The following is a 72,089-nucleotide window of genomic DNA, read 5'->3' on the forward strand; positions in this document are numbered from 1 at the left end:
GGGACTACCCGGAGCCGGATCTGATAGGGGTAGTAGTCTCGTGGCGGTGACCCGGTCCGTGCCCAGGGAGTCAGACTAAGTGGCGGTATATTAGCAGTAGATGTAGAACGACTACGCCACCCGTTGAATGCAGCTATGGAGCTGCTGCTGCAGGGCAAACCGCTGAGGCCGGTGGGAGGATGGTGCAGCGTGGATGGTATAACCCCCAACGGGAGGGGTATGGCCTCAGGGCAGCCGACGTGGATGATGGGGGTAGCAGGAATCACTCAGAGACGATACGGTGTAGTTCAGGGTCTTTACTGGTGACAAAGATAGACCCTCCCGGAGTACTGGCTAGCGGTCGGGGCCTGGTCAGTCCTTGAGCAGATGGGATCCCCCTTGGCCAGGCGGAGTTGTAGGCCTCCCCAACTAATTGTACTCTTCTGGCTACCTTGCTAGAGGCGGGTAAAGGTAGCCCACGTCCCTGAGTGTACCGTGTGGTGCTCACCCGTATGGCCGGTGACTCGGGGCCTTCTAGTAGCTTCCGCTCCACGACGGCGGTGCTGGTCCCAAACGTGTGACCGAGCCTTCGGGTTTCTGGGCCAGAGAACCTGAAATCCCCTGCCGGTCGGTTTCTGCTGCTGGGTAGGAGTTAGTCCCCACAGCCTCGGACTCCGGGTCCAGTAAGAAATCTTCAATCAGGGCGAGCTCTACAGCTTCCAGCCCTGATCTCCTCTTAGCACGACTCCCACAGAGCTCCTGATCTTTCTTTCCTATCACTGCTTCTCTTCTTCTCTCTACTCTTCTTCTCTAACCCTGCCTCAGCCCCAGGTTTATATAGGGGAAGTCCTTCCCCTCCCAGGACCGGGCAGGAGGTGTGGCATGCATAGGATTCCTGACCAAGAGACCTCCCACCTACTCTCAGACATAACACTTCTGTTACTGTGGAAACCAGACCCCTGGGGTGCCACATTCCCCCCTAGTGAAATTTGGTACTCCGGGACTAAACATATTTTAGAAAAACATAACCAATACAAACAGAAACGGTACAATAGAAAAAAAACATATTAGAATGGTCACGGCGTGTCCGCAACCGGGTGCAGCTTTTGAAGAAAAGCAAGGTGTCCATTTCACCAAAACAGGGAGACGTAACCAGGTAGGGGTCTGTCCTGCCCCGAGTCCTTAACAGTCTTTAGTCCATTCCTAAGTTACGCTCCAACCAATTGTACAAGGATTCCCGGTAAATCCACCAAGGACTCCTAAAAATAACTAGAAACACATAATTATTTACAAGTAACAGACAGGTCACCACAAATAAAACAATTTAAACACTTCAAATTCTCCAACGTGCGGGTAGCTGGCCTTTAGTGGCCCTAGTGGACCTACGGAGCTGACTGTCTGGCCCTGTAGGAGCTGTCAAGGGTAAACTGGGCAGCTGTCTACAGGCTCTTTGGCTCACTAGGGGTATGGCAGGCTCACTATAAGCAGAGGGTTGATCCTCCTGATCTGCTTGTGTGGAGTCTTCTGCCTCCTGGACCGGCTGTTCTTCCAGCTCTACCGGTTGCTCCGTGAGTACTTGGGATGCTGGTTGGAGGAACGTGAGGACGGGTACCACAACTGCACCATTGACTTGAGTCCAGGACCGAGGGAAGTCTCCGAGCACAGTACTAACCACATCTTCCCTTTCCTCTACGGGTCGAGGGTCTTCTTGTTCCTCTTCAGGATTCCGTAGCTGTTCGGGACACTTCTTCAGGTGATCCCGGGATACAATGGTTGTGGTTTCCCCTCCGTCTTTACTGATGGTACAGACCTTCGGGTTGTCGTGGCTTGAGGGCAGTACGATGTACGGGTCCTTCTCCCACTGGTCGTCCAACTTGTGGAGCCGTCTTTTCCTCTTCAAGACCTGCTCTCCGGGTACCAAGGGAACAGCGGGAGCATACTGGTTGTAAGTTTTCTCTTGTCTTTCCCTAGCTAGACAGAGACTTCGCTCCATGCTCTCCTGTACTTTCCGGTACTGCTGCTGCCTCTCTGTGTCCCAGTCTGCTTCCGGTGAAGTGTCCTCCGGTGTCAGGACTCCCATCTCCAGGTCAACAGGTAGCTTACCGGGTCTTGCCCTCATTAGGTAAGCCGGGGTACAGTTGGTGGAACCTACAGGGATGTAGTTGTATAGGTCCACCAGGTCGGGCAGCTTCTCAGGCCACAGACTGCGTTCTTCCAGGGGCAATGTTTTTAGAAGATCTATCACCACCTGGTTCATTTTCTCACAAAGTTCATTAGTTTGCGGATGATAGGGTGTCGTCCTGATCTTCCGGCAGCCATACAGAGTATCGAACTCTTGGAAGACCTCCGCTTCAAAGGCAGGTCCCTGGTCCGTCAGCACCTGCTCTGGGTAGCCGTGTGGACGGCAGAAGTGCTGCTGGAAGGCTCTAGCTGCTGTTTGAGCCGTTAAGTCCTTGACGGGGACGACAACCAAGAACCGGGAGTAGTGATCCACGATGGTTAATGCGTAGACGTAGCCACTTCTGCTTGGGGTCAGTTTTACATGATCCAAGGCTACCAGTTCCAACGGCTGCCGGGTGACGATGGACTGAAGGGGGGTCTTCTGGCTGGCACGGTCCTTCCTTCTTAGGTTGCATGGGCCACAGTCTCTGCACCACCTCTCGATGGTTCCTCTCATGCTTACCCAATGGAACCGCCCGCGCAGCAGGAACTCCAGCTTCTTCCATCCGAAGTGCCCAGCCCCGTCGTGGTATGCCTCCATCACCATAGCTGCGTCCCTTCTTGGCACCACTACTTGCCAGATCAGTTCATGCGTCCGGGAGTTAACCATTCTGCGGCACAACTTCCCCTTGTAAAGGAACAGTCGACTCTTCTCTGCCCACAGTTGCTTGGCCTCCTCCGGAGCGTCTAGGTCAAGGCGAGCTTCTGGCTGAGTCAGCATCTCCTTCACCAGCCGGACGGCAGGGTCACTGTCTTGCGTTTCCGCCCAGTTGTAGTGAGGTAAGGGGTTGAACGTAGCGGCTTGCTTACCCCTTACACGGTGGGAATACTGGATAGTCCCATGACGGTGGAACGCAGGGAGTTCGACCTCTTCCAAATCTTCTGAATCCTCACCCTCGTCCGGTAGGTTTGGCATCCTGGACAGGGCGTCCGCGTTGGTATTGGAGCGTCCTGCCCGGTATTTGATTGTAAACTCATAGTTGGACAAGCGGGCCATCCATCTCTGCTCTAGGGCACTGAGTCTTGCAGTGTCCAGGTGTGTCAACGGGTTGTTATCCGTGTACACGGTGAACCGGGAAGAAGCGAGGTAGTGCTTAAAGCGTTCGGTGACTGCCCACACCACTGCCAGGAACTCTAGCTTAAATGAGCTGTAATTCTCAGGATTTCTTTCGGTGGGTCGCAGTTTTCGGCTGGCGTAAGCAATTACCCGTTCTTTCCCCTGCTGGATCTGGGATAGTACGGCTCCTAGCCCGATGTTACTGGCGTCGGTGTAGAGGATAAAGGGTTGGCTATAATCAGGGTACGCCAGGATTTGATCCCCCGTGAGGGCCATCTTCAGCTGGCGGAAGGACTCTTCTTTCAACTTCTCCCATCTGAAGGGCGGCTTCTGGTTCTTGGCCTTCCTGGACTGGCCTATCAGGAGGTCCTGCATAGGAGCTGCCTTTTTGGTGAAACCGGGTATGAACCTTCGGTAGTAGCCTACCAACCCGAGGAACTGCCTCACTTCCTTTACACTGGAGGGGCTTGGCCATTCCTTAATTGCGGTGATCTTATCAGGGTCGGGAGCCACTCCGTCAGCACTCACCACGTGTCCCAGGTACTGCACCTTTGGCTTCAGGAGGTGACACTTGGAGGGTTTCACCTTTAGGCCGTAACTTGCCAGAGCTTCAAACACTTCCGCCAGGTGCTTCAGGTGGTCCTCGTAGGTTTTGGAGTAGACGATGACATCGTCCAGGTATAACAGGACCGTCTCAAAGTTCCGGTGTCCCAGACAGCACTCCATCAATCGCTGGAAGGTTCCTGGTGCGTTGCAGAGTCCAAACGGCATGCAGGTAAACTCACTAAGTCCCATCGGGGTGGTGAATGCGGTCTTTTCCCGATCTGCCTCTGCTACAGGAACCTGCCAGTACCCGCTAGTGAGATCCAAGGTGGAGAAGAAGTTAGCAGATTTTAAAGCAGCCAAAGACTCCTCTATTCTTGGTAAGGGGTACGCATCTTTGTGTGTGATACGGTTTATTTTCCGGTAATCTACACACATTCTCATGGTGTTGTCTTTCTTTTTGACCAAGACTAGTGGAGCTGCCCAGGGGCTACAGCTTTCCCTGATTACCCCAGCCTCCTTCATGTCTCTAAGCATCCCCTTGGCGTGTTGGTAGTGTGCAGGGGGTACGGGTCGATACCTCTCTTTTATGGGAGGATGGTCTCCCGTGGAGATGTGATGTTCTACCCCCTTGACTCGCCCGAAGTCTAACGGGTGTTTACTAAACACTCTCTCGTACTCTTGAACCACCCGGTAGACTCCCTGTTTCTGGTGGGAGGGAGTGGAGTCAGTACCCAAATGTAGTTGCTGACACCAATCCTCCATTTGTTGTTTAGAGCCGTTACCTTCCTCCGGAGAAGATGGAGGCAAGGGTTCTACGGACTGTATAGAATTCTGATTGATGGTATACAATTTGGCTAGCGTGGCATACCGGGGCAGGTACACTTCCCTCTTCCCGATATTTATTATGCGAACGGGCACCCTCCCATGGCGTACATTGACCACCCCCCGTGCTGTCAAAATGGTGGGCCTACTGTCTGAGTAAACTGGTTCTACCATTGCCTGGTAATCTCTACCTCTCAGACCAATAGCCGCCCGGCACCAAATCATCATTTCACTTTTTGGGGGCATGGCAATAGGGAAAGGATCACACATTCTCACGCTACCAATCTCACCGCCGGAGAGTTCCACCTGTTGCCGTCGCATCAGTGCCCGGATCTCTTTTTGGAGCACTCGCTGCTGGCCGGAGCTGGCGTTCTTGGCAACCTGCTGTAAAATAAAAATCACCTCTGCAAGACAATTTTCAATTACATTAGTTCCTAGAGTTATCTTAGGGTGACTCTCGCGCTTATCAATGTCCACAATGATCAGTCCCTGGGCTGCCAGCTCGACTCTACCGATTTTAATGGTCACCTCTTTAAATCCGATCTGTGGCACGGGCTGACCATTGCTGGCGATGATACTCAAGTCGTCGTCAGGGTAGCGGGTTATATCCGAGTCATTCCAGTACTGCTTGAAGAGCACGTACGGGATGGTGGTGACCTGTGACCCAGTGTCCAGTAGGGCACTCATAGGAATGCCATCCAGTACCACAGGCAAGACTGGACGTCCTCCCACATATTTGTCACGCCAGTTTGATGGGCCTGATGATCTTTTTCCTAGGGGTTGGCCCTCTACCCTAGGTTGTGCCAGTTTAAAGGACAGTACCTTGCCATATGTCCGGGTTGATTGCAGCGGCGGCAGATAGGTTGTCCGTCCTCGTTGTATCGGTCGCTGGGTCTTCCTCTGGCCGGTGGGGTCCTCCTTGGTCGGCGCCACGGGATGTCCTCCGGTCCGGATGCCAGCTGGATCTTCCCTGGAGTAGAAACCTGTAAAGACTGCACAGTTCGGGTTAGCGCAGCAACGCTTTTAGCTAGCTCTTGGACCTGATGGTGCAGGTCGGGAGCCGGGTCATTGTTCAAAGCCTGCGCATCAGCTCCCACAGGCCCTGCCGACAAGGGCGCCGCCTCTTGGTGGTAAGTGGTAGTGGGGCGTCTGTGGGTCACAACGCCACCTGGTGCCGGTTCTCGGAGCACCCGGATGGCTCTGTCCTTGAACTGTGCAAATCCCAGATGAGGGTCCTGTAAGGCCATTGCCCGCAACTGGGTTCGGTGGGCATTGCAATATAAACCCTCTATAAATTGTTCAGTCAACAGCCGGTCCTCGTCTCCCACGCCGTCAGGGTCGGTCTGCTTAATGGCTGTCAGGGCCTCTTGTAGGTTTAGTGCATAGTCCCTTATACTCTCTTGTGCTCGCTGCTTGCACCCGTAGAATCTAAGCTTGATCTCGGCTGAGGTGCGGGTATCAAAGGTATCCTTCAGCCGGGTTAGTATCCCTGCGACAGTCCTTCCTTCAGGTGGCCAGGACTTTACCTCCCTTTGGGCTGCCCCAGTTAATTGGGCCACCAGGATGCTCACTTTTTGCTCTTCTGTGAGGGGGTACACCTGGAAGAGGCTATCCAGCTTTTCTCTAAAGTCATGCAGAGTATGTGACTCCCCTGAGTACTGGGGTAGCCAGGCCGCTCCCGGGATATAGGGCATGGTGAAAGGCATGACTGCAGCAGCGGTGGCGCTGGCGGTGGTTGAGGCAGTGAAGCTCTCCTCCGTATCCGACATCTTCCTCCCCCCTAGTGGACCGTGGCCTACCTTGCGATGATCCTCTTCCGTAGGCCGCGTCTCCGCAGTGGATCGTCAGGGTTGAGGACCTTCCGTCGCGCTCCTGTGACGTCGGCGTCTGCTGGGCTCCTTCCAGGACCTTACGCAACGTCCGGACGTGAGGCGGGGCTTCAGTTCTCGCGCGCTTTCGGAGTCCACGCCCCTCTTCTTCCCGCGCGGCGTCTTCAAGATGGCGTCCAACGGCGGGAAAACTCCACGGATGGCGGGAAGAAGGCAGAAGATGGCGCCGGATGGCGGGAAAACTTCGCGGATGGCGGGAAGAAGGTAGAAGATGGCGCCGGATGGCGGGAATCTTCACCACAGGTAAGTTTGAACAGTCTTTTTCAGGCACGCAGTACCCGGTGGTTGCGGGCACGAGATCCTGCCGACTACGCCAAAAGTTGACGCGCCCTGGGCCTATGTGATGTAGCGTTGCGCACGCAGGGACTACCCAGAGCCGGATCTGATAGGGGTAGTAGTCTCGTGGCGGTGACCCGGTCCGTGCCCAGGGAGTCAGACTAAGTGGCGGTATATTAGCAGTAGATGTAGAACGACTACGCCACCCGTTGAATGCAGCTATGGAGCTGCTGCTGCAGGGCAAACCGCTGAGGCCGGTGGGAGGATGGTGCAGCGTGGATGGTATAACCCCCAACGGGAGGGGTATGGCCTCAGGGCAGCCGACGTGGATGATGGGGGTAGCAGGAATCACTCAGAGACGATACGGTGTAGTTCAGGGTCTTTACTGGTGACAAAGATAGACCCTCCCGGAGTACTGGCTAGCGGTCGGGGCCTGGTCAGTCCTTGAGCAGATGGGATCCCCCTTGGCCAGGCGGAGTTGTAGGCCTCCCCAACTAATTGTACTCTTCTGGCTACCTTGCTAGAGGCGGGTAAAGGTAGCCCACGTCCCTGAGTGTACCGTGTGGTGCTCACCCGTATGGCCGGTGACTCGGGGCCTTCTAGTAGCTTCCGCTCCACGACGGCGGTGCTGGTCCCAAACGTGTGACCGAGCCTTCGGGTTTCTGGGCCAGAGGACCTGAAATCCCCTGCCGGTCGGTTTCTGCTGCTGGGTAGGAGTTAGTCCCCACAGCCTCGGACTCCGGGTCCAGTAAGAAATCTTCAATCAGGGCGAGCTCTACAGCTTCCAGCCCTGATCTCCTCTTAGCACGACTCCCACAGAGCTCCTGATCTTTCTTTCCTATCACTGCTTCTCTTCTTCTCTCTACTCTTCTTCTCTAACCCTGCCTCAGCCCCAGGTTTATATAGGGGAAGTCCTTCCCCTCCCAGGACCGGGCAGGAGGTGTGGCATGCATAGGATTCCTGACCAAGAGACCTCCCACCTGCTCTCAGACATAACACTGCTGTTACTGTGGAAACCAGACCCCTGGGGTGCCACATGTGTATCTCAAGGAGAGGTTCACCTCTGCTCCCATCCTTATGCAGCCTGATGTGACTAAGCCGTTTTTGGTTGAGGTTGATGCTTCCTCTGTGGGGGTTGGCGCAGTATTGTCTCAGGATAACGGGGATGGATTACATCCCTGTGCCTTTTTTTCAAAAAAATTTTCGGAGACTGAACTGAATTACGATATTGGTAATCGGGAATTATTGGCTATTAAACTCGCATTTGAACACTGGCGCCACTTCTTGGAAGGTGCGGAATTTCCCGTTCAGGTTCTTACGGATCATAAAAATCTGATATATCTTGATGCTGCCAAGCGCCTGAATGCCCGTCAGGCTAGGTGGGCACTGTTTTTCTCGCGGTTTAATTTCTCCGTTACTTACATCCCTGGTACTAAGAATGTTAAGGCGGATGCCTTGTCTCGCAGTTTTTCTCCCATAGTCGGTGCTGAGAAAGAGGAGAACATTTTACAAGAAGGTGTTGTGATTGCTGCTTTGGACTCCGTTTTGGAAGATGAGATTCTTAAAGCACAGGAGAATGCCCCATCTAACACTCCTCATGGGAGGTTGTGCCTGGGACCTTTAGGAGAGATTTGTTTGTTGAGTGTCACGAATCTCGGTTGGCAGGTCATCCCGGAATCTCTGAGACCAAGAGACTGGTGGGTCGCAGTTTTTGGTGGCCTGGATGGCAGAAGGAAGTCATTAAGTGGGTGCGTCAATGTACTATATGTGCTAGATCTAAGTCCTCACATACTCCTGCTGCGGGGTTGCTTTGTCCTTTGGAGGTTCCCAGTGCTCCTTGGACACATTTGGCTATGGACTTTATAACTGACCTTCCCCCCTCTGAGGGTTTTACTGTCATCTGGGTGGTCGTGGACCGTTTTAGCAAGATGTGTCACTTGGTTCCCTTCGTCAAACTGCCCTGCGCTAAAACTCTCGCTAAGGCCTTTGTCAAGGAAATTGTCAGACTTCATGGCGTTCCTACTGACATTGTTTCTGATAGGGGTCCTCAGTTCGTGGCTCGTTTTTGGCGTGCCTTTTGTGACAGGTTGGGAGTTCATTTATCGTTCTCGTCCGGATATCATCCTGAATCTAATGGCCAGACAGAAAGGAAAAACCAGGATGTTGAGCAGTTCTTGCGTTGTTTTGTGGCAGACAATCAAGAGGGGTGGTCTGAGTTTCTGCCACTTGCTGAATTTGCTCTGAACAATCATACATCTTCTTCTGCTGGTTGTTCGCCTTTTTTTTGTTGTTCTGGGAGACATCCGTCGTTTGGGTCGTTCTCCAAGTTGGGATCTGCCGTGCCTGAGGAGGAGAATTTTTCCGGTGATTTGGAGAGAGTTTGGACGGATGTGCGTGGTAATCTTCAGGAGGCCAACAGAAAATCTAAAGACTACTTTGATAGGAAACGACAGGAGGTTTTGTTCGCTGTTGGTGACATGGTTTGGTTGTCCTCTAGGAATCTGCGGTCGAGGATTCCTTCTAAGAAATTGGGTCCCAAGTTTGTAGGGCCCTTTAAGGTGCTTCAGGTTGTCAACCAATCTGCTGTTAGGTTGGAGGTTCCTACCTCCTGGAGAATTAATCCGGTATTTCATGTCTCTCTGTTAAAAAAAGCTGTTGTGTCGGATGGTGACGCCTCTGCCTCTGTTCCTCCGGTGGTGGAGGACGGGGAATATGAAATTTCTCGCATCCTTAACTCTAGACGGTATAGAGGTAGTTTGCAGTATCTTGTGGCCTGGAAAGGTTTCGGACCCGAGGATAACTCTTGGGTGAGGTCAGATGATGTTTCCGCGTCCAGACTTATCAGAGCGTTTCACAGGAGATTTCCTGATAAGCCTGTTCCTAGGGGATCCGGAGGATCCTCTTAGAAGGGGGGGTACTGTTAGAACCTTGCTCTTAGGTTTTTTCCTTTGCTGGTCACATGACCTTGTTGGCCTATTTAATCCTGCTCCGCCCTTCTGGCTTTGCTGGACTTCATTGTATAACTACTTTCTAGCTAGCCTGTGCTCTGTATCTAACTCTGTTAGTTTGCTTGGTCTACGGACCTCAGTGTTCTTTATATTTTGCTTGTTTGTCTGTCTGCTACTATTTCTGTTAGGAGGTGTCCCATTTTCCTCCCAGTCCTTAGTACTTGTAGGGATTCCTTCCCCACATCTATAGGTCTCCGTACAGACTAGCTTAGGACTTTAGCAGGTCTGATCGCAGGATCAGGTCCCCTGTTACATCGTAGGGATAAAGCTGAGTTCTATCGTAGGGACAGATCTCCTCTCTTTCCTTAGCTCTGGTAGCAGAACATAACAATTAGAGGGCTATGGAAGTGGGAAGACGGAGTGGTTAACTGGCAGGTGGGGCAGGACCTACAATAGTTTAGAATTTCTCGGTAACACCCTGGCCAATAAAACCTTCTCAACATCCTCTCCTGAGTTTTCTCGACCCCTAGGTGTCCCCCCAGAACATGTGAATGGGTCATATCTAATACCCTCCGTCAGTAGGGCACCGGCACTAACAGCTGTTCCACTATCTCACCGCCCTTTAGTTTGGCCACCCGATAGAACAACTCCCCCTGAACTGCAAAGTGGGGGAACCTGGTGTCGGCCCCCGGCTCTTGAGCAACCCCATTACATACAGTAACCTGGTCAAACGCCCCCTTTAAGGTCAGGTCCCGAACTTGAGCAGTCCCAAAGTTCTCTCTGGACACATCTAATTCAGGAAGCTCGGCCTCGTCGGTCACCATCTCACCCTCATTGCCAGCAAGGATGCACAGTGGGAACTCATCCATTTGAGACTTCATCGGGGGTTCTTCCCTAGGGACCAAGCTTTGGCCCATGCTACATAGTCCGGTTCCCTTTCCCCACAAGTCCCAAAACAAAGAAAAATCACATCCCAGTAATACGGGATATATCAGGTCCTTTACCACCCCGACCTCGTGGGACTGGGCACCACACTCTTTTCCCACTGTCACTGTGGCCACGGGGTAGTGCTTGGCATCCTCATAGATTTACCGAACGCCCACAGATTTGGTAGGGACCAACTGGTGGGGAAGGGTAGCTCTGATTAAGGTCACCAGACTCCCAGAGTCCAACAACAAAAAACAGGGATCCAGCAACAAACATCCAAATGAGAATCTGAATGTGTATTAAAACTTCATGTTTATTAGAATTCCTTTAAAATCATGCTGTTAAAATTGTGGATCCAAGGGATTACGCGTTTCGAACAAAAATATCGTTAGTCATAACCATGTCTCAGACAAATATGGTGCCAGAACCTCTGCCCACTGTTCTGGTGGAAGTCAATCCCGATCAGCCACCCTCTCAAAGACTGTCAGAAAGGCTTCTACATCATCCCAGGGGTCATCTTCTGCATGGCCCATCTTACCGCCTTCCTTACGTGTGAGTCATCAGTCGGCCCAGGGGGTGGGGCGGTTGCTCTACCCTGGATGGCATCCGCCAGAAACTGTATCTTCTTTTGCTGCTCTCACTGGTGCTGCTGCTGCGCCTTTTGCTGCCACTGTTGCAGCAAGTTTGGTCGTCTCCTGTTGAGCTTGCTGCTGCTGTAGCTCCCGGTGCTGCTGTAATTGCTGCAGGTGCTGCTGGTGTTGCTGCGCTTGGCTCTGGACTAAATGCTTAATAAGCTCCTCCATGTTGCCGGACATCTGTGGCTGGCTGACGGTCTTCACCCAGGACATCCACCGTTCTCTATGGCAGGTACAAGTGTTCCTGGAATCTTGCCCGTATTCTCCACCAATTGTGGTAAAGCGACTTGCTAGGCTTTCCAGAGGCAGACACAGGACACACGGTTCGGGTTAACTTCCTGCTGGTTTATTGTATGGCATAAACTCCAGCAGCTTTCCACAAAAATAAACAGGCCCTCTCCGGGTTAACGGGAAAACAAAAGATAAAGTATAGCAGAGTCCATTAGCGAGGCTTTGCCCACTCAAAGTAGCACAGTGTAGTGCCCCAAACACCAGTCCTTCGGTGTTGCTCTCTGGCAAACACAGCCTGGAAAATTAACTCTCCAGACCACACACTACAGAAAAAAAAACAGTGACTGAGCATTTAAGCTTGCTCAGCTACACCCTGAGGGGACATAAGGTGAATGACCTCCCACCCTCTTTGCCATTCACATAAAACCACACCCTTTAGGAATTAACCCCCAACATATAACATGCTGGAGGAAAGTTTGTAGGTTTCAGTTCACACAAGTTAGCAGCCGGAGTGACACATACCTCCTCTTGCATATAACATCAGTGACTGTCACAGGATGCAGAATACTGTTTAAGGGAACTTTGTGGGGACAATACTGTGTAAGGGGGCTGTGTGAGCATATCGTTCTGTGAGGACATAATACTGTGTAGTGAGGCTTTGTGGGGATGTCATTCTAGGTGCCGGGCCGGGTGGTACATCATATTGTATTAGTAACTGTTGATCAAAATACAAAGGCTGAATAACAGGAGCAGTATGATTTCCGCTTTATATACAATTGATAAAAATCAGTAAATGTTATGGTTTTGAGTAGCTGCTACAGGTAAGAATGCATGCTACAAGAAGCCCTATTGTATGACAATTGAAAAGCACTACAATGATAAATAAGTGCTACAGCTCATAAGTCTGAGGCTGAGTTCACACGATGCGTTTTTCATGCGTTTCCGCGGCGTTTTTGCAGTTGCGTAAACGCCGCGGAAAAGCATGAAAAACGCATGGTAGAAGGGCAGCAATGTTCCCCAATTGAAATCCGCATGTGCTGTGCCCATGATGCGGATTTTTCCGCAGCGTAAACGCTGCGGTCAAAAGTCCGCAGCATGTCAATTAATTTTGCGGAAACGCTGCTCTTTTGCCGCCATTGACTTGCATTAGACCGCATGGAATCCGCATCACTGTATATGTTGATGCGCTTTTCATGCGGTCTAATGTGCGGATGGTACCCGGGTGTGGATGAGAGGACTCTCATCCAGACCCAGGTACCATTAAAAAAAAAAAGAATAAAATAAAATATACATATATTCTCACCTTCTGACGGCCCGCGCTGCGTCCTGCCGGCTTCCCGCGCACTTCGGGGTTGAATGAAGGACCTTCGCTGACGTCAGAGTCATGTGACGGGTCACGTGACGCTGACGTCGGAAGGTCCTACAGTCTTCACTGTCGGCAGCCGGGGCCGATGAAGCCGGACACCGGGGGCCATCAGAGGGTAAAGTATAGATTTATTTTTTATTTTTTGACATCACACACTATATAAATCCATGCCGGTTGCATGGATTTATATAGTGTGAAGTTGACAAGCACTTTCCAAGTGATGCTAAAATCGCTTGGGAAGCGCTTGTCAACCCGCATGCGGAAATGAAAGTGAAGACCGCTTCATTTCCGCATGTCCCTGGCAGGAAACCGCATGTACAATCCGCATGCGTTTTTTCCTGCCAGAGAGATGCAGAAACGCTCAGGAAAAAATCCTGAGCATTTCTGCATCGTGTGCACATACCCTAATAGATGAGATACAAGGGCGGCAGTAGAAGCATTTACCTCACTGCCCACTAATGAATGAAACCAAATATTGCCGAATAAGGCTCATTTGGATATGAAAAGATATCTATTGTGATCCAAATAGTTTTCTATCTATAGAGACTGGAGAGACGGCTGAACACCGGGATGAGCAGTGTAGTTGTACATAGAAGCAGTTTTCTCTTGCTACGTATAGCATAATCCCTTCTATCCAATTTCCTGATAAATAAGCCCTCATAATAAAGTGAATAGTGTATACCGAGTAGGATTATATTGAGGACTCACTATTGGTGGTGATTTATTCTGAAGAATAATATATTAGACAAATAAGCCCTCGATACACAACTGCCATAACAGAAGCACAAGCACTTTAATAGTTATGGCTCATATAACCCAGCGCTGAATTATCAGAAACATCCAGTACTGTGTGATTTTAAAGGCCCCGTCACACTTAGCGACGCTGCATGATCCCGATAACGATACGACCTGTCAGGGATCGTTGCTGCGTCGCTATGTGGTCGCTGGTGAGCTGTCAAACAGGCAGGCTCACCAACGATCAGGGGAGCAGCGAATCTTTCCACGATGTCCTGCTCCTGGTTACGAGCCTGCTGAAGCAGGAGCAGACTGGTAACTATGGTAAACATCGGGTTACTAGTGGCACACGCGCACCTAGTAACCAATTGTTTATCATGCTTACCACTCTGCTACAGTGCGCGTGTGCCCCTAGTAACCCGATGTTTACCATAGTTACCAGCCTGATCGCTGCTCCCGCTGGTCACACACAGCGATGTGTGCTGACCAGCGGGAGAGCAACGACCTAAAAATGGTCCAGGACACTTTGCAGCGATCAGCGACCTCACAGCAGGGGCCTGATCACTGCAAAGTGTCACACATAGCGACATCGCTGGTGAGGTCGCTGTTGCGTCACCAAAACCGTGACACAGCAGCGATCTCGCTATGTGAGACGGGGGCTTAAGTGTGTGTTATCTTTTCCGTTATTATATCTAATAATCAAAATAAAAGTTATGTTTTATATTTCGGTCTTTATTAAGGGATCTCTATTTGCCTTTGGCAATTTGTGTGTACATGAAGTAAACCCTAAGCCGACCTTTGAACAGAGTTTTTGTGTGTCTGATCCACACAATGTTACTCCACATTATGAGCTAAAGAGGAGTTAAAAATGAGCAATTGCTGCCTATTTGCTTCTGTGCTGATCTGACACATGGGCCCATCAGGTAAAGTGATGGAAGGAAGTTTTCTCTCCTCATGTTGAAAAATGACATTTTCTGCCACCTATTGATGAGAGAAAAAAAGTGATGAAGGTTCACAAACTTCTAACATTAGTCAGTGAAAAACATACAGAACAAGGATGCAAATGTATCTTTTTTTTTACAATCCAATCATTTGAATGGGCCAGTTTTATCTGCAAATCAGATTACAATCAAACATGTCTCAAATTTCTTTTGTGAACCATCAGCATCAGAAAAGGTCCATAGACTATAATTATTACGTTTTTATAAGCAAAGAAAAGGAACACAATGCAAACTCTAAAATCAGACATTTAAATGGATGAGTTTGGTGGGCAAACAGGGTCTGACTGGAGCACCGGGACACTGGACGATTATCCGGTGGGCCAGGATCCTTGGCAGGACCCTGAGAAGGACATAGAGGGGGCCCACTGGTTTCAACTGAATGTGCGTCCGAGGACATTTCATTAATGATCAGTATTGTAATATTCGGTCACTATGTTGTAATATCTGGTCCGGTCATGGTGTGGTATTTATCCCTGTATGTGTTATTATTTGGTCACTATGTGGTGTGGACATGGTGTGGTGGTATTTCTCCCTTGTATGTGGAATTATTTGGTCGCTATATGTTGGTAATATCTAGTCTGGTCATGGTGTGGCGATATTTCTCCCTTTTACAGTATGTGGTATTATTCGGTCACTATGTGGTGATCATATGTGGTCTGCTCACGGTGTGACGGTAGTTCTCCCTTCTATGTGGAATAATTTGGTCGCTATATGCTGCTAAAATCTGGTCTGGTCATGGTGTGGCGATATTTGTCCCTTATACAATATGTGGTATTATTCGGTCACTATGTGGTGGTAATATGTGGTCTGGTCACTGTGTGGCTGTATTTCTCCCTTCTACGTGGGATTATTCGGTCGCTTTATCCTGGTAATATGTGGTCTGGTCACAGTGTCGCGTTAGTTCTCCCTTGAATGTGGTATTATTGGTCTTGAAAAAGTGGATTGTGTTGTGTATAGCAGCCAATTGTTCACTCAGATATTAATTAGGAGAATAATCTTTATTTAGATTTGTGATTAAATACTTGGAACAAGATGTACTTACAGGAAATCTACTGTGAAAACAAGTAATCACCTTTCCAAAGGATAAGTGATAAGGTATTGATTGGTGGGGGTCTGACTGCTGGGACCCGCACCGATTGGTAGAATGTGGAGCTTTTATCCCCACTAGACTGGAGCAGCATGTGCGACTTCACCACTGATCCATTCATTCCCTCAATGGCTGCGAGCGCTGCTCTTGTTTTTTTCTGGAAGTCCCAAAGAGAATGAATGGATCTGTGGTCAGACATCCCACCTGCCGCTGCATTTTAAAATGGGGATAAAAGTGTCCTGCCAGGGATAAAACTTCCCAATTCTGATCAGTGCGTTTTCCAATGGACGGACCCAAACGATCATTAAGTTATCACCAATCCTGAGGAGCCCATGGATCGGTGATAACTTGTTTTCACCAAAGAAGCCCTTTAATGCAAACTACCGTAATTGTACATCCCAGTTGTGCTGTGCGCACAGTAGATGTGCAGGAGCCGCCTGTGTTTTACAGTCGAGGTTCCACTATAACGGGGATAAAGGCTAACAGGTGTCTGCATCTAGCTGTAGGGTGGGCCCCAGTCTCCCCAGTCCGACGCTGTGGGCAAATATAACCTGGCTGGGCAATTGTAGCCAATTTTGCTGCAAAAAAAGAAAATTCTTTTTACCTTTTTAACCATAACTTTCAATGTCTTGGATAAATGTGTAACCCTTTATTAAATTTTGCCTTTATTCTGGGGATCTCATGGTAGTAGAGCATACCAGAGGTTGACTATATTTTATTTTTTATTTATTTATTTTTTACAGAAAGATCCAGGTAAAGAAAAAAAAAAAAGTAAAAAAAAATGGAAACTAAAAGAAAATAAACAGACCACACCTTTTTGGTAAATTGTTATACTTTGAGCAGCCCCATGATATAAGCTGGTGCAGGTCACTAATCAGACAAATCCACATGAATGAGTGTAAGAAGTGAATGCAGCACTCACCGCTATAATAAAACATTGTATTCCATAATTAATAACCATCAGCTTCTCACAGAGGGAGGTCGGCGAGTGGTAGATACAGCGCATTGTGGAAGTATTTGGCCCCCTTGAACTTTTCTACCGTTTGCCACATTTCTGGCTTCAAACATAAAGATATAAAATTCAAATTTTTGGGGGAAGAATCAACAAGTGGGAATGAAATTTATTGGATATTTTAAACTTTTTAAAGAAAAATAAAAAATGAAAAGTGGGGCGTGCAATATTATTCGGCCCCTTTACTTTCAGTTCAGCAAACTCACTCCAGAAGTTCAGTGAGGATCTCTGAATGATCCAATGTTGTCCTAAATGACTGGTAACGATAACTAGAATCCACTGATCCAATGTTGTCCTAAATGACTGGTAACGATAACTAGAATCCACCTGTGTGTAATCAAGTCTCCGTATAAATGCACCTGCTGTGTGATAGTCTCAGGGTTCTGTTTCAAGTGCAGAGAGCATCATGAAGACCAAGGAACACACCAGGCAGGTCCGAGATACTGTTGTGGCGAAGTTCAAAGCCGGATTTGGATACAAAAAGATTTCCCAAGTTTTAAACATCTCAAGGAGCACTGTGCAAGCGATCATATTGAAATGGAAGGAGTATCAGACCAATGCAAATCTACCAAGACCCGGCCGTCCCTCTAAACCAGTTTTTCCCAAACTCCAGTCCTCATGGACCCCCACAGGTCGTGTTTTCAGGATTTCGTTAGTATTGCATAGGTGATGTAAGTATCATCAAGGCATCAGGAATTCTCTCACCTGTGCAATACTATGGAAATCCTGAAAACATGACCTGTGGGGTCTGTGAGGACTGGAGTATGGGAAACACTGCTCTAAACTTTCATCTCGAACAAGGAGAAGACTGATCAGAGATGCAGCCAAAAGGCCCATGATCACTCTGGATGAACTGCAGAGATCTAGAGCTGAGGTGGGATAGTCTGTCCATAGGACAACAATCAGTTGTACACTGCACAAATCTGGGCTTTATGGAAGAATGGCAAGAAGAAAGCCATTTCTCAAAGATATCCACAAACAGTCTCGTTTGAAGTTTGCCACAAGCCACCTGGGAGACACACCAAACATGTAGAATAAGGTGCTCTGGTGAGATGAAACCAAAATCGAACTTTTTGGCCACAATGCAAAACGATATGTTTGGCGTAAACACCTGAATCCAATCGAGAATCAGAGGAAAGAGCTGAAAACTGCTGTTCACAAATGCCCTCCATCCAACCTCAATGAGCTCGAGCTGTTTTGCATGGAAGAATGGGCAAGAATTTCAGCCTCTCGATGTGCAAAACTGATAGAGACATACCCTAAGCGACTTTCAGCTGTAATCGCAGCAAAAGGTGGCACTACAAAGTATTAACTCAAGGGGGCCGAATAATATTGCACGCCTCACTTTTCAATTTGTTAAAAAAGTTTAAAATAGCAAATAAATTTCGTTCCACTTCACGATTGTGTCCCACTTGTTGTTGATTCTTCCCCAGAAAAATAGAATTTTATATCTTTACTAGATGGTGGCCTGATTTTAACGCATCGGGTATTCTAGAATATGTATGCGGCCGACCGGGCGCAATCAGCAGAACGTTGTTTAAATTTGGCGCCAAAATCGCTGATTGGTCGCGGACGGCAACCGCGACTAATCAGCAAAACGGTGTTTAAATTTGGCGGCAATATCGGTGATTGGTCACGGGTGGCGGCCGCGACCAATCAGCGAACTGTGTTAGTGAGGACCGGAGAGCTTGTTTAAATTTGGCGATAAAATAGACCAATCAGCAGAGCGTTGTTTAAATTTTCCGGCAATCTCGCTGATTGGTCTCAGCCGGCCGGCGGCCGGGACCAATGAGCAGAGCGGTGTTTAAATTTGGCGCCAAAATCGCTGATTGGTAGCAGTCGCCGGCGGCCGCGACCAATGAGCAGAGCGGCGTTTAAATTTGCCGCTGATATCGCTGATTGGTCGCGGTGGCCGGCCATGATTAATCAGCAGAGCGGCGTTTAAATTTGCCGCCCATCTCGCTCATTGGTCGCGGTGGCCGGCTGCGATTAATCAGCAGAGCGGCGTTTAAATTTGCAGCCTATATCGCTGATTGGTCGCGGTCGGCCACCGCGACCAATCAGCACAGCGGCGTTTAAATTTGCCGCCCATCTCGCTGATTGGTCGCGGTCGGCCACCGCGACCAATCAGCACAGCGGCGTTTAAATTTGCCGCCCATCTCGCTGATTGGTCGCGGTCGGCCACCGCGACCAATCAGCATCGTATTAGTGTGGGCCCGGGAGCGGCGCTGCTTGTGCGGCTCCTTCTGCTGCGAGAAGCCGGGAGATGAGCGGCTGCTCGCAGCAGAAGCATCCCGACCGGCGGCTCCGCTCCCCGGTCCTCCGTTCACACTTGCTGTCGGGAGATCAGCGGGCTGAGCCGCTGATCTTCCGACGTTAGCCGCATGGAGGTCAGTTGTGCTGCTAGTGCCGCTCATCTCCCCGCTGCATCGCCGCTGACCTCCGTCCGCCAGATGAGCCGCTAATGGCCGCCATCTTTTTTCAGAAATCCCGCGGGATTTCCAGGACGGACAGACAGACAGATGGGATAAGACAATTATATAGTAGATGTTTGAAGCCAGAAATGTGGCAAAAGGTAGAAAAGTTTAAGGGGGCCAAATCCTTTCACAATGCACTGTATAGGCGACGGCAGTACTGTGTATTTGCAGGATTTCAGGCCAGTATCTGCCACCCGCTGTATTTCCCATGTGAGAAGCTCTGATATTTTATTACAGGGAAACTGTCATCAGGTTTTTGCTATGTAATCTAAAAGCAACAAGTCGGGGCAGAGGACCTTATCCCAGCGATGTGTCACTTGCTGGTCTGCATGATGTCATTTTGATATAATCCCTCTTTTATCTGCTGATCTAGCAGTTCCCTGAATTCACAGATTATGTAGAGACCAATGCGGGAAAGTTACCCCAAATGTTATAGAAGTCAGCATTGGATTTTCTGCTTTCAGATCACCTCACAGACCAATGTAAGTTAAGGGACAAGTTCAGATGACGGTTTATCCCACTGTTTTTTTAAAGAAATTTGCCATTAAAACTCATGCATACATTACAAAAAGAAATAGATGCCACAACCAGGGCCGGCTCCAGGATTTCATGGGCCCCGGGCAAAAGTCTCAGTGGGCCCCTTTCACACCTACCACGATTCATGATGCACAGAAATATAGGTATAGTACAATGCTAAAGATTTCACTGACTTCTCACATTACATGAGTGATATCTATTGTAAAGTCTACAACAGCTCAGAAACCGGCGAATCCTCCCAGCGCACAGTGCAGACAATATAGTCCTCTATACAGTATTATGGGCCCCACATGGTCCTCCATACAGTATTATGGACACCACATGGTCATCCATATAGTATTATGGGCAGCACATGGTCCTGCATCCAGTACTATGGGCACCATATATTGCTCCATACAGAATAATGGACTGCATATAATGCTCCATACAGTATGATCCCCATATATTGCTCCATTCAGTATAATGGACCCCATATATTGCTCCATAAAGTAAAATGAGCCCCATATATTGCTCCATACATAATGGGTACCATATAATGCTCCATACAGAATAATGGAGCCCAAATATTGCTCCATACAGTATGGGCCCTATATATTGCTCCATAAATAGTGGGCCCAATATATTGCTCCATAAAGAATAGGCCCCATATAATGCTCCATAGATAATGGGCCCTATATAATACTCCATACATAATGGGCCCCATATATTGTTCAATAGATAATGAGCCCCATATAATACTCCATTGTTAGAAAAATTAACACTTCCTTATCTTAGATAAGGGCACAGTGAGGATAAAAGGGAAATCAGTCTTTGAATTGTGTGGATAAAATAAAAGCTTATTTAATGTTCATTCAAAAAGGTGATTACAAAAAATGGAAAGAAAATAGTTCATAGCACACAACAAAAGGAGTATCAGGTTAACAGAAAATAGAAACAATTATAAGTTCTTACGTATCCAGTTTTGTCAGTATGTGATGGTCCGTGGTGGAGACCTCAAGGTATGAGAATCTACCCACCATACTGATGCCTCTCCTTATATACCATCTTGCCTCATGGATATGTAGCACCCTGAGGATTCGGCTGCTACAGGGGTATTACACCTCAAGCCAGAGGTGTGGTATTCCACTCCCGGGTAAGGATGGAGTGTGGAACTGAGCTCAGTAGGCTGCATGCACTACATACATCCCATTTCCGGGGGACAGACCAATGGTACTCCCACTAGAGAAATGTGCAGGTACGACAGTGTCTGTCCCTGGCTGGAGTGGAAGGGGGGTGGAACATCCCAGTAGTGTAGGGGCAGATAGGGGGAGCAGTCTGGGTAATGCTAGGAGCTCATTGGGTGCTGGTCACCTGAGCTCACACATAGAGGGAGTATATAAGGTGGGAACCATCTTAGATCAGGGTCAGTCTTCTGTAGAGGGTCAGTCAGTCAGTCTGTCAGTCTTTTTGCAGAGTCAGAGGAAGAGAGCAGAGGAGAAGAGCAGCTCCAAGGCCAAGAGAGAGAGAGGAGAAAGAAGGACCCAGAGGGGGAGAAGAGGGAACTCCAAGATCCCAAAATTAGACCAGAGGGTGAAGAGTTGGCACAAGGGTACCGGATCCCAAGCTGGTGGAGGGCACTAATCCTCAGCCAGAGACCGGAGGTCGTGGGCAGGATCTGCCACGACCACCCACTAAATCCACCCGGAAGGCAGACCAAGAATAGGGTCAGGGAACCCAGAGACAAGGGTTTACCAACAAGAGGCCCGAGGGAGCCGGACTTAGGTGGATCCCTGGTGGGGAAGGCCAGAGAGAAGGACAAGTCAGAAAGGGAGCTCAGGACCACGCTCCAGAATCACCTGGGGGTTGGCCGAGTCCAGGACCTGGTGGACGCAGCACGGCTCGGGCGGTCACTCAAGGCCGGAGTGACCAAACAAAAGCAGTAAGTAAAAACCCTGAACTGCACAGCCCGACTCTGAGTCTCATTACCATCCTCACTGCACCTCCACAACCACCATCCTCTGCAACTGACCCCCTGAGGCTATACCCCTCCCGTTGGGGGTTATACTACCTGAGCTGCACACACATCACCAGCCTCAGCGGACCCTGCTGCAGCGGCGGCCGTATTGACCGCAATTCAACGGGTGGCGTAGTCGACATAAAAGAACATCTTGTAACATCTATAAGGACTGCCACACACTGAGCTTGACACCCTGGGCACGGACCGGGTCACCGCCACTCGGAGACTACAACCCCCATCTGATCCGGCTCCGGGTAATCCCCCAAACAACACTGGCCCAGGGGGCGCGTCAACTTTGGCGTAGTCGGCAGGATTACGTGCCCGCAACAACCGGGTACTGCGTGCCTGAAGAAAAGTTCACCGTTACCTTAAAAAGAAGTCTCCCGCCGGTTCCGGAGGGTCCCCGCCAACGGGCCCCATCACAGGTCGTTTCCCGCCGGTTGTCCGCCATTTACAGCTTTTTCCCGCCATCCATGGAGTTTCCCGCCACTGGGAGACGATTCCCGCCATTTCCAAAGATTTCCCGCCTTGGAAGAGCGGACGCCATTATGGGCGTGCCAGAGGGTGGCAAGAGGTCACCTCCCATCGTGGGCCAGGTCGAAGAATGGCGCCAAAAGCGGAAACCGCGCCCACCAACAGAGACTGTGATGCTGGAAGTGTCCATCAGCGTGAGAGAACTGCCCCTGGAACTGACAATCACAAAGTTGCCCCGGGACCACCCTCAATGTGGGCGGAGACAGAACAAGAGAACGAAGATGGGTGTCGCCTGGAGCAGTCTGGAGAGAGCGCACCCGGAGACAAGAAGTCTGGAGAGGAGTCCAGAGAAAGCCTACCCGGAGATGGAGGGAGAGCCAGGCAGCACCGACCCAGTGGTCAGGAGCCTGCTACAAGCCACAACCCCACTAGGCCTAGTGGAGGTCCTGGCACAGCTCCCCCGAGACCGGGAGTGTGCACAGACTGCGCTGGAGAGCCTCGCACGGAGGATGGCCCGGGTACAGCGAGAGACGTTGGCGGAGTGGAGCCGAGAGATGGCCCAGCAGACCGAAACCCGACAGCGGAGCACGCCACCCGAGACGAGGAGACAGACCGCCTCTGAGGATGGTGTAGGAGGACTGAAGGCCGGAGACGGCGCCGAGAAGGGAGCTGAACGGACGGAGGCAGGTAAAGGGGACGTCTCTACCCCGAGCCGGGAAACCGCGTGCCTGCCCCAGCTCCCCGTCGCAGAGCCCGAAGTTCCCCCTGCCGTGCCCGTCGCTGCATCGTCACCGCCGCCGACTAGGCCTCAACCGGAAACCGCGGCCGCGACCCCTGTGACGTCACGCGCTTCGACCCTGAGCGCGGCAAAGCAGGAAATACCATCGGCCTGGTCGCAAGGTCTAGTACCCCCGGGCGCCGCAATTCCAACAGCGCCCCCTACCTCCGCGGAGCCACCGGCCTGGTCGCAGGGCCGAGTAACCCAGGGCGCCGCCGTTCTTACGGTGCCCTTTGCCTTTAGGGTGCCTCAAGCCTGGTCGCAAGGCCTGGTCAACCCGGGCGCTGCTACCATCAACGCGCCCTCAACATCTAGAGTGCCGCACCTGGGTGAAAATCTATTTGCCCAGCATACGTGCCCGGATGGGCAGCCCTTTGTATGGCCCCAGGAGTACATTCAGCTAGAACTCCAGAGAGCAAGGCCCATGTGCGAGCCCCTGATTCCGGCTCCGAAGCCTGTAAAGAGGACCTCACCCCCGCTGGAGGAGGCACAGTTTGAGTGGGACCCCACCGGAGAAGACCTCATGGGGTTCACTCAGGAGACTCGGGCGGCCGCAGCGGAGCGTGCAGAGTGCTGCCGCCAGCAGCTCGAGGTCTTCGAGAAGGAGCGGAGAAAGAGGCGGGTCCGGGAACAGCAAGCACAGATAAGGAGCGCGGAGCAGAAGAGCCGGACCAGGAGGAATCCCCGTGCAGCTCATGGTCCCCCTTCCACCGGGACTGTGATAAAATTCAACATGCAGCATGGGTGGGGCTTCATTAGAGACCATCATACCCCCTGGCGACGTCTTTGTCACACGCAGAGACGTAGAAAGCCATCTGCCGGAGGGACACAGAGGTCGTGACCTGTATGTAGGGGACGAGGTCACCTTCACCCGGCACAAGTGTGCCAAAGGACCCTACGCCCTCCATGTACATCGCCTGACGGAGGAGGAGCTGCGGTGTGAGGAGGAGCAAGAGGACCCGGACGGGTCTGAAACTGAAACCAACCAACAAGAAAGAGCAGGAGGACGCCGTCGTTAAAGTACGGTAAAGAGACTGTAAATAGTTACCCATCGGGGTACAGTGAACTGTTGCTGCTTTAAATGAGTCCCCGTTGGGACAAGAGTGAACTGTTAGCCCGTGTGTCCCTATTCCCATTACCTGGCCGAGGACTGAGAGCGGCCATATTCCCCTTGTATATAGTTGCGCTTCCTAAAGCGCCCCCTACCGGTTTTATAGTAAACTGTTGTTTTCTTAAAGAGACTGTCGCACTTTACCCGGTCACAAGTTGCACCGTGGCCGGAGGAGCAAGAGTATTTACAAGGAAGAGTTTTTATGAAAAGTTTTATGTGATGTTTTATATGTTTATGTTTATGAAAAAAAAAAAAAAAAAAAATTGTATGTTTTGGATGTTTTTATCTTTGACAGCCCGAGGACGTGCTGTGATTTACCAGGGGGGAATGTAGCACCCTGAGGATTCGGCTGCTACAGGGGTATTACACCTCAAGCCAGAGGTGTGGTATTCCACTCCCGGGTAAGGATGGAGTGTGGAACTGAGCTCAGTAGGCTGCATGCACTACATACATCCCATTTCCGGGGGACAGACCAATGGTACTCCCACTAGAGAAATGTGCAGGTACGACAGTGTCTGTCCCTGGCTGGAGTGGGAGGGGGGTGGAACATTCCAGTAGTGTAGGGGCAGATAGGGGGAGCAGTCTGGGTAATGCTAGGAGCTCATTGGGTGCTGGTCACCTGAGCTCACACATAGAGGGAGTATATAAGGTGGGAACCATCTTAGATCAGGGTCAGTCTTCTGTAGAGGGTCAGTCAGTCAGTCTGTCAGTCTTTTTGCAGAGTCAGAGGAAGAGAGCAGAGGAGAAGAGCAGCTCCAAGGCCAAGAGAGAGAGAGGAGAAAGAAGGACCCAGAGGGGGAGAAGAGGGAACTCCAAGATCCCAAAATTAGACCAGAGGGTGAAGAGTTGGCACAAGGGTACCGGATCCCAAGCTGGTGGAGGGCACTAATCCTCAGCCAGAGACCGGAGGTCGTGGGCAGGATCTGCCACGACCACCCACTAAATCCACCCGGAAGGCAGACCAAGAATAGGGTCAGGGAACCCAGAGACAAGGGTTTACCAACAAGAGGCCCGAGGGAGCCGGACTTAGGTGGATCCCTGGTGGGGAAGGCCAGAGAGAAGGACAAGTCAGAAAGGGAGCTCAGGACCACGCTCCAGAATCACCTGGGGGTTGGCCGAGTCCAGGACCTGGTGGACGCAGCACGGCTCGGGCGGTCACTCAAGGCCGGAGTGACCAAACAAAAGCAGTAAGTAAAAACCCTGAACTGCACAGCCCGACTCTGAGTCTCATTACCATCCTCACTGCACCTCCACAACCACCATCCTCTGCAACTGACCCCCTGAGGCTATACCCCTCCCGTTGGGGGTTATACTACCTGAGCTGCACACACATCACCAGCCTCAGCGGACCCTGCTGCAGCGGCGGCCGTATTGACCGCAATTCAACGGGTGGCGTAGTCGACATAAAAGAACATCTTGTAACATCTATAAGGACTGCCACACACTGAGCTTGACACCCTGGGCACGGACCGGGTCACCGCCACTCGGAGACTACAACCCCCATCTGATCCGGCTCCGGGTAATCCCCCAAACAACACTGGCCCAGGGGGCGCGTCAGATATACATTGGAGACTATTTTTACAGTTACATAACCCAATATGGCGGTTTGCTGATATGGCAGTAACCTCCATACCTATAATAGAGTATGTATTTTCGACTGTGTACAATTACTTCATGTTGCATATTTCAAACATATGGCTAAGGACTTTTCATCATTAGTTATCTCTAAATAACCCATCTTGACAACGAGTCCTATAGATTTGATGTACAGAACAGGTGTGTCTGCCAAGGTTCTCAGAATAACCTCTGTCACGCTCTGAACCTACTAAGCATGAGACTAAGCTTCTGAGAGCTTATATGTAATATTTTATATCATAAGAGATTAATATTTTACAGTCCCCCCTGATTATGATTTAAGAAATATCATAATCAATCCTAAACTCATTTTCTCACCATTCGTATCACATTCATTCTTTATTCTGAACTCCTTGTATTGACACCTGTATTGAACATCATCTGAGTTCCCAAAACTTCTAAATTAAAATTAAAAATTCACTCAAAAAGTTAATTTTTTCTTTTTAGCATTTCTCTTAAAATATCATCCTCCTTTTTTATTTCTGTCTTTATCTTTTTATATATCTTCTTAATTTTATAGGTTATTAAAATCTGATAAAATATGCATGAAAATATCAAAATAAATAATATTATTATTGGATTTGTTAATATATTTCCTGCTACCATTTTCGCTGAAGACTGTGACCAACTAGTAACTGATTTTCCTAAATTTTTCCACCAAGATGAGCCTGACATACTTGTCCATTCATGTTCAATATCATTTAAACGACCTTGTTCATGTCTGAATACAATTTCAGCTTCTTTTAGTTGTTTTGTTAATAAATTTAACAAACCTTTGTCTTTCTTTATCTCATTTGTCCACATATCCCATGGGAAATTATTTATTTGAGACAAATTGAACTGTATCGGAAGGATTTTCAGATTTCTTGTCCCTATTGACGTAATGTTAATACTTCCTTCCTTCTTGGAGATAGTTTTTACATCTCCTTCTATACAATATAAGCCTATAGTCAGATTTTCAGCATGTACACAAGAGGAGAAGAATGCAGAAACAACTTCTTTTTCGGACATAACTTGGAAACAAATTTTGTTTGAACTTATTGGAGTCACCAAATCATGTAATGTCCGCACATTCTCAATTCTAGCGTGACATGAGGTATGATTGTGAAAACATGAATGGAAAATGACTTTATCCTGTCCAGGTAGACACATTACCTTAGAAACAAAATGTAAGCATGAAGAATGTCTAATTGTTCAGTGTTTGTACCATCAAATGCAAAATCTGTGTACTGTAATTGATCATATAGTAATTGTGTATTACTAACAGGAATGCCCAGAACAGTTATAGGAACCATGGTTTCTTCTCTTCCCGATATTGGGATTAGCGATGTTCCTATACAAATGTTCTGTTCACATCCTAACCACTTATTTACCCACAAATCTGTATGATTTAATGCAAAATTATATTCTGTAGGCAAATTTCTCATTATTCCTAAAGGTGTAATTCCACTTTGCAATGCTTGTGCAATCATTTTCAGATTGGTGGAATATTCAATCTGAACTTCTAGACATGCTCTGGCCACTTGGGATTCCTGTTCACTTTTTGCTAGAGCTAAAGTAGCATCTTGTAGATGTGACACTGGAGATCCCAGCACAGCAGCCGTGTTCAAAACCATCTTTTCAAGGAGTTGATTCAAACTTTTCTGAATTTTTACTCCTTTACCTCCAACATACCCAATATTTTCCAAATCTGATTTAAGTGTATGAATGTCCATAGTATTAATTAAACTTCCCACTGTTCCTAATCCCCCCAAAATACCTTCTAATATCCCCCTATTGCTTCTAACCTGTGTTGAAGTTCTTTTCCCAAACCATTGTTCTATTCCCATCTCCATGTTAATGAGATGTGATTTACACTGGGGATATTTGGAAGAGATTTTCCAGTTAGTCATATTGAAAGTCCATATCATGGTCATAAATACTCCATCTCTTAATAGAGGTTTAGATTGGAATTGATTGATTTGGAAAGAAGTAGATGGTTGAAACCTTGTCTGCGTACATACATTATCTACTGCTAACCAAACATTCACATTTACATCTTTACACTGTTTGTAATTATTTTTAGTTAAAACACAACACTGGTAAAGTCCAGAATCCTTAGGAGATGGATTCTCTAGAGAAAAAACAATATTCTTATCCAGCCATCTCACATTCCCGTATTGACTTCTATGTATAACATTTGTTGGACCATTTGAAAAACTTCCCAAAAATAATTTGTTTCTGGTCCATGTTAACAAAGACTCGGGAGGTAACTCTAACCTTGTGTTGCATTTTAATAAAAGAGGAGACATATTTTCTTGACTATGTACCGCTTGTGGTGCAACCCTTACTTCTGGAGTGATAGTATTTGTTACTGTAAAAACTACAGATACTTGTACACGTACTGGTTCTCTGGTTATCTGGAAATTCCAGGTTTTTACCCAATCCTCATCTCCTTCTGTAATAGAAAGTAATGAATGATCCAAAATTTTCCCAAAAAGTTGTGATTTTAACACAATCTCTGTTTCGGATGTTCTAACTGTCCCTTTTATGAGCATATCATTAGTAATATCACCCGACCATACAGCTTTCTCTTCACCTCTTATCTCTATATTCCAGTATAACACATCTGTAGGATTGCATTCCCATGTGCCTGTCTTATTATTATGTATATAATCTCCTTGTAACTGTGTAAATTTAGACTTCGGTCCTGTGGCCGCATGTAATATTATGTTAGTGTCGTGTATGAAGTGCAGTTCAATACAGCATTCTACACCATAACCCATGCAAATGTTTCCAGTAATATCTACTGAATCGTCCGGTATGTCTTCATCAATTAGATTTTGTAGACTTGATCCTCTTGGTTTTCGTGAATGTAACGTTCCTTTGATATGTCCATTCACTTCACTAGTATTCGTTCCATGATAAAAAATGTCTTCTGCGTAGATCACAATTGAAATAGTACAAAGTAGCAGAAATGTGGTTCCCATCAGGTAGTAGCTTTTCCTGGGAAACTTTTTCTTTTCTTGAAGGATTGGTATTGAATTCTTTCCATCAAGGACATGGTATTCCGTATTCCAGCTCTTATTGGAATCCATTTCTTCCTAAAAGAAATGCAGTATCATTATTTTGCAATGTACAATTTGCATTGATCAACATGTACCCACAATTTTTGTTGTCTGCGGGTATTTTTAACCATGTTAGATGCTGGTTGCACTAGGATCATAACTTGTCCCATGGTATCGATTATTTCAAAGGGACCTTCTCAGTTACTTTCCCAAGGTCCACACTTCCTGAAAGTTTTTATCATGACTAGAGCCCCTTTTTTGAATTTCGATTCATATGGTGGCTCCATCCTCTGCATTCTTGATGCAGCATGTGGAAGAATGCTTTTCAAGTTTTCCTGCAACAATTGCAACCATTTGGACCTTGCAACAGCATCTTTTTGAGGTGTGGACAAAAATGGTTCATGTAGGAAAATCAATGGCATTTTCCTTCCTGTCATTAGTTCAAAGGGAGTAAACTGAGTTGTAGAAGAAATAGTTCCTCTAACACTCAACAGTACAAAAGGTACTGCATCAACCCAAGTATTACCTTTGTCCAATAACATTTTTGCAATTCTGGATTTTATTGTTCTATTCATCCTTTCCACAATACCAGCAGACTGTGGATGGTAAGGTACATGAAACTGTTGTTGTACCCCTAGAATAGCACAAACTGCTCGCATGATCTTTCCTGTGAAGTGACTTCCTTCATCAGAGGTAACTTATCTGTATTAGATTAAAAAATATCTGCATTATCAAAAGCATCCACCTTCTCATTGTACTTTGGGATGTCTTTTACAATTTTCATCAATTGATCGTGTATTTTAAGATTGATTCGTGCTGCTCTGTCATGTAATTTTTTCCTTTGTAGTTCAACTCCCTGTAATTTTTCCCAAAAAATTTTGAAATCTTGTGTCTCTGGTATAAATGATGTGGAGGCACTATCTTCACTTTTACTATTTGATCTTGTATTTACAGAAACCTTTATTATGTCTTGGTGTAATTTGGACAATAACTCTGTCCTGGTATCAATTTGATCCTCCAATTGTTCAATATGTTCTGCCAAAATCAAACAATTTGGACAATCAAAGTAATCCCCGTCAGTGTCCTGTGTGTCAGAATGACTGATTTCTTGTGTGTCTACCTGTTTGTCAGAATGACTGATGTCTTGTGTGATAATGCATGCTTTGTGTGCTTGCGTGTCAGTTTTTTCAAAAACCAAATTATTGTACACACGGACCATATGCATCACATTTTGAAGGTTTCTCTGTAACTTTTTTACAGAAAAAAACCTTTTATCAATGCTAAGATTCTCTGCTTCACATTGGCTATACAAACTAGACCACAATTGTGCGTCTGTATGGCTATGAACAAACTTAAACTGTATGTTACTTTTCTTAGAATATTCATGAATAAAAATCCATTTCTCACCTATGGAATGGCTTTTCCTCTCCTGGATTGATGCAACCGTCAATGGATGGTGACTTTTCTGTGCTCCGCTGACCCCCACGTGGTATGCTTTAGAGACACTCCTCACTGTCCAGTAGATTCCGTCTGATCCTTGTGAATGTGGAATTCCTGAGACTTGTACAAGTATATTTTTAGCTCTCTCCTCCCCCCTTTTTGTACTAGAGGAAGGATTCCACACAAAATAGCACAAAAATCAGAGCTGGCTGTGGCTCGCCATTAATGTTAGAAAAATTAACACTTCCTTATCTTAGATAAAGGCACAGTGAGGATAAAAGGGAAATCAGTCTTTGAATTGTGTGGATAAAATAAAAGCTTATTTAATGTTCATTCAAAAAGGTGATTACAAAAAATGGAAAGAAAATAGTTCATAGCACACAACAAAAGGAGTATCAGGTTAAAGGAAAATAGAAACAATTATAAGTTCTTACGTATCCAGTTTTGTCAGTATGTGATGGTCCGTGGTGGAGACCTCAAGGTATGAGAATCTACCCACCATACTGATGCCTCTCCTTATATACCATCTTGCCTCATGGATATACATTGGAGACTATTTTTACAGTTACATAACCCAATATGGCGGTTTGCTGATATGGCAGTAACCTCCATACCTATAATAGAGTATGTATTTTCGACTGTGTACAATTACTTCATGTTGCATATTTCAAACATATGGCTAAGGACTTTTCATCATTAGTTATCTCTAAATAACCCATCTTGACAACGAGTCCTATAGATTTGATGTACAGAACAGGTGTGTCTGCCAAGGTTCTCAGAATAACCTCTGTCACGCTCTGAACCTACTAAGCATGAGACTAAGCTTCTGAGAGCTTATATGTAATATTTTATATCATAAGAGATTAATATTTTACATCCATACATAATGAGCCCCATATATTGTTCAATAGATAATAAGCCCCATATAATACTCCATACATAATGGACCCCATATATTGTTCAATAAATAATGAGCCCCATATAATACTCCTTACATAAAAAAAAAAATCAAATACTCACCACTCCTTGCTGGCCGCAGGCCTGTCTCATCAGCATCTTCCGACTCTCTGCACTGGGACTGATCAGCAGAGGGCGCTCTGTAGTGATGTCATCGCGCCCTCTGCCCTGAGATGTCACAGAGTAAGAAGACGCAGAAGACAGAGGAGCAGCAGAGGAACAGGGAGAGGTAAGTATTGCAAACAGTTTAAAGCACTGGGGAAGGCCCAGTGCAAGTGCCCATTCGCTGGCATCAGGCCCCGCCGACTCATGGGCCCCATAGCGTGCTGGTGTCCCAGAGGGTGAGTGGGCCCCCTGCTCGCTCAGGGCCCAGGCACTTGCCCGGGTGGTGATGCCGGCCCTGGGTACAACACATACGGCACCCGTTTTTAACTGATCCGCTGCAATGATTATGTAGGAAACTGTATTCATTTACAATCATCCACAGCGTGAGAGAAAACAGCTACAACATTACTGAATAAACAGAAACCCTGCAAGTATAAGAAAATGATTTTATTAAAAATATTTTGCATATCAATCCAGTTTGAAAAAAAATAACTTATTAAGCATTTTTTGCAAAGTAGCAGTCCACATCTGACAGACTCCTGTAACTCTGGACACAGTATAATAGTGTGGCCGCTGTTCTCTAGCAGGACCCTCTAATGATAGAAGCAGGACGGCATACTGTATCTCACACAACGCTACCTGCATGCCATCTGATTTGCTACTGTAAGTGCTCCAGCCGTGTAAATATCACTATGTATACAATATACTCCGAAAAGATGTCAGGGATTACTGTGAAGTAAAAATATTGTCGCCCCCATTGAGCAGGAATGATTAGAGATGGACAAGCTCCAGTTGGCAGACAGTCAGTGATGGCGGAGAGCTGATCATCTTTACTCGCTGCTCATTAGGAAAGTGGTCGCTTTCTGAAACCATTGGACTCTGAACTCGGCGTCAGACGGCATTATGTAAGAGGCCAATGTCTGAGTGGTTTTTGTGTCCGTTTGTCCTTCCTCTGTTCTTTCTGCCAAAAGATCCTCACCCATAACCTAAGGACTAAAATAAAGTTGAATTGTTACTAATATTATTTTTTTAAATTTAGCACATGAATTGAATTTCATAAATGAAAAGAAAACTTTCCCTCCGATGTCCACAAAACTGAGCGCCACTACATAAGCCACAAATAGTCTCCCCTCTCTCTCCCAGTCTGTGCAGCGTACGGGAACCATTTAAATGGGTGCAGGGCCGATTTTAGATAAAGTGGGGCCCTGGGGAAAAGTTTAAAGTGGGGTCCCAAATGCTGACATACAGCACCACACAAACATTTAGCTTGTATTTACATGCGCTGAGATCAGGCCGCTAAACGAGCGCAATCCACAATACTGAAGCCGTTCGACGCTTGTTTCCCGACCTCTTTACACCAGCTGAGGAAGAATGATGGATACAGAACAATCACTAATAGATCAATCTGTCCCCATACAGCATCATGTTATCAGCAGCACATCTGCAGGTTACACCGGCCGATGTGCTGCTGAGAACAAGGATTTTTGTTCTGGCATAAACAATCCAATTACTCGATGAATAGGCAGCATTTTGCTTGTTTAGTATAATACATGCCATAGTCCTCCATATTGTATAATGTGCCCCACAGCCCCCCATATTGTATAATGAGGCTCATACTCCTCCAAATAGTATAATACACTCCCGATAGCCCTCCATATAGTATAATATACTCCCCATAACCCTCTATATAGTATAATATACTCCCCATAGTCCTCCATATAGTATAATACACTCCCGATAGCCCTCCATATAGTATAATATACTCCCCATAGTCCTCCATATTGTATAATGTGCCCCACAGCCCTCCATATTGTATAATGTGGCCCATATTCCTCCAAATAGTATAATACACTCCCCATAGCTCTCTATATAGTATAATGCACCTCATAGTTCTCCATATAGTATAATGCACCTCATAGTCCTCCATATACACTGTGTTCCAAATTATTATGCAAATAATATTTTCTCAGATTTTCCCAAATTACCTATATGAATTGCAGTCATTGTAATTTTCCAGTCAAATAACTATTAGAGTACAATTGAAAGGTTTTTGTACAAACTGCCTATGATAACAGTATATTTTTAAAAAAATAAAACACTCAAACTGCACTCAAAATGCATGTTCCAAATTATTATGCACAGCAGAGTTTTCAACCTTTTCATTTTAATAAAGAACAAAAAAATGGTCATTTTTGAAATTATAAGCATTAGCAGGTTATTACAAACTGAAATCAAACAGTTTTCAACTCAAAACTTTATTCTAGGTGATGTAATATTTGCACATAGGACCCCTTGTTCAAAAGGAGCTTCTGTATAATGTGTATAATGCACTCCCCATAGCCCTCCCTATAATATAATGCACTCCCCATAGCCCTCCATATAGTATAATGCACTCCCCATAGTCCTTCATATAGTATAATGCACTCCCCATAGTCCTTCATATAGTATAATGCACTCCCCATAGTCCTTCATATAGTATAATGCATTCTCCTCAGTCCTTAATAGAGTATAATGCAGCCTCCCTATAGTATAATGCAGCCAAACATATAGTACATATAATATAATGCAACCCATAGTCCTCGATAAAGTATAATTCGGCCCCAACCATAGAGTATAATGCAGCCCCCAGTTCTGCAGTATTATGGTCACCACGTATAAAAAACAAATACATACAATACTCACCTCTCCGCATTCTCCAGCTGCTCCATGCTCTGCAGAGCGTCTCAGCAGCTCCACTCTGCAGGCACAGTCATTCCCCCGCTACCGATACAGTTCAATGCGCGATGCGGGGGGACGAACTCATGGGCCCTATAGCGGCACGCCACGGGCTGGAGGCCCCAGGCAGATGCCTAGTAAGCCTGCCCTTACGCTGGCCCTGAATGGGTGTCTCATGTAGGGGATGTGTTTTTCTGCTTTTTTTCTTGCCATAGTACAAATTCTATTCAGTAGGACTATCAAGAGTGTGCAAAGCAGTCATCAAAGCAAAAGGTGGCTACTTTGAAGAACCTAGAATATAAGACATATTTTCAGTTGTTTCACACTTTTTTGTTAAGTATATAATTCCACATGTGTTAATTCATAGTTTTGATGCCTTCAGTGTGAATGTACAATTTTCATAGTCATTGAAAATACAGAAAAATCTTTAAATGAGAAGGTGTGTCCAAACTTTTGGTCTGTTACTGTATATATCCAGGATGTGTGATCAAGGGGTGCCATACATACCAGAATGGGGGATCAAGGGGTGTCATGCATACCAGGATGGGTGATCAAGGGATGCCATGCATACCAGGATGGGGGATCAAGGGGTGCCATGCATACCAGGATGGGGGATCAAGGGGTGCCATGAAAACTAGGATGGGGATCAGGGGGTGCCATGCATACCAGGATGGTAGATCAAAGGGGTGCCATGAATACCAGGATGGGGGATCAAGGGATGCCATGCATACCAGGATGGGGGATCAAGGGGTGCCATGAAAACTAGGATGGGGATCAGGGGGTGCCATGCATACCAGGATGGTAGATCAAGGGGTGCCATGAAAACTAGGATGGGGATCAGGGGGTGCCATGCATACCAGGAAGGGGGGACCATACATACCAGGATGGAGGATATTAACAGAATTAGGGGACATTACCCCAATACCAATGTCAGCAGCAGACTCCTATTAGACAAAGATAGCACAAGTATACACAAAATGCAGTTTTTAAAAGGAAGGTTTTTATGATTGAGGGAAAAGGAAATCCAAACCTACAGGGCCCTGTGTGAAAAAAGTGATGCCCTTCCTTCCTTAAAACATAAATTAACTGTGATTTGTCACATCTTTGGGAAGCTGAGTTCAATTTCCGTAGCCCCACACAGCCCTGTTTACTGCCACACGTGTTCTCAATCAAGAAATCACTTAAATAGGACATGCCTGACAAAGTGAAGTAGAACAAAAGATCCTCTAAAGCTAGACATCATGCTGCGATCCAAAGAAATTCAGGACCAAATGAGAAACAAAGTAATTGAGATCTATCAGTCTGGAAAAAGTTCTAAAGCCATTTCTAAAGATTTTTGACTCCAGCGAACCACAGTGGGAGTCATTATCCACAATAGGCGAAAATATGGAACAATGGTCAACTTTCCTAGGCATGGCCGGCTGATCAAAATTACCCCAAGAGCGCAGCAAAGACTCATCCAAGAGGTCACAAAAGACCCCACAACAACATCCAGAGAACTGCAGGTCTCACTTGCCTCAGTTAAGGACAGTGTTCATGACTCCACCATAAGAAAGAGACTGGGCAAAAATGACACGCATAGCAGAGTTCCAAGATGAAAACCACAGCTGAGCAATAAGAACAAAGGCTCATCTCAGTTTTGGCAGAAAACATCTTGATGATCGCCAAGACTTTTGGGAGAATACTCTGTGGACTGACAAGACAAAAGTTGAACTTTTTGGAAGGTGTATGTCCCATTACATCTGGCGTAGAAGTAACACTGCATTTCAAAAAAGGAACATCATACCAACCGTAAAATATGGTGGCAGTAGCGTGATTGTCTGGGACTGTTATGCTGCTTCAGGACCTGGAAGACTTACTTGCTGTGGTAAATGGAACCATGAATTCTGCTGGTTAACCAAAAAATCCTGAAAGAGAATGTCCGGCCATCTCTTCATGACCTCAAGCTGAAGTGCACTTGGGTTATGCAGCAGGACAATGATCCAAAACACAGCAGTAAGTCCACCTCTGAGTGGCTTAAGGAAAACAAAATTAAGACTTTGCAGTGGCTTAGTCAAAGTCCTGACCTTAAGAAAGCGGCTAAATGTGGCTAAATTACAACAATTTTGCAAAGATGAGTGGGCAAAAATTCCTCCAGAGTGTTGTAAAAGACTTATTGTCAATTATCCCAAACACTTGATTGTAGTTGTTGTTGCTGAGGGTGCTTCAACCAGTTATTAGGTTTAGAGGGCAATCACTTTTTCACACAGGGCCCTGTAGGTTTGGATTTCTTTTTCCCTTAATAATTAGGAGCTTCATTTAAAAACTGCATTTTGTGTTTACTTGTGTTATCTTTGTCTAACATTAAAATTTGCATGGATTTATATTGTGTGACCAACTTGTCAAGCACTTTTCCAAGTTATGCTCAAAATCACTTGGAAAAGTGCTTGAAAAAACGCATGCGAAAACGCTGAAAAAATGCTGAAAAAACACTTCTCTCTGGCAGAAAAAATGCATGTAAATCTGCATGTAAATCTGCCAGAGAGAGGCAAAAACGCTCTGCATCAAATCTGCTACGTGGGCACATAGCCTTAGCGTGTATGTGCTGTACTTATCATTCAGGACTGTGCAAAGACCTGCCTGTGACCAAAAGAACAACAAGGCTGTGTGCACACGCTGCAGATTTGGTGCGTTTTTCAATGGAACAGACTGGTGAATTCTCCTTCAATGGAAGTCTTCAAACAGAGGCTGGACAGACATTTGTCTGAGATGGTTTAGTGAATCCTGCATTGAGCAGGGGTTGGACACTAGGACCCTGGAGGTTCCTCCAATTCTAATGTTCTAGGATTCTATTTATAAACACCAGCTGCAATCTTCCATGGAGAAGTAACTGTGGTTTCAGGAGAACTTGCAGCAGAAGGTCTGTGCCTTCCGCTAGCTCCTCCCCCTTCCGCTAGCTCCTCCCCTTCCTTCTATAAAGAGTATTATTAGCACTAACTGTCATCTATCTCACTAATAGGAAAGTTTGTCTTCACTGAATACAGATTTTACAGATGTTACCGCGAATTGAGACTGAAAGATCAATCCAGCAGGAAAAAGACGACTTCTCTGATAAGATTATAAAATTACTTATTATCATGTGTAATATTAATTTACAAAACAAAAATTAAAACAACGGTTATTCTTTAACTACCGTATATTCCGGCGTATAAGACGACCTGGTGTATAAGACGACCCCCCTACTTTCCTGTTAAAATATAGAGTTTAGGATATATTCACCATATAAGACTACCCCTTTTCCAACGCATACCAAACACCGGTAAAAATTAAAAAAAAACAGATTTGAATTTAACATGGTCCTTTTTTAATTTAAATTCTTATGACATGCAGGTATATAGCAGGAAAACTGTCACTCATAAACATATTAAAATAGGGGGGACCCCACGTCATTTTTTGGGGGGGTCCCCCATTCTAATAGCTAGTAAAGGCTAGGTATTCAGCTGGGGGCTCATATTAGTAGCCTGGGAAGCTCCGTGGGTATTACCCCCTTCCCAGGCTTCAAACATCTGCCCCAGCCGTCTGCTTAACCTCCGCTAGAGACTAAAATTAAGGGGAACCCCACGCCAATTTTTTTAATAATAAATCCTTTATTTTAATACTAAATGACAAGTACAGTAACCAACACTATCACTGTACTTCATATATATGTGACTGACATGTTTCTATCTATCTAATCTATGTGTGAAGCTCTATTCTGTCTGTTATAAATTGTCGGGTACCGATGCTGAATTGCCGGCCGGCTTTTTTAAAGAGACGGTGCATGAAAACACTATTATTTGTTTTAATAAATCCTTTACACTAAATGACAAGTACAGTAAGCAATACTGTCACTGTACTTCATATATATGTGACTGACATGTTTCTATCTATCTAATCTATGTGTGATTCTCTATTCTTTCTATTCTAAATTGTCGGGTGCCGGCTTATGCCGCTGCTGAATTGCCGGCTTTTCATATATTGTCACAGAAGCGATGCGAAATTCCCAGCTCCGGACACAGCGCAGCGCTTCTGTGACAAGTGAAAGCTGTCGGCACAGAAGCCCTGCGCTGTGTCCGGAGCTGGGAATACGCAGCGATGTGTCAGTTTCAGCACAGAAGCGCTGACTGTCTGGACCTACCGCCGCCGTATTTTAACTCCCTCCACCTTATATTAACTCCGACATGGCAGGGATACGGCCACGGCAGCTTATTAACACCCCCAGAGTATCCCCGCATGTCAATTTCTGAAAGTTTAAAAGCATTACCGGCGTATAAGACGACCCCAGACTAGACAGAAGATTTTTCAGTCTTCAAAAGTCGTCTTATACGCCGGAATATACGGTAATAAAGCACTTAGGACAGGGATTCATTAAGACTGGCCATATTCAAGCTGCTCTTGATGAGGGAGCGTGCTGGAGTCAGACGGTCCAGATTCATTAAGTGGCGCATGAATTATGCGCTTCTGACAAGTGGTGCGTGCACCTTGCCACAAATCTTGCTCCAGTCATGGACTGGAGTAAGATTTCTGGTGTAAGGGAAGCCACAGTTCACCATGAATTAGACAATCTGTGGTGCCACACTTCCATCCTGCCCCAACTCTGCCCATTTTGGTGAAGCTGGGCAAAACTGATGTGAAAACACCAAAAGTCACAACATTTTTGATCAACTCAACTATGCACAAAAATTGTGACTTTTCAAAGTGATTTACACCAGAATTCTGGCATAATTGCATTGATCAATCAGGACTATAGTGTCCTAAGTTTTTATACTTCATTAAAACATCCTCCTCCTCCCAAGAGGTGGTCCTAGGTACTGACCCTCGCAGTGTTCGGTCACTTCTGCGGCAGGACTGCTCGTCCGGCTTCTCGATACAGATGAGATCCTCTATATACCTTGCCCTAATGAAGCCGGCACAGGACCACGTCCACAGCTGCCCCCTGTGTGTGGGGGCCGTCCACTTCTATTACAGGGTCCTAGTACGGAGTGATCAGCTCTGGATACAGTGGGGTGGTCTGCTCTGGCAATGTCATGTATACATTGCTGGGGGGCTCCCAGTGATGTCTGAGCACATAAGCTGAATCTATGGCAGTTATGTGATGGATCCTCGCAGTCAGTGATGGAGAGGAAAAGCCTCATGGAAGATTCAGCCGGACAAATCCACAACTGTGGACTGAACGGAGGCAGAGAAATCAGTGGCTGCAAACAAGACATTTCTTCTTGTAGATTCCCCAGATGATTGGGAATAGTTGCTTGAAGATGTAAGACCCCAGTCAGGTGGTCGCTGTTATTAACTCCTTTTGCCGAAAAAAAATACAAATAAAATCTGCAGTCACTTTTGATAATTTTTTGTCACAGCTTCTGGCCTTAGTCTTTCTTCTCTAATTCTATCCAGTAATGGAGATTACAATGATAGCATACACGGTGCCATCTAGAGCCCACAATACATTTATATGGAAAGGAGTTATAGAACATCAGAAAATGTCTGTTTTGTCACAGAAACAATCACATTAAATAGGATCTGTCACTTGTCATAAATCTGTAACATTTATTTGGTGTAAATGCCGCTGTTCTTCTGAATCTGGGATTGGTTTTATTCCCTTTTCCATCGGCCACTCCACTCCTCTTACTTATATATTAATCTTCTCCCTTTAGCTAAGTGGTAGTGATACAAAACTCCTCTACATGGGAGGCTTTTTAACCCCTTAATGACCGGAGCATTTTCCATTCTTGCATTTTCATTGTTTGCTCCCCTTCTTCCCAGACCCATAGCCTTTTTATTTTTAGGTCAATATTGCCATGTGAGGGCTTATTTTTTGCGGGACAAGTTGTACTTTTAAACGTCATCACTGGTTTTACCATATCATGTACTGGAGAACGGGGAAAAAAATTCCAAATGCGGTGAAATTGCAACAAAAAATACAATTCCACGGTTGTTTGTTTTTTACCACGTTCACTGAATGCAATAACTGACCTGCAATTATGATTCTCCAGGTCATTACGAGTTTGTAGACACCAAACATGTATAGGTTCTTTTTTATTTAAGTGGTGAAAAAAAAAATCCAAAGTTTGCTAAAAATGGCGCCATTTTCCGAGACCTGTAGAGTCTCCATTTTTCGGGATCTGGGGCCAAGTGAGGGCTTATTTTTTGTGTGTCGAGCTGATCGCCCGTTATTTCATTTTATTTCAATGTTGTGACGACCAAAAAACATAATTCTGGCGTTTAGAATTTTCTCGTTACGCCGTTTACCGATCGGATTAATTCTTTTTTTTATATTAATAGATCGGGCGATTCTGAACGCAGCAATACCAAATATGTGTTTTTTCTTTATTATTATTTTATTTTGAATGGGGCGAAAGGGGGCGATTTAAACTTTTATATATTGTTTTACCTTTTTCATATTTTTAAAAACATTTTTTTCCACTTTCTGCATGCTTCAATAGTCTCCACAGGAGACCAGAAGCTGCAGTTACCTGATCGGCTCGGCTTCAGAAAGGCGATGAGCAGATTGCCTCTATGTAGCAGAAATGCTCATGTGCTATGAGCGCCAACCACTAGGTGGCGCTCATAGCAAGCAAGACATGACAACCACAGGGGTCTGCTGCAGATCCCGGGTTGCCATGCCCACGCATCGGTAACCCGCGATCACGTGACAGGTCACCGATGGGCGGGGCTAATGCCGCTGTTGCAGATTGACAGCGGCATTTAAGTGGTTAACAGCTGCGGGTGGATTGCAATTCCACCAACGGCTGTTGCAGCCACATGTCAGCTGTAAGAATCAGCTGACATGTGCCTGGTTCAGTGCGGGCTCAGCGCCGGAGCCAGTGCTGAACCGGGAGTGATGGCCTGGGGTGTACTAATACGCCCCTGGCCAGTAAGGGGTTAAAGACCACTCCGAGTTGGCTAAAAAGACTACTTTACACAAGGCGTAAAGTGCCATCTTTTAGAAACGAAGGGGCACAGGAAAGAAAAACAAAATGACGCAGATTCATGAGAACAGAAAAAATTACACATTTATGTCAAGTGACAGCTTCTCTACAAAGGAAGTTGTTCAACAGAAAAAGTTGTCTTAATGTACTTAAAATAAAAACTGATGAAACTTCCTGTAACACGGCTGGGTGTGGACCCACTGCTCCTGGGGCCGGGCTGACCCTGGAGTGGCGTGACTAGGCAACTAACTGGTTTTCACTAGAGCCTCTGGTGGCGAGGATAGTCTTGGCCGCAGGCAGTCGCCAGGTACCACTCTTGATCTCTGCAGGACAAAGCAGGGTTAAATTCCTGCAGAGACCGGCCACGCCCCCTAAGGCCAAATGGAAAACACCATGCTGTTGCAGCTGTGCAGAGGAGAGCTGCAAGAGGCAAACCTCAGCGAGCCGACCTGATGGGAGGAGACGCCGAACGCTGACGATGGAGAGTAGGACGACGCTGAGGAGGCACGTGAGTTACTGCTGTGACAGCACCCCCCTGACGCCCCACTGTTCTTTAGGCCAACCCGACGGAGAAACTGCTCAAAAATCGCAGGGGGGAAGAGGGGGGAGAACGATGTTGTCGGCAGGCTCCCAAGACCGTTCCTCAGGACCGAAACCCCTCCAATCCACTAGACCGGCAGGTGTGGAGAAATGCTGCACAGTGAAAATGGTTTAAAATGTAGAAGTGTCTATTTTTATCAATTAACAAAATACAAAGTGAATGAACACAATACATCATCAAAGCATCAATTCTTCTGGATGCACTTACACAGTTTTGAAGGAACTCGACAGGGAGATTGTTCCGAACATCTTGGAGATCTAACCACAGATCCTATGTAGGCTTTCGCAAAACCTTCTGTCTCTTCATGTAATCCCAGACAAACTTGATGTTGAGATCAGGGCTCTGTGGGGACATATCATCACTTCCAGGACTCCTTTTTCTTCTTTATGCCATTTACAGTTCTTAATGACATTGGCTGTATATTTGTGGTCGTTTTGCTGCTGCAGAATAATGTTGGAGGCAATCAGACGCCTCCCTGATGGAATTGTATGATGGAGTCCTTAATGCTGAAAAATACAGGCAGATAATTAGCCATCAATCCTGACTAAATCCCTAACTCCATTTGCTAAATTGCATGGACCATCCACTGTGCTTCACTTGGCAATCAACCTCTGCCTTAACGAGACACGCGTTCCAACAGTGCAGAGCAAATTCACACCACCTCCATACTGCGCAGCACAGCAATCAGGCAGTCTTCAAATTAATATGCCTTGAAGATTGCAGTCATACAGCTGAAGAGTTGTGGACAGCTCTCCAGGCTCAGTTTCAGCAATAGCCGTCTCCGCTGAACCTGGAGCCAGGGAAGGCCATGTACGATAACGGTGCGAACCTGTTTGCGGCTCTACGCCAAGGCGAACCCACACACGTGCTTTGCATGGCTCATGTCCTCAAGCTGGTGGTACAGCGATTTCTCCGCCACTATGCCGGCCTGGATGAGCTGCTTCAGAAAGTCCGGAAGCTGTGTGCTCACTTCCACCGTTCGCACCCCTCATGTCATCGACTTGCATTGATACAGAGGTCTTTCTCCATGACAGTTAACAGGTTGATAGTGATGTGCCAACGCGGTGGAATTCCACTCTGCACATGTTGCAGCGACTGTGGCAGCAGCAACGAGCCCTGACGCAGTATGTCATGTCGTATAGCCTGTGCCAACGCAGTACGGACGTGGGGCGTATCACGTTTACGGAGTGGGAACAGATTAAGGACCTCTGCACCCTTCTGCACAGTTTTTAAATGGCTATTATTAACCCCTTTACCCCCCAGGGTGGTTTACACGTTAATGACCAGGCCAATGTTTACAATTCTGACCACTGTCACTTTAGGAGGTAATTACTCTGAAACGCTTCAACAGATCCCGCTGATTATGAGAGACTGTTTTTTCGTGACATATTGTACTTCATGATAGTGGTAAAATTTCTTCAATATCACTTGCGTTTATTTGTGAAAAAATTGGAAATTTGGCGAAAATTTTGAAAATTTCACAATTTTCAAAATTTCAATTTTTATTCCGTTAAATCAGAGAGATATGTTACACAAAATAGTTAATAAATAACATTTCCCACATGTCTACTTTACATCAGCACAATTTTGGAACCAAAACTTTTTTTTATTAGTGCGCTATAAGGGTTAAAATTTGATCAGTGATTTTTTTTTAGTTCCACAAGGGTAAGAGGAGAAAATGGAACCTAAAAACTGTTGTGCAATTTCTCCTGAGTGCGCCAATACCCCATATGTGGGGAAAATACACTATTTGGGCGCACGTCAGGGTTCAGAAGGGAAGGAGCACTGTGTGACTTTTTGAACGCAAAATTGTCTGGAATCAAGAGCGGACGCCATGTCGCATTTCGGGAGCCCCTGATGTGCCGAAATAGTGGAAACCCCCCACAAGTGACCCCATTTTGGAAACTAGACCCCTCAAGAATTTTATCAAGGTGTATAGTGTACATTTTGAACCCAAAGGTACGACAGAATTTGATAACATTAGGTCAACATATTAAATAAGTTGTCATTAGTCTTGAGCACAAGTGCTCGCTACTTGAGTTTGCATCGGGTACTCGGGTATGCACCAAGTATCGCGGGTGCTCGAATGACATGCTCGAGTCCCCGCCCCACATGTTTCACGGTTGTTAGACACCCAAAAAAAACATGCGGGGATCGCTCGTGCATGGCAGGCGATCCCAGCAACGTTTTTTTTTTGGGCCGCGAAGCATATGGGGCGGAGACTCGAGCATGTCACTCGAGCACCCGCGATACTCAATGCATACCAGAGCACCCGATGCAAACTCAAGTAGCGAGCACTTGCGCTCAACACTGGTCGCCATATTATCTTTTTTTTTTTTCTTTACTTTTGTAAAAAAAACAACCCTAGCCCCAACCCTAATACAACCCCAACCCTAACCCTAGCACATCCGTAACCCTAAAGTTTATTTTTTTACACCATTCCTCGCGTGGTATAAGTGATTAGACTACTTTATTCTTCGGGTCGGTGCGATTACAGCAATACCAGATTCATATCGGGCTTTTATGACTGACAGCGGTCACACACTAAAAGACGCTTTTTTTGCAAAGACTAGTGTTTGCATCACCATATTTTGAGAGCTATAATTTTTCCATATTTTGGCCGACAGAGTCATGTGATGGCTTGTTTTTTGCAGGACAAGTTGAGTTTTTTTTATTGGTACCATTTTCGGGCACGTGACATTTTTTTTCTATTCTGATTTTTGGGAGGCAGAATAAACAAAAAGCAAAAATTCAGGAATTGTTTTTTTGCGTTTTTTTTTATGCCATTCCGCGTGTGGTAAAATTGATAATGCAGCGTTATTCTTCAGGTCAGTGCATTTTTTATATAGTTTTTTTATGTTTTGCTGCTTTTACACAATAAAAACGATTTTCTAGAAAAAATATTTTTGTGTCGCTTTACACTGTGTTCCAAATTATTATGCAAATAATATTTTCTCAGATTTTCCCAAATTACCTATATGAATTGCAGTCATTGTAATTTTCCAGTCAAATAACTATTAGAGTACAATTGAAAGCTTTTTGTACAAACTGCCTATGATAACAGTATATTTTAAAAAAAATAAAACACTCAAACTGCACTCAAAATGCATGTTCCAAATGATTATGCACAGTAGAGTTTTCAACCTTTTCATTTTAATAAAGAACAAAAAAATGGGCATTTTTGAAATTATAAGCATTAGCAGGTTATTACAAACCAAAATCAAACAGTTTTCAACTCAAAACTTTATTCTAGGTGATGTTACATTTGCACATAGGACCCCTTGTTCGAAAGGAGCTTCTGAACTCTCTCATTCATTGAATTTGTCAGGTTTTGGATGGTTTCTGCTTCAATTGTTTTGCATGAGGACAGAATACCCTCCCAGAGCTTTTGCTTAGATGTGAACTGCCTCCCGCCATCATAGACACTCCTTTTGATGATGCTCCAGAGGTGCTCAATGGGGTTGAGGTCAGGGGAGCATGGGTGCCACACCATAAGTTTGTCCCCTTTTATGCCCACAGCAGCCAGAGATGCAGATGTGTTATGTGCAGCATGAGATGGGGCATTATCATGCATGAAATGATCTCGATGGTCCAGATGGATGGAGTGGAGGATGGCTGGTTGATGGACACCCCATGCAAACAAGGCTACGGCGCCAACAAGGAGGAGGTGGAGTAATGTTTTGGGCTGGAATCATGGGGAGAGAGATTGTCGGCCCTTTTAGGATTCCTGAAGGGGTAAAGATGAACTCCATAATGTATGTTGAGTTTCTCAAACAACACTTCCTGCCATGGTTCAAGAAGAAGAACCGTGCATTCCGCAGCAAGATCATTTTCATGCATGATAATGCCCGTCTCATGCTGCACATAACACATCTGCATCTCTGGCTGCTGTGGGCATAAAAGGGGACAAACTTATGGTGTGGCCCCCATGCTCCCCTGACCTCAACCCCATTGAGAACCTCTGGAGCATCATCAAAAGGAGTGTCTATGATGGCGGGAGGCAGTTCACATCTAAGCAACAGCTCTGGGAGGGTTTTCTGTCCTCATGCAAAACAATTGAAGCAGAAACCATCCAAAACCTGACAAATTCAATGAATGAGAGAGTTCAGAAGCTCCTTTCGAACAAGGGGTCCTATGTGCAAATGTAACATCACCTAGAATAAAGTTTTGAATTGAAAACTGTTTGATTTTAGTTTGTAATAACCTGCTAATGCTTATAATTTTAAAAATGACTATTTTTTTGTTCTTTATTAAAATGAAAAGGTTGAAAACTCTGCTGTGCATAATAATTTGGAACATGCATTTTGAGTGCAGTTTGAGTGTTTTTTTTTAAAAAAATATACTGTTATCATAGGCAGTTTGTACAAAAACCTTTCAATTGTACTCTAATAGTTATTTGACTGGAAAATTACAATGACTGCAATTCATATAGGTAATTTGGGAAAATCTAAGAAAATATTATTTGCATAATAATTTGGAACACAGTGTATTCGGAGAGCTATAACTTTTTTTTTTCGGACAATGTTGCTGTGTGGTGGCTTGTTTTTTTGCGGGACAAGATGACGTTTTTAGCGGTACCATTTTTATTTACATTCGTCTTTTTGATTGCGTCTTATTCCATTTTTTGTTTGGCGGTATGATGATAAAGCATTATTTTTTGCTTCGTTCTTTTTCTTTTTTTTTTTTTACTATGTTCACTAGAGGGGTTAACTAGTGGGACAGTTTTATAGGTCAGGTCATTCCGGACGCGGCGATGCCAAATATGTGCACTTTTATTGGTTTATTTTTTCATAATAAATAAATATTAGGGGTTCAATATATTTTTATTTTTTGGGGATTATTTTTTACTTTTCTATATTTCTACCATTTTTAAAAATTTTTTTTTTTTTTTCCACTTTTCTACTTTTTTTTTTTACTTTTACACATTGTCCCACTATGGGACTTTCACTTTTTGCAGCCTGATCGGCTGCATGGCATAGAGAGCAGCAGCTCTCTTTGTCATGCTGCCTGTCAGCGCAGCACACCAGGGAGACATTACTTTGGTCGCGCACTGCGCATGACCAAAGGAACGTCCTGCCTCCTGGTGACCCGGATGTTGTCATGATGACATCGGATCGTCATGGCAACATCCGGAAGCCGCCGCAGACATCGCTGGACGCCGGCAGGAGAGGCTAGTATATCGATCACCTCCCCTCTTGCCACCGCAATGTGCCGGGTGTCAGCTGTGACAATCAGCTGACACCCGGCGGCGATCGCCCCGCTTGTGTGCGAGCGCGATCGCAGCGCGCGTAATTATACGTAGCTGGTCCATAAGTCCCAGGGCACAGCTACGTACTATTACTGACAAGGTCGGAAAGGGGTTAAAATAGTTAGCGCTGACGATGCCATCATCAGCATCACTATTCCGGTCATACACATGCTGGAGCAGAATTTGAATAGTGTGCAGCACGAGGTGGTTGTCCCAGAAGAAGAGGAGGATGCGGAAGGGATAAGAATGTCTCAAAGTTCCAGACTATCGTCACACAGGCGGATGCCAAGTGACGGTGGATTCCGGCGATCGAGGGGTTTGGTGACACCAGACATACTGTTAGTGAAGGTGCAAGAGCCGAGGAACAAATGGAGGAGGAGGAGGAAGAGGTGATGGGCGAGTAGCTGTCAGAGGATGAAGAGGATAATCATCCCCTCTCTGTTGAACGTGGTTTGCAGGAGGGGACTGAGGAAAAAAGCATCAGTGTTACGCAGCCAGCAACAGAGCCTGGCTTTGGGCCACCTGGAAGAGCCTGACATACAAGTGCCTTCTTGATGCACTGTATGCAACATGATTCCCGTATAGTTAGGATTCAAAATAATGCTGACTACTGGGTTGCCACTCTTGTTAGATCCACGTTATAAGACTAAATTTTGCCAGATGCTTCCCGCCCTGGAAAGGGACCTGCTAATGTTGGAGTTTTGAAACAAGCTTTTAAGCAACCTTAATAGAGCTTTTCCCCAAGATAGGAGTGAGGCACACAGTGTGCGTCGCAGCTGTAGTCTTTCAACCTCCAGCACGTCAGTTTGTCAACGCCAAAACATTAGCAGCAGCAGCGTAAGTGGCAGAAGCAATTTCTGAGTCCTTTCACACATTTTTAGACCAGCTCATGCACCAGCACAACAGAGTACAAGTTTGACACATGGTAAACGACTGGAGAGGACGGTGGAGGAGTATCTAGAGCTCAATATGAATACCATCAGGGAGGATTTTAACCCTTTTATATTTTGGTCTTCAAAAATGGATCAATGGCCTGAGCTCGCCTGTCAGGCCTTGGAGGTTTTATCATGCCCGACAGCCAGCATTCCCTCAGAACGTGTCTTCAGCGCTGCTGGTCGTGTCCCGACGGATAAGCGCAGCCGGCTGTCCCATGAAAGTGTTGACCGCCTAACTTTCATCAAGATGAACAAGTCATGGATCTCCAAGGACTTTTGCACCATAACTGCAGACTGTACAGAGTAGGCGATGTTGTAGTTTTTAGTGTGCTGCATTGATCTTGCGGAATTGCGTCTTTGATCTGGGTTGTGTGCCTGCTCTTGCTGCTGCTGCAGGTTTTAGGCCCTAATTTTTGGAAATGTGGGGAATCCTGATTAGATCTCCATCTACTGGGTTGGCTGTAGGGGAAGAGGTGTCCTTCCTAATTCTACAATTTCTACTGTAGTGAAATTGATGCCACTTCGGTGGTTTTAGGCCCTAATTTAGGGAAATGTGAACACTCCTGATTGGATCTCGATGTGCTGGGTTGGCTGTATTCGAAGAGGTTTTGGTCTCCTTTACAATAGTTATACTCTAGTGAAATAAATTTTTTGGTGCAGATATTTTTCTCCACAAAAGGGGTACACAGACCTGATAAACTCAAAATTGGTATATAAAGCAGGCTACATCTCCGCTTAAAATTCTTTGGGACAGATATTGCTCTCCATACGGGGGGGGGGTTGAGTAAGAGTAGCTCCGTGACCCTCGACTGTACTGTGCGGTCAGGGCAAGAAGAGGAGGAGGGTGACTCTGAAGGTGAGGAATGGGTTAGCACATGGGATGATGAGGTTGTTCATCCAACTTGGTGTGAACCCAGAGGTACGCAGCTGAATAGCTCATCTGAGGAGGTGGAGGAGGAAGACTAGAAGGTTACGTTGCGTCCTATGGCGCAGACACAAAGTAATGCAAACACGAGGAGCACTGCATCCTTCGCGACAACCGAGGCAGTGACCGGCAGCGGTCGCTGGTCTGCAGCTCGCAGGGGCGGCAAAGGTTGCCTAGTCTGGGCTTTTTTTTTTTTTTTGAGACCGCAAAGGATGAGCCAGATCGCGTTATCTGCAAAGTTTGCAATAAAAAACTCAGTAGAGGAAAAAAGTGCTAATAATTTGACTACTACATGCATGAACCTTCACATGCGCACACAACATGTGTTACGCTGGTAATCTTACCGCGCTAAAATGCGGACCTCAACAACCATCAGCTGCCCCATCAACCGCATCAGCTGCTTCTTCCTCCTCCTCTGTTACCGTGCCAAGTATTGTCACGCAGGTCTCCCACCGCAGAACTTCTAGTTCTGTACCCGCTCCAGTCAGGCTGAAAGAGAGCCTGTCAGCTGTATCAGAAGCAGACATGCCTGCTGTGTTTGTTTCACTGAGCACACCATGTTTCTCAATCCACCGTTACATCTGTGCTTGCACCTCACTCACGGTCCAACAGTTTGTCCGTTTCACCATACTCCGTCCTCTATCAGCACCACAGCCAGCCCTCAGTCCCGCATTTGTGGTCACGTAAAAGATTGTTTCCTCCCACACATGACAAAGCTAAGAGGTCGAACTCCACCATCTCCAAACTGTTGGCCACGCAAATGGTGGTGTCAGTCCCTAATTTTTTGAACTGTGAACACTGCTGTATGGCTGCTTTTTTACTGAGGAGGTAACCGGAGAACCTGAAGGAAACCCCCACAAACACGGGGAGAACATACAAACTACTTGCAGATGTTGTAGTCTATCATCATGGAGTTAGCTCGTTGTGTAGGAGACCGACCACCACTGCTGTCTACCTTGTGAACATTATGTTGAAGCTTGCAGTCATTAGAAGCCTTTCGCCTTCATATTAATCGGTGCAGGGGTTTATCTGCTCAGTTGTGAGCTCTTGGAAGCTTACCGTGATTTAGGCTCTCAGCAGATTTGTTCCATGCATCTCCCCTACTGTGATAACGCTGTACCCCAACACATCAGACTGTCGCCTACCATGGAAACCTTGAAAAAGAAGCTGAAGATCCACTTCTTCTGACAAGCGTACAATATGTGGTAACCCTCACTCCAGCGTACTTTTGCACAACCAGCTGTACCCTAACCTACTGTATCCTCAACCATCCCTTGCAGATTGTTTGTGCGCCCTCGCACGCAGGGTCCTCTCTCCTCTTGTACCAGTCGGTGACCCCTTTTCACATGCAAAGCACCACGGAATAAATGTCGCTGCAATAGTAATAATAAATATAGTATTTGTACTCTGGCATCAATTGACCCACTTTCCTGGTGTCTACACCCTTAATTTGATGTGTTTTGACAGCTTTTGGGCCAGAGTGAAGGTGTTGAATATGCTTTTTTTTTTGTCCCCCCCCATTGAACAGTATGGTGTTCGGAAATGTTCGGCGAATATCTAAATATTCTATGAACATTTCCGAACCGAACATTGAAATGTACAACTAGGAAGGACCGATGTGCAAAGAAAATATCACGTATACCAAGTGCACTGCCATGAGATTGTACATTATGAAGGCCTGGGATCAAACAATTTTAATAATAAAAAAATAAAAATAAACTGCTCCCACTGGGGGCCTGGAAACAGAGAATGGGCCGGGGGTGAGACCCAGGAAAAGTAAGAAGGAAAAAAATGACGAACACTCCACCATACCACAAACTCTGCCACCAGATATGAGGATCGACGCTCTCACCCTTCCACCAGCCCCAAAAGAGTGCAGGCAGTTAGGAGTGACCCGGGCACTCCTCAAGGTCAAGAACCAAAAGGCAGGTTACAGGGTCCTCTGCGACAGGCTTCTCCATACTGTCATGTAGGAATCTAACCAACTTGGCCAGTAAGCTCAAATCTCTGGACAGTGTCACAGAAGGTGGAGGAACGTCCCCCGGCCCTTGCGGCACATGAGGCATACATCCAGGAACTGGGGCTGGACCCTACTCATCCTGGCTGTGGTGTAATATGTGCAATGTAGGATACAGAGTTGAGCCGCTCTCTCGGAATAGCTAGGAATTAGTTTGTCTAAGCTGTAGGAAATGGAAGGGTAAAGAAGATTTCACTTCAGAACATGAAATGGGTCACCAGCCACATAGACCTGACCCAGGTAAACCGAGCCTGCCCTTTCCCATAAAGGCCCTCACTCCAAATCTAATAATTCAATAAAAGTGCTGCTATGCCAGAGAGGGGTATGATTGTGAGAAAAAGGAGCACAGAAAAGTTTCCATACCATGGTCTAGATTGATATAGCCTGCATGAAAATCAGTTATGTATTGAAGGGGCCCTCTAGAACAGGGATGTCAAACTCAAACACACAGAGGGCCAAAATGACAAACTTGGACAAAGTCGTGAGCCAAACATTATACAGTATAATGTGCCCCACATAGTCCTCCATACAGGGTAATGGACCCCACATAGGGGTGGCGGTTCTGGTGCCGCAAGCCAAATATAAATCACCCTGCGGGCCAGAGCTTTCCATGTATGCTCTTGGAGGAGCAAAAAAGTATGTGCAAAGGGTGTTTAATCTCTGGGTCATAGGGTCAAACAATGGCCACAAGGGCTCTCAGGAAGTCATCCCTGTTCCACCTACATATACAGGAAAGCTGAACAAACCAATAATGCGCAAAAGGATAATAATACGCCTAATAATACAGTCTAGGGTCCGATAAAGCCACCCCCTCACCCGAGCATATTACAGGACCGGGCGATGGATCCCAGTTCTATGACCTTGCAAAATGAATGAGGAAAACATGGAGTTACGCTTATTGAAGGTATTGAAATTCACATATATTGGGGATATAACCTGATGTGAGCCGCGACCGACAGGAGTAACTTCTCTTATCTCCTTAGCTTAGCTTTTATAAATCAACAAAAGAGCGAAGCTGTGTAGCGAATTCACCTAAATATGTAGATACTTGGACTCCTAGATAAGAGAACTTTGAAACCCATATTAAAGATAGGAGGGAGGCTTGTCTGGAGGGGACTTTCAGGTCTACAGGGAAGACAAAAGACTTATCCCAGTTGATTTTTAGACCTGAGAAGAGGCCGCACTCATCAATCACATTCAGCGCTGCTGGTACTGACACGTTAGCACCTTGCAGGTACAGGAAAGTGCTGTCTGCGTAGAGACTAAGTTTGCTGTGTGTTGGGGCCTGGATAAACCCCTGAATCTCTGGGGTGGAGCGGATAAGGGCAGCCAGTGGCTCCACTACAGTCACAGCATTGGGGACAGCGGACATCCCTGCTGCGCGCCCTGGATCAGGGGGAAGCATATACGCACCACAGTGTCCGCGTATAGGAGCTTCTCCCATTTAGTAATCACTGGTCGAAAGCCCATCCAACGCTTGGTCGCCCAAAGAACAGACCATTCAATAGAGCTGAAGGCTTTATTGGCATCAAGTGAGACCATAACGTGTCCTCCTTAGAGAAAAATAAATAAAAACGCTGGAGGTTGAGGGTTGTCGACTTTCCTGGCACAATGTCAGTTTGGTCACAATGAATAATTTGCCGAATATATGAACGCAGAGGAATTTCCAATACTTTATCTAGAATTTTTACATCAAACTGAAGTAATAAACAGGCCTGTATGAGGAATAAAGATTGGTAAAAATTATCAAACTCCGACAGAACATGTTTAGGGTCCCCTCTAGTTCTCCTCTCCTCGCCCCTAAGTGCCCTGATTACCATGGGGGTCACAGTAACGATTTGCCATATAGGTAAGTAGTTTACCACATTTGTCCCCATTTAGTATTCCTGTCATACATAAAAGGACCATGTTACTCATCATCTCTAAGCAGAGGGAGTGTAACAAGTAAGGCTGCCGGCCACTGGGAATTATGCTCCACAGGTACTGGAGCTCCTGTGTGATACCTCAGTCATCTCCACATCCCTCACAGCAGGAGCCAGGATATCATGAGCAAATGCTTCAAAAGTATCCCATACCTGTTGTATTATACGGTCCTCATTGTTATTTTAAAATAAAATAGGAGAAGGAGAGAGACACAAGATGGATTTATATGTCACAGTGGCCTTGGAAATGGACCCTCCCAAGAGGGGAACAGGGAGAGGAGTAAGATCTGGGATGGAGTGACAGAGGTAATAATAGAAAATGACTGCAGCCAAGGCAGAGTACGGCACCAGGGCAAGATCTATGTGGGAGAGGCAAGAAAACAAAAACCTGACCAGAACCTCTGTAGCATCGGCGTCTCTGCCCCCTGATAGGCAGAGACGCCGTCCCCCTTACCGCCGCGCTCCCGGCCCGGCACCTTCCGGCTCTCCTGCTGCTGCTGCTGGCGCTTGCAGCTTCCCGGGCACTGTGCTTAGGGGGCACGCTCCCTCCCTCTTAAAAGGGGCCGCACGCGCCGTCCTAAGGACTCCCCAGCCAAGGGCCGGAGGTCTTATCATATAAAAGGAGCCTCCTCCAAAATGGAGGTGCCTGTGCAAGGTTGTAGCTCGGTGTTCTAAACTCTGCTTCAGCCCTCAGGTCCCGCTGCTAGCCTGACTACCAGTCCAGTCCGCCAGCCTGACTACCAGTCCAGTCCGCCAGCCTGACTACCAGTCCAGTCCGCCAGCCTGACTACCAGTCCAGTTCGCCAGCCTGACTACCAGTCCAGTTCGCCAGCCTGACTACCAGTCCAGTCCGCCAGCCAAATACACTCTCCAGCCCGACGGTCTGCATACGGTCCAAACCCGCCAGTCTGTCTATGGGCCAGGCTTGCCTGCCTACCCGGAGAACGTACCAGTTACCTGCCGTGCCTACCAGCCAGCCTACCCGGAGGCTCCTGCCAGTTACCTGTGGTGTCTGCCAGTCCGTCTACCCGGATCACCCGTCAGTCTGCCTGCTTGGCTCATCTGCTGTACCGGTCAGTCCCTGCCTTCTGACCCGTGGGAGTCACCTGCTCTCATACAAGGACTGGCCCAGAGTAGCACCTGGTCCCTCTGCTCGATCCTTCCCTGGTTCACGGAGTCGATTGAGCCTCCGTGCGACCTTGGTCAGTCCGAGTTGATACCTAGTTACGCCCCTCTGGTCCCTCCTTGCACCGCAGCACAGAGGTTCCACCACCCGGATCCCTAACAACCTCCATATAGTGTGAACAGGTGCACATTGCAATGACTGCATAACATAAAATAAGAAAGAACAGCAGCACTCTCTAAGGGCCAAGAGGTGGTGGTCAGGTTTTTTGTTTTCTTGCAGTTTACCATGGAGGTTTTGACTGCCTCCTTTTCTGACTCTGCACTCCACCCATCAACCCAAGGGTGCTTTTAATTAGTGTTGCTTTCTAACTGCCCACTTCAAATTGTAGGCTTATAGCCCAAGAGAGGCATGTTTAGGAAAATAGTTACCCATCATGCGGAGGTCACCTTGCCGTGGTTGATGGGCACACATGAATTGGCCAATTTATGCGCTAAGAACCTTGATTTTTTCTAAGTACATTTTATTTAGCAATAGTGCAGTTTAGATCTTATTTTCTTAGTGTTTGCATATGTCTTGGTCGTACAGTACAAGAATACACACATACCTTCTTTATATAAATGTCAATGTTGTAAAGGGTACAATTTAGGGTGCGCATAACTAGGATAGAAACTACCCGGGCATATGTACAAAAGACTGAATAGTAAGCCCACCTGAAGACAGATAACGTGAAAACGCCTCCAGTGGGATTTCAAAGAAGTCAGACTGGTTGTCAGCAATGACCTTCAGGCGAGGCAGAGAGAACATGGAGTATATAAGGTTGAGTTCCTTCAGGAATTTGACAGAACTGAGCGAGTATTCTCAAACTACATATGGTCTTTTCGAGACAAGCAAAGAAGAAAGTCTCTGTCCCTACAGTTGAAGAATTTTGCAATGAAGGTGTAAGGTGCAGACCCAAGGGGCAAGGGATGGAGGGATGTGATATGCCCTCTGCAATGTACATAGCCGAGAAACTATCCCGGCCATAGGTGGAGATCAGTACATTCCCTAAAAAGAGCCGTGGATATTTGGGAATATGTCTGAAATACCCCCACAAAACAAGGTCCAGGAGAATGCGCCAAAGGGGCCATAGACTGTAATGATGCAAACTGAGCGAACGTCCAGTATACGCCTCCCGGAGACAGACATCCAGACCCAGTCTACTATGTCCAGTCAGTGAATACACCTGGACCCTGTTTTTTGGGGAACTTCGGAAGTATGCCCCGATGGGGACACAGAATGCAAGGTGAAAGCACCCTAACAAGTTGCAGCTTATCTGCTGTTCTGTTGTGAGATGAAGCCCATTTTGGTGGAGTCCGTATAAAATGGATCAACTCAGACTCCTAAAATATATAATACATTGGGTACAGTAGTTTGTGGGGAATATTTTTTTCACAAGAATTTGGTAAAGTTATGAAATGTCCTATAAATGTCTGTCCTATTCCTGATCTAAGGGTCTAGACTTTTAGCTGAGATGAATCTGTGCTACAGTAAATTTATCACTTACACATGAGCCGTGTATGAGGGAGCCGGAGGCCTGGAAATGGAGGAGTCGGAGGTTTGGCTTACTGACTCCACAGCCCGGGTTAGCAATAGCCGGATGCAGGTGAAGCCGAGCAAAGGACGGACACTACATCTCCCCTTCTAATGAGCCGTGTAGTAGGTGGTCTCTGTCACAGAATAAGGTAAGGGTCCGGTGTGCTACCGGGGGTGTACAACTCCAAGAGGGGCAGGAAGAGAAGGATAGAATCCAACGGAAAAGGAGATCGCACAGTTTCCCAAGGAGACCGGATCACTAATGATCTACTCCAGACACACAAACAAGAGGATCTGATGGGGGAGGGGTGACAGACAAATTCATAGAGAACTGGATTCATGTAGCCAAAGTAGAATTAGCAAATGAGCTATAATGAGCCTGAAAAGGATGGACCCCACAAAGCCAGAGTTAATGCTGCAGATTTCACCGGCATCAGACAATGAGAGCGGGGGGCTTTGCACAGCTTAAGATACTGAGAGAGTTCAGTATATAAATTGTAAGCTTGCGAGCAGGGCCCTCACTCCTCCTGTAACGGATAAAATGTGTTACATTGTATTGTTTTTATTGTCTGTACAGGTCCTTACTTAATTGGAAAGTGCTGCAGAATATGTTGGTGCTATGATACAATAATCATTTTTATTTATATGTGCAGAGATGTTTCAGTTTTCACATTCACCACATGAGGGCAGCAGAGTACTATGCTCAGAATAAGGTCAGACATAACAGTACCTGCATATTACATGTGCTGACTAATGAAAGATACTGCCACTTGCACTGGTATGGCTGACATCAGACTGTACGTGCGCCCGATAATGTCTGTGAGGGCGTATCTGTGCCCTGCTCCTCAGTCTCCTCTCGCTCTCCCTCTGAGCGCTGGTAAATAGGTGATGGTATCAGGGGGAACAATGTCTACCTACAACTGCACCCTTCGTCTGGGCCAACTTCGCCATCTTGTGGTAAGGGACAGTACCAATTAGTGAAGCGCTGCTAAGGGGCCATGTGTTTCTGAGTCGGGTCTCACAGTCTGGGGCCCATTCGTAACAGGACAATGGCAGACAAGGTCCTCTGGTCTTCCACCTCAGCTCAAGTGAGGCCGCAACTCTGAGCATCGCGTAGGCCATGCTAATGGAGCACAGCCAAACTCATCTGAAAATGGGCCCATAAGCTTCTTGTAACCAAGAGGAGTCACACTGATGGCCCTCCATGCCGGGATGAGCCCTCTGTGTAGCTCGGAGCCCCCTTGGACACATACGCACCCAATGGCTGCCGGACATGCCCCCCCTACACAACACTTATTTTTTAAAGCATTCTGACTTTGCAGCGTTTTCCCACAACACTATATCAGCGCTGGTCCCAGGTGTTGGCAGCTCCATTCCCACATAGGTGTCACTGGCAGAAGGAGATCCTGGACCAATGCAAATATGACAACTTTTCCATACCTTTTTTTTTTTTAACTAGAGCATAATAGTAAGTTTCATCCATTTTTACTTTTAAACATAATAAAGCAACTTTTTCTTCTCAAGTTGGACAAATAATGTTTCCCTATAATGTCTCCAATTCCATTCCCAGCAGTTCTGCGCTCTCCAGCGCTTCTTTGCGCCTCCCCAGACGTAGTAAGCCGCGCGCCTGACTTTCCTGGACGTCGCTCCTCATTGCGGTGTTTGCCAGCGGTATAAGTGCAGAGCAGTCGCTGGACACATTAAACGCCTTCTGAAAGGGAAGAAAGAGAACGGCCATTATCCTTCCTAAAAGAAAGGGATGGTGGCAGAATTCTTTTCAGATGTTTTAGCAAAGTCTTTTGGATTTATGGGCAAAGTCTTTCCTACAAAACTGCAGAACTGATTTCTTGCAATTCTGCGAGTCTGATCATTCTATAAGAAAATCAACTAAGTGACAAATCTATTGTTTTATTATAGTTCTGTGAGTACAAATCATTCCATAACCTTGGGTTCACCCTGGTATTACACACAAAGCAAATGGTTGGCTTGCTGTAAGGCAGGGGTCTCAAACACGCGGCCCGCAGGCACCATAGACCCCGATGGCGGCCCGGTCCAGAAGCTGCCGGCAGCTGCGCTTCAGTTCAGTGTACTGCTCTGCACAGCAATACCAGTGGCAGCCGCCGGCCTATCAGAGGCCAGCAGCTGACATCTGCGTCCCAGCGCAGCAGTGTATGACGTCACTGACACGCGCAGATGTCAGCTGCTGGCCTCTGATAGGCCGGCGGCTGCCACTGGTATTGCTGTACAGAGAGCCGGTCTCTGCGCGGCAGTACACTGAACTGAAGCGCAGCTGCCGGCAGCTCCTGGATCGGGGTCTATGGTGCCTGCGGGCCACAGGTGCAGAAAAGACGCCGAGGGAACGGAGGACAGGTGAGAAGAATCTTTTTTTTCTCTTGTATGTGTAGAACGGCATAAGGGACAGTCCTCCAAGATGGGGACCAGGCTGGGGACAGTCCTCCAAGTTGGGTACCAGGCTGGGGACAGTCCTAAAAAGATGGGTACCAGGCTGGGGACAGTCCTAAAAAGGTGGGGACCAGGCTGGGGACAGTCCTAAAAAGATGGGTACCAGGCTGGGGACAGTCCTAAAAAGATGGGTACCAGGCTGGGGACAGTCCTAAAAAGGTGGGTACCACGCTGGGGACAGTCCTAAAAAGATGGGTACCAGGCTGGGGACAGTCCTAAAAAGGTGGGGACCAGGCTGGGGACAGTCCTAAAAAGGTGGGGACCAGGCTGGGGACGGTCCTAAAAAGGTGGGGACCAGGCTGGGGACAGTCCTAAAAAGGTGGGGACCAGGCTGGGGACAGTCCTAACAGATGGGGACCAGGCTGGGGACAGTCCTAACAGATGGGGACCAGGCTGGGGACAGTCCTGACAGATGGGGACCAGGCTGGGGACAGTCCTAACAGATGTGGACCAGGCTGGGCACAGTCCTAAAACATGAGGACCAGGCCGCGGACAGTCCTAAAACATGAGGACCAGGCTGGGGACAGTCCTAAAACATGAGGACCAGGCTGGGGACAGTCCTAAAACATGGGGACCAGGCTGGGGACAGTCCTAAAACATGGGGACCAGGCTGGGGACAGTCCTAAAACATGAAGACCAGGCTGGGGACAGTCCTAAAACATGGAGACCAGGCTGGGGACAGTCCTAAAACATAGAGACCAGGCTGGGGACAGTCCTAAAACATGGGGACCAGGCTGGGGACAGTCCTAAAACATGGGGACCAGGCTGGGGACAGTCCTAAAACATGGGGACCAGGCTGGGGACAGAACTACAAGAGGGGGACCAGGATGGGGACATTCCTAGAAGATGGGTACATTACAACAAGATGGGGACCAGGATGGGGCATTACTACAAGATGAGGACATATCTACAATATGGGGACCGGTATGTGACATTACGACAATATGGGGCCCAGTATGGAATATTACGACAAGATGGGGACAAAGATGGGGGACATTACAAGATGCAGACCAGGGTGGGGCACGTTACTACTAGATTTTGGCAGAAAAACTTCAAAATAAAGCATGAAAAAATATTTTGCCACTAAAAATGCTGCTCTATATACAGTACAGACCAAAAGTTTGGACACACCTTCTCATTTAAAGATTTTTCTGTATTTTCATGACAATGAAAATTGTACATTCACACTGAAGGCATCAAAACTATGAATTAACACATCTGGAATTATATACTTAACAAAAAAGTGTGAAACAACTGAAAATATGTCTTATATTCTAGGTTCTTCAAAGTAGCCACCTTTTGCTTTGATGACTGCTTTGCACACTCTTGGCATTCTCTTGATGAGCTTCAAGAGGTAGTCACCGGAAATGGTCTTCCAACAATCTTGAAGGAGTTCCCAGAGATGCTTAGCACTTGTTGGCCCTTTTGCCTTCACTCTGTGGTCCAGCTCACCCCAAACCATCTCGATTGGGTTCAGGTCTGGTGACTGTGGAGGCCAGGTCATCTGGCGTAGCATCCCATCACTCTCCTTCTTTGTCAAATAGCTCTTACACAGCCTGGAGGTGTGTTTGGGGTCATTGTCCTGTTGAAAAATAAATGATGGTCCAACTAAACGCAAACTGGATGGAATAGCATGCCGCTGCAAGATGCTGTGGTAGCCATGCTGGCTCAGTATGCCTTCAATTTTGAATAAATCCCCAACAGTGTCACCAGCAAAGCCCCCCACACCATCACATCTCCTCCTCCATGCTTCACGGTGGGAACCAGGCATGTAGAGTCCATCCGTTCACCTTTTCTGCGTCGCACAAAGACACGGTGGTTGGAACCAAAGATCTCAAATTTGGACTCATCAGACCAAAGCACAGATTTCCACTGGCCTAATGTCCATTCCTTGTGTTCTTTAGCCCAAACAAGTCTCTTCTGCTTGTTGCCTGTCCTTAGCAGTGGTTTCCTAGTAGCTATTTTACCATGAAGGCCTGCTGCACAAAGTCTCCTCTTAACAGTTGTTGTAGAGATGTGTCTGCTGCTAGAACTCTGTGTGGCATTGACCTGGTCTCTAATCTGAGCTGCTGTTAACATGGGATTTCTGAGGCTGGTGACTCGGATAAACTTATCCTCAGAAGCAGAGGTGACTCTTGGTCTTCCTTTCCTGGGGCGGTCCTCATGTCAGCCAGTTTCTTTGTAGCGCTTGATGGTTTTTGCAACTGCACTTGGGGACAGCTTCAAAGATTGCCCAATTTTTCGCACTGACTGACCTTCATTTCTTAAAGTAATGATGGCCACTCGTTTTTCTTTACTTAGAATTTGTATTATGGCAAGAAAAAAGCAGCTAACAGTCTATTCAGTAGGACTATCAGCTGTGTATCCACCTGACTTCTGCACAACACAACTGACGGTCCCAACCCCATTTATAAGGCAAGAAATCCCACTTATTAAACCTGAAAGGGCACACCTGTGAAGTGAAAACCATTTCCAGTGACTACCTCTTGAAGCTCATCAAGAGAATGCCAAGAGTGTGCAAAGCAGTCATCAAAGCAAAAGGTGGCTACTTTGAAGAACCAAGAATATAAGACATATTTTCAGTTGTTTCACACTTTTTTGTTAAGTATATAACTCCACATGTGTTAATTCATAGTTTTGATGACTTCAGTGTGAATGTACAATTTTCATAGTCATGAAAATACAGAAAAATCTTTAAATGAGAAGGTGTGTCCAAACTTTTGGTCTGTACTGTATAAACTAAAGTAAGCAAGAAAAGTGCATGTTTTATTATCGCCACATCCACAAAGACTCAAGCTATAAAAAATAAAACAGCAAAAATGTTTAGAATGTGTATAGAAAAAAAATGGTATCACTAAAAATGTCACTTTGTCCTGCAAAGAATGCGCCCCCCCAAATAAATTTTTTTTCCGTGTGCGGCCCATATACCAACCCGAGTTTGAGACCCCTGCTGTAAGGGGTTGTCGGGTCACTGTGTAACTGCAGACTTATAAATCCTCCAGCGCAGACTGGGCACTGTGCGGAGTCGCTGGTTTCTGACCCGGGGACGGCGGTGATATATGCATTATACATACTCCCGGGCAGAACCCGACTAGTGGGCGCAGCCCCGCTCCAGAGTGGACTTGTACATACCAGTTTTCTGATTTGGAAGTGACAGTCAGTTTTTTGCTATTTGTATATTGTCTCTCTGACCGAGCGCTCCACCCTCCAGCCTGTGGTGGATTTAATTGCAGCAGGATCCTAGCTACCCATAAATGCAGGCTTTAGCCTAGCAGAGGATTCACATTAGATCAGTTCCCAGCAAACCGGAAAGTGCCTTGTCGTTGGCTGCTGGGTTTGCATGAATTGGCCAAATTATGTGCTAAACATCTCCATTTTTTCTTATTATCTAAAGCAGTAATGACATTCAAATTCCATGTATTTCATGTTTCCATGCTTTAGCACTACAGAGTGCTACTTTGTCTTTATATCATGTGGCTTCTGCCACAGAAACAGCACGGCCATGCCAGCCACACATCTCCTGGATGCTCACTATGGTTATAGTGATATACTGTACTGCTGCTCCCAGGGCTGCCATTGCTGGCCCTACACTGGAGTCTCTGGGCAATGGGGAGCCAGTGAAGGGATTGACAGAGAGGAGAGGCAGGGGACACGTGGATTAGTCGGGCAGCAGAGTTTAGGATAGATTGGAGGTGTGCAAGTGGTAGAAGGGAGGCCACAGAGCAAGAGGTTGCAGTAGTCAAGGCAGGAGATGATGAGGGCGTGCACTAGTGTTTTTGCAGATTCGTGGTTGAGGAATGTGCGGATCCGGGAGATATTTTTTGAGTTGGAGTCGGAAGGAAGTGGAAAGGGCTTGGATATGTGGTTTAAAGGAGAGGTTAGAGTCCATGGTTACCCTGAGGCAGCGGGCTTGCGGGACTAGGGAGATTGGGCAGCCATTGACTTTGATGGATAGGTCAGTTGGGGGGGGTTGAGTGAGACGGTGGAAAAATGATGAATTCAGTTTTGTCTATGTTAAGTTTTAGAAACCTGTCAGAGAAGAAGGATAAAATAGCGGACAGACATTGTGGGATTTTGGTTAGTAGGGAAGAGAAATCGGATCCAGAGAGGTAGATCTGTGTGTCATCAGCATAGGTGATACTGAAAGCCATGAGACCCTATGAGCTGTCCCAGGCCGAAGGTGTAGATGGAGAAGAGCAGGGGTCCTAGGACTGAACCTTGGGGGACACTGACAGATAGGGGGCGAGATGAGGAGGTGGTGTGTGAGTGGCAGACACTGAATGTCCGGTCAGTTAGGTATGAAGACATCCAAGATAGGGCCAAGTCCGTGATGCCAAGAGATGGAGTCTGTAGTAAGAGGGAATGGTCGACTGTGTCAAAGGCAGATGACAGGTCCAGGAGGAGGAGGACAGAGTAGTGTTGCTTGGATTTGGCAGTTAGTAGGTCGTTGGTGACTTTAGTCAGGGAAGTTTCAGTGGAGTGGTGCGGTCGGAAGCCAGATTGGAGGCGGTCAAAGAGGAGAGGTGGGAGGACAGTTCAGAATGGACGTGTTGTTCCAGTAGTTTTGAGCCATAGGGGAGAAGTGATATGCGGTGATAGCTAGACAGAGAGGATGGGTCAAGGGATGGCTTTTTGAGGATGGGTGTGATCGAGGCATGTTTGAAGCATGAGGGGAAGACACCAGTTGTTAGTGACAGGTTGAAAAGGTGAGTTAGGGTTGGGATGAGAATAGTGTTAAGGTTAGGGATGAGGTGGGACGGGACTGGGTCAAGTTTGCAGGTGGTGAGGTGTGATTTGGAGAGTAAAGAGGAGAGTTGATTGTCTGTAATGGTGGAGAAGCTGGTTTTGGAGGAGGATGGTTGAGTAGGTGTGAGGAGGGGCTGTGGGGACTTTAGTCAAAAGATTTGTCTGATAGTGTCAACCTTCTGCTTGAAGAATGTGGCAAAGTCTTCGGCTGAGATGAGAGGAGATGAAGGAGGCGCTGGGGGACGGAGGAGAAAACTGAAAGCTTTGAATAGCTGTTTAGGGTTGTGAGACAGGGATGATATGAGAGATGAGAAGTATGTTTGTTTTGCTGCAGTAAGTGTGGACTTGAAGGTAGTGAGGGACTGTTAGAATGCAATGAAGTGCTCGTTGGAGTGGGACCTTTTCCATTTCCACTCAGCAACCCTGGAGGCCCTTCGCAGTTCTTTAGTCAGGTTGGTGTGCCAGGGTTGCCGGTTGAATGGGCGAGCTGTGATACGTGTGAGGGGGCGACCGATTTGAGGCTGCAGCTATTGAGGTGATATATAAAGTGGCATCAGCATTTGCATTGTGTAATGAACTTATGCCTGTGAGAGGGAGAAGGGATTCAGAGATTGAGTGTAGGTCAAAGTGTTTGAGATTTCTGTGAGGGTGTGCAAGTTTGTGGAGTGTGGCTTGTGTACCTGGAGAGGAGAGGTAAGAGAATGTAAGTTGTGGTCAGAAAGAGCGAGAGGTGAGCTTGAGAGGTTAGATAGGGAACAGAGGAGGGTGAAGATGAGGTCCAGTGTGTGGCCATCTTTGTGAGTGGGGGCTGAAGACCATTGAGCAAGGCTGAAGGAGGAAGTGAGGAATAGAAGCTTCGAGACAGATGAGTGGGAAGTGTCAATGGGGATGTTGAAGTCACCCATGATGATAGTGGTGATGTCATCAGAAAGGAAATTAAGCAGCCAGGTGTTGAAGTGGTCAAAGAAGGTGGTGGCTAGTCCTGGGGAGCGGTAAACGACGGCCAGTTGGAGGGGGGAGTAGATGAGCACACAGTGTACTTCAAAGGAGGGGAGAGTAATGGAGGGTGGCAGTGGGATATGGGTGAAGGAGCAGTTGCCTGACAGGAGAAAACCTACTCCTCCACCATGCTTGAAATTGGAGCGGGGTGTGTGAGAAAGATGTAATCCACCGTACGAAAGTGCAGCTGTGGACGCCGTGTCAGAGGTGGTGAGCCAGGTATCGGTGATGCCGATGAAGAAGAGTTTGCAAGTAATGAAAAGATCATGGATGTAGGAAAGTTTGTTGCACACGGAGCGAGCTTTGCATAGAGCTCCTGTTAGTGGGACTGGGGAGGCGGGGGCTGCGCGCATGGGAATAAGGTTAGAAGGGTTGTGAGAGTTTGTGACAGATCGTGGATAGGAGGTGGAAGTGACTATATGACAGAAATACCCAACAGTGTCAGCATTCTAAAAACTGCACCCCTCAAGGTGCTCAAAACAGCATTCAAGAAGTTTATTAACCCTTCAGGTGCTTCACAGGAATCTTTGGAATGTGGAAGAAAAAAATGAACATTTAACATTTTTCACAAAAATGATCTTTTAGCCCCAAATTTTTTATTTTCACAAGGGTAAGAGGAGAAAATGGACCCCAAAACTTGTTGTGCAATTTCTCCTGAGTACGCCGATACCTGATATGTGGGGAAAAACCACTGTTTGCGTGCACGGCAGGGTTCAGAAGGGAAGGAGCACTGTGTGACTTTTAGAACGCAAAATTGGCTGGAATCGAGAGCGGACGCCATGTCGCATTTGGAGAGCCCCTGATGCACCTAAACAGTGGACATCCCCCACAAGTGACCCCATTTTGGAAACTAGACCCCCCAAGGATTTTATCAAGGGGTTGTTGTAGATAGGCTCACTTGGTTGCATATAGCGGTATACAGGAACATTGTCTCTTTAAATCTTCTGCTGGGTTTATTAAGAATGCTGCATAAACCACAGCAAAAACAAACACGGCCTTCCTGGCCTAACCGGAAAAACAAAACATAACGTATGGCACAGTCCTTGCTCCTACGAGTAACCGCCCACTTCAGGAACAAACAACTCAAGGTTTGTCTTTCCTTCACATGACAAAACAGCTCAGAGCTTTCACCTCCAAACCCATCCTACACACAAATGCTCTAAAAGGCTGGGATTTTATCCTCTGACCTCCTTCCTTTCTACAGGTGTTTAACCACCTTAGAACTAAAGATGGCTGAGTAACCCCTTCGTGTGCTGGAACCTTTTTCCTATATTTAATTACTGGAGCTCCTAATCTCAGTGCTACATGACGCGCCCCTGGGCCTGTGTCGCGCTGCGTTGCGCACGCGGGAGCTTACCCGGAGCCGGATCTTTTGAGGGTTGTAGTCTCGTGGCGGTGATCCGGTCCGTGCCCAGGGAGTCAGACTAAGTGGCGCTGTATCAGCGGTAGATGTTGGACGACTACGCCACCCGTTGAGTACAGCTAAGGAGCTGCTGCTGCAGGGCAGACCGCTGAGGCCGGTGGTAGGATTGTGCAGCGTGATAGTATAACCCCCAACGGGAGGGGTATGGCCTCAGGGCAGCCGACGTGGATGATGGGGGTAGCAGGAATCACTCAGAGACGATGCGGTGTGATTCAGGGTCTTTACTGGTGACAAAGATAGACCCTCCCGGAGTACTGGCTAGCGATCGGGGCCTGGTCAGTCCTTGAGCAGATGGGATCTCCCCTGGCCAGGCGGAGTTGTAGGCCTCCCAAACTGACTGTACTCTTCTGGCTACCTTGCTAGAGGCGGGTATAAGTAGCCCACGTCCCTGAGTGTACCGTGTGGTGCTCACCCGTATGGCCGGTGACTCGGGGCCTTCTAGTAGCTTCCGCTCCACGACGGCGGTGCTGGTCCCATGCGTGTGACCGTGCCTTCGGGTTTCTTGGCCAGAGGACCTGAAATCCCCTGCCTGACGGATTCTGCTGCTGGGTAGGAGTTAGTCCCCACAGCCTCGGACTCCGGGTCCGGTAAGAAATCTTCTCAGTCAGGGCGAGCTCTGCAGCTGCCAGCCCCTGACTCCTTGTAACACTGCTCCCACAGAGCTCCTGTTGTTTCTTCCCATAGCTGCTTCTCTTCTCTGTCTCTACTTCTGGCATGGCCCAGGAGCTGGGCCCAGCCGGAGCCACAGCTCCCTGTCAGCCCTCCTGGCTGAACTCTCCCTCTGAACTCTCTAACCCTGCCTCAGCCCCAGGTTTATATAGGGGAAGTTCTTCCCCTCCCAGGACTGGGCAGGAGGTGTGGCATGCATAGGATTCCTGACCAAGAGACCTCCCACCTGCTCTCAGACATAACATTGCTGTTACTGTGGAAACCAAACCCCTGGGGTGCCACATTCCCCCCTAGTGAAATTTAGTACTCCGGGACTAAACATATTTTTAGAAAAACATAACAAGGTATAAACAATAATAATACAATAAGGAAAACACATAAAGATGGTTACGGCGTGTCCGCAACCGGGTGCAGTTTTGAAGAAAAGCAAGGTGTCCATTTCACCAAAACAGGGAGACGTAACCAGGTAGGGGTCTGTCCTGCCCCGAGTCCTTAACAGTCTTTAGTCCATTCCTGGGTTACGCTCCAACCATGTACAAAGGATTCCCGGTAAATCCACCAAAGACTCCCATAAATTACTAGAAACACATAATTATTTACAGGATATGGCCGCTCTCAGTCCTCGGCCAGTGGGGATAAGGAATGGCTGCTCACAGTCCTCAGCCTGGTTTAAGATAGGGGCACATGGGGAACAATTCACTAATCCCAACGGGGACCATATTTTAATTAGCAGCAGTCCTTGTACCCTTACGGGTAACTATTTACAGCTCTTTATTCACGCTACTTCCCTTCAGTAGCTATGTCCTCTTTGTGCTCCCTCCTGAGGGTAGTCCTCAGACCCGTCCGGGTCCTCTTGGCTTTCCTCGTATTGGTAGTACTGCAGCTCCTCCTCGGTTAGCTGGGTTAGTATCTCTGCGACAGTCCTCCTCCCAGGTGGCCAGGACTTTACCTCCCTTTGGGCTGCCCCGGTCAATTGGGCCACCAGGATGCTCACTTTTTGCTCCTCTGTGAGGGGGTACACCTGGAAGAGGCTATCCAGCTTTTCTCTAAAGTCATGCAGGGTATGTGACTCCCCTGAGTACTGGGGTAGCCAGGCTGCCCCCGGGATATAGGGCATGGTGAAAGGCATGACCGCAACAGCGGTGGCGCTGGCGGGGGTTGAAGCGGTGAAGCTCTCCTCCGTATCCGGCATCCTTCTCCCCCCTAGTGGACCGTGGCCTACCTTGCGATGATCCTCTTCCGTAGGCCGCGGCTCCGCAGTGGATCGTCAGGGTTGAGGACCTTCCGTCGCGCTCCTGTGACGTCGGCGTCTGCTGGGCTCCTTCCAGGACCTTACGCAACGTCCGGACGTGAGGCGGGGCTTCAATTCTCGCGCGCTTTCGGAGTCCACGCCCCTCTTCTTCCTGCGCGGCGTCTTCAAGATGGCGTCCAACGGCGGGAAAACTTCGCGGATGGCGGGAAGAAGGTAGACGATGGCGCCGGATGGCGGGAAAACTTCGCGGATGGCGGGAAGAAGGTAGAAGATGGCGCCGGATGGCGGGAAACCTCCACGGATGGCGGGAATCTTCACCACTGGTAAGTTTGAACAGTCTTTTTCAGGCACGCAGTACCCGGTGGTTGCGGGCACGAAATCCTGCCGACTACGCCAAAAGTTGACGCGCCCCTGGGCCTGTGTCGCGCTGCGTTGCGCATGCGGGAGCTTACCCGGAGCCGGATCTTTTGAGGGTTGTAGTCTCGTGGCGGTGATCCGGTCCGTGCCCAGGGAGTCAGACTAAGTGGCGCTGTATCAGCGGTAGATGTTGGACGACTACGCCACCCGTTGAGTACAGCTAAGGAGCTGCTGCTGCAGGGCAGACCGCTAATGCCGGTGGTAGGATTGTGCAGCGTGATAGTATAACCCCCAACGGGAGGGGTATGGCCTCAGGGCAGCCGACGTGGATGATGGGGGTAGCAGGAATCACTCAGAGACGATGCGGTGTGATTCAGGGTCTTTACTGGTGACAAAGATAGACCCTCCCGGAGTACTGGCTAGCGATCGGGGCCTGGTCAGTCCTTGAGCAGATGGGATCTCCCCTGGCCAGGCGGAGTTGTAGGCCTCCCAAACTGACTGTACTCTTCTGGCTACCTTGCTAGAGGCGGGTATAAGTAGCCCACGTCCCTGAGTGTACCGTGTGGTGCTCACCCGTATGGCCGGTGACTCGGGGCCTTCTAGTAGCTTCCGCTCCACGACGGCGGTGCTGGTCCCATGCGTGTGACCGTGCCTTCGGGTTTCTTGGCCAGAGGACCTGAAATCCCCTGCCTGACGGATTCTGCTGCTGGGTAGGAGTTAGTCCCCACAGCCTCGGACTCCGGGTCCGGTAAGAAATCTTCTCAGTCAGGGCGGGCTCTGCAGCTGCCAGCCCCTGACTCCTTGTAACACTGCTCCCACAGAGCTCCTGTTGTTTCTTCCCATAGCTGCTTCTCTTCTCTGTCTCTACTTCTGGCATGGCCCAGGAGCTGGGCCCAGCCGGAGCCACAGCTCCCTGTCAGCCCTCCTGGCTGAACTCTCCCTCTGAACTCTCTAACCCTGCCTCAGCCCCAGGTTTATATAGGGGAAGTTCTTCCCCTCCCAGGACTGGGCAGGAGGTGTGGCATGCATAGGATCCCTGACCAAGAGACCTCCCACCTGCTCTCAGACATAACATTGCTGTTACTGTGGAAACCAGACCCCTGGGGTGCCACACTACACATCTTCCCTCCAGTACTTTGCCAGTGACTTTGTCACAGGGTATAGTGAACATTTTGAACCCAGAGGTACGACACAGAACACAGAGTTTGATAACATTATGTCATCATATTGAATATGTTGTCATTAGTCTTAAGCGCAAGTGCTCGCTACTTGAGTTTGCATCAGGTACTCAGGTATGAAACAAGTATTGCGGAGGCTCGAGTGACATGCTCGAGTCCCCGCCTCGCATGTTTCACAGTTTTTAGACACTCAAAAAAACAACAAAAAAACCATGCAGGGATTGCCGATGCATAGCAGGCAATCCCCGTGTGTTTTTTTCTTTTGGCTGTATAACAGCCGTTAAACATATGGGGCAGAGACTCGAGCATGTCACTTGAGCACCTGCGATACTCAGTGCATACCCGGCACCCGATGCATACTCAAGTAGCGAGCACTTGCGCTCAAGACTAGTCACCATATCGTCATCATTTTTTTTTTCTTTACTTTTGAAAAAATCCCAACCTCAACACAACCCTAACCCTAAAACAACCCTAAGGCCAGGGCCCCATTATCAGTATCTGGTCAGTAAGGGCTTGGTTTTTGCGGAACAAGTTGACGGTTTTATTGGTATCATTTTCGGGCACATGACATTTTTTGGGAGCTTTCTACTCCTATTTTTGGGAGGCAGAACAAACAAAAACCAACAATTCAGGAATTGATTTTACTTTTTTTATGCTGTTCCACGTGTGGTAAAATTGATAAGGTCGCTTTATTCTTCGGGTCAGTACATTTACTGCTATACTACATTTATATAGTTTTTTTATGTTTTGGCGCTTTTACACAATAAAAATGCATCTGAATTGATGATATTTCACCAACGAGGAATTGGTCTTCACATTCCGGAGTTATGTTCATCATACTTATCTGAATAAATACCAGTGACAGGCTGCTGTATATTAATACAATAGCTTTTTTGATATGGAGGTTTTTAAAATTAGTGTCTCCTCTCAATCCTTATATATTTATTATTGTTTTAAATAAATTATATACACATTTTTTATTGTTCATATATGCACTGTAGCACTTTCATTAGTGTATGGAAAGTATGATCAATTGTTATTCACTTTGTGTCGTTTATTTTTAGTTCACAATCATATACAGTACAGACCAAAAGTTTGGACACACCTTCTCATTTAAAGATTTTTCTGTATTTTCATGACTATGAAAATTGTACATTCACACTGAAGGCATCAAAACTATGAATTAACACATGTGGAATTATATACTTAACAAAAAAGTGTGAAACAACTGAAAATATGTCTTATATTCTAGGTTCTTCAAAGTAGCCACCTTTTGCTTTGATGACAGCTTTGCACACTCTTGGCATTCTCTTGATGAGCTTCAAGAGGTAGTCACCGGAAATGGTTTTCACTTCACAGGTGTGCCCTGTCAGGTTTAATAAGTGGGATTTCTTGCCTTATAAATGGGGTTGGGACCATCAGTTGTGTTGTGCAGAAGTCTGGTGGATACACAGCTGATAGTCCTACTGAATAGAGTGTTAGAATTTGTATTATGGCAAGAAAAAAGCAGCTAAGCAAAGAAAAACGAGTGGCCATCATTACTTTAAGAAATGAAGGTCAGTCAGTCCGAAAAATTGGGCAAACTTTGAATGTATCCCCAAGTGCAGTTGCAAAAACCATCAAGCGCTACAAAGAGCTACAAAGAAACTGTCTCACATGAGGACCGCCCCAGGAAAAGAAGACCAAGAGTCACCCCTGCTTCTGAGGATAAATTTATCCGAGTCACCAGCCTCAGAAATCCCAAGTTAACAGCAGCTCAGATTAGAGACCAGGTCAATGCCACATAGAGTTCTAGCAGCAGACACATCTCTTCAACAACTGTTAAGAGGAGACTTTGTGCAGCAGGCCTTCATGGTAAAATAGAATTACATAAAATACTGATTGAAATAGTGGACAGAATTCACACTAGTGGTCACCACTGATACAGATAATTAGTATAAATTAGGAAGGGTTTATAGAAGGGAAAAGGTGTGTGAATAAAATATAACTTTTATTAATATAATTAAAAAAACTCTTATTTTGTGAATTATTGGTGAATAAATATTCATACATCAAATTATGTATATAGGGCCACTGCTGTGTATTTATATGCAGTGCTAGCCCACAAATCACTTATTTCAATTGTGAGGACACAAAAATAAATTATCCACAGCCAATGTCCCTATAATTATTGGCTGGGTATTATAAGTTATGTGTCCCAGGTATCCCAACAATCTCCGTCATAAAGTAAATAATAACATATATAAAGTGCCGTGGAAATATGTGAGATGATAGTTAATTTTCCACCAGTGAGCCTAAATGACTTCTTATATACTCTGCATTATTAATAAATTAATGCCGATATTAAAGATGAGCTATTTCGAAAGAGAAGAGACTTTTCGAAAGAAATTACTCTAAACAATCAATCAAAAGGGCATATAATATTGCCTTAAGGACGGAGAGGAAGGACCTTTTAATCCCGAAGACTCGAAATCAAGAAGAAACGTTGAGATTTATAACCGAATACCATCAAGATTGGCAAATTATGATTAATATCTTTAATAAACATTGGGGGATTTTAAAATCGGATAGAGATCTTGATCGATATCTCACACCAAAGGCCTCAATAGGATATCGGAAAACTACATCTATCTCTAACCTTTTGGTCTCGAGTCATTTTAAACGCAATAATAGAATTGTAAATGTAAGGGATCCGGGTTTCTTCCCCTGTAAACTATGCAAGGCCTGTCAAATTTTGACCCCTATGAAATCCTTTAGGGATGCTTTTGGAAAAAACTTTACCATACACCAACATTTAAATTGCTCTTCGGTTGGAGTGATTTATTGTTTGGAGTGCACATGTGGACTCAGATATGTAGGTAAGACAACCAGAGATCTGAGGACACGCATCAGAGAACATATTAGGAGTATCATTAACTTTGATAAGGACGAACAAATATGTAGAGAAAGACAAAAAATTTTCATTCCTACCCCCATCGCCAAGCATTTCAAACATGCACATGACTTAAGATGGAAAGATCTGAAAGGATGGGCAATTTTTCAACATAAGCTGGATATTAGGGGTGGAGATTTGGAACAATTCTTGTTAAAAATGGAAAGCCAGTGGATATTCCGTTTAAATACGGTTAATCCACATGGACTGAACGAAAATTTCAATTTTGGTTGTTTTTTATGACGTTTCTCTATACTCTGCACAGTAACTTTTTGACCTGTCTCTGGCCTTGGGGTTGTAAGTTGTGCATTTCCAATGATTTTTTCCTGCTTTACAATGAATTGATTTATGTCTATTTGCCCTCTGAAAATATTGATGCATCTGGTTTTCTTTCCCAGATGTATCAGTTGAAATATAGAGAATCAAATATACTTATACCTCTATTCTCTACACTATCCCATCAATCTTCCTCACTTTGTATTTGAGGTGGGGGAATGAAGGATTTAGCTTTATTCATATTCACTGGGGAGTGAACTATCATAGATAATATGAGAAGAGAATTAGAGGTTTGCAATAAAGATCCCCCTTAAATGCAATTGATGTTCGATATGTACAAGATTTCTTCAATCTGATAGATCTATACATATAATAATACTTTATGGTATTATTATTCTAATGCGTAGCCTTTCAGGTATATTATCAGCCAACCTAATAGTATGGGATAAAACGGGAATTTAACCATTATCTTTACAATTTCTGGTATTTTTAAAATTTCAT

This window comes from Phyllobates terribilis, unplaced genomic scaffold (assembly GCF_046119375.1).
Source record: "Phyllobates terribilis strain yellow unplaced genomic scaffold, ASM4611937v1 Scaffold_125__1_contigs__length_5108534, whole genome shotgun sequence".
In the NCBI taxonomy this organism is placed as follows: domain Eukaryota; kingdom Metazoa; phylum Chordata; class Amphibia; order Anura; family Dendrobatidae; genus Phyllobates; species Phyllobates terribilis.